We start from the raw sequence: 72089 nt of genomic DNA, 5'->3' as shown, positions 1-72089 counted from the left end.
TGATGGCGGCAAATATTCTTCTTGTTGTGAGCCCTGCGTCAAAGAGGTTAGTACATCAAGAATTTCATCAGAACTTATAGGCATACTTGAATTTGATTGGAATTGTTGTGGAGGAGGTTGTGGTGGCTGCATAGGTCTTGAATAGAACTCTTCTTCTTGCTGCCAATATCCATCTTGTTGGAATTGTTAAGGTTCTCCCAACATGTAATCTCTCCAATCCGAATTGTAAGCGTTGGAAAACATGTTGTCCCATGATTGGCTATGGCCTTGATAACCCCAAGCATCTTCATTCGCAGCGAATTGAGAACATTGATGAGTTGGATATCCTTGCCCATATGACACACCATATGTAGGGACACTTTGCATTGTGTCCTTTCGGCATATTGTGACAATTGAGAAGTAAGTTTCGCCAATTGAGCTTGAATGGTAGCAAAATCCATGTCTTACTTCTCTAGTACCTAAAATCAAGGAAACAAAACTAAATCAAATATCAAAAGTAAAAAAAAAAAAACATAAACACAAACACAAACAGAAACAAAGTCAGTAACTAAAAACAAAAGACACGAAAATATACAAGAAGAAATAACAAGGGATTAGCAAAGTTGCTAATCCCCGGCAACGGCGCCAAAACTTTGATGCGAATTTACTTAACACACAAATTAAACCCTTTTGTATCAATTGTAGTAAAGAATGTAAGTAGGGATCGTTCTGGACCGGGGATTAGGAGGGCTTGCTAATAACCTCTAAACTGACTTAAAAACATATAAACAAAGTTAAAACCACTAAACTAGACTCAAAGAATTCAAAACAAACTCAAAGAACTCAAAACAAGCTAAAAACACTCAAATCTGCCTGCTAGGAGCATATTTATGCGACTTAATTGGCTTGTTCTCGTGCATTTACGTTGTGTTTCTTTAGTTATTTTAGTGTTTAAAGTCACTTTTGTGTGTTTTCAGATTCCAAAGCTGAAGTGTGCAAAATGATGTAATTTGGAGCCTTTTGGAGCAAAAGGAATGGATGAATGAAGACTTGAAGAAATTAGGATTCCTAATCAACGAAGGATTCCTAATTGAAGAAGGATTCCTAATCGACGAAGGATTCCTAATTGAAGATGGATTCCTAATCACATGAGGATTCCTACTCCAAGAAGGATTCCTACTTGAAATAGGAAAGTTAAGCCAAGGTTTCCTATTTTGGTTTGACCTTTCCTAAATGTTCCTAAGTTTTATCAACTTAGAAGGCATCCTAAGCAGTCTGGGACATCAAATACACATCCCTTGCACATTATGAACCCTTGCCGCACCCCCTTGACATTTTCTCTTCCTTGCCGTGCAAGGGAGAGGGTTGTTTCCTGATTTTATGCATTAAAACACATTCCTAATGTGTTTTAGGACCTTGCCGCATATTCCCTTGCCTTTCCTTTAATTTTCTGATTTTGTTTCCTATTTTAGAAGCCTTAGACTTAATTTCTGATTACCTAAATAACCTAGGGTTTTAATTCCTGAAATCCTTTAAATAAACTCTTCTTTTGCAGCCACAAAACATCCATACACTGTCCATTCACGTCAGAAACCAGTCTCCACCTTCAGCCGCACCATTCTACCACCATTCACCCAAATTTCTGCCACAAATCACCCCTAGCCGCATCACCCATCAACCCTAAACACTTACATACGTGCCCCATCCATTCTACACCATTTAATAACCCAAAAACCTGCCCAAGGTCCCTGTGCCGCAGCAAAGGAGAGGAAGAAAAAGTACTTGAAGATTTTAGCTGTTCAACATCGAACTGTTGGAATATTTAGGTGTTCTCTTTCTTATATTTACAATGTATAAATCTGTTTTCCTTTGTTTTGTGAACATGAGGAATTAAGCCTTTTTGGCTAGGGGGTTATTCGATACCATGATTATGCTTGCAAGATGAATTGATTACGTCTAATTGTTATTTCATGAATTATGAATGCAATTTGCTTAACCGTTTGATTGATGACTTATTTTTGTGTGTTAATTAAGGTGGCCAACTTAGTTTTCATGCAGGAATTTGAAGCTAAAACATAAGGAAGTTTCACCTAATAGTTACAACCTTATGTTTGCAAGTAGTAGAGGTCGCTTCTAAACGATCGTGTTAAGTGAATTCTTGGCAAACGTTTCATGCTTTTCATAGTAACAATTGCCTCGTCAATGCTTATAGTTTTCATGAATCTTAATGATCTTTGATTGTACCTTTATTGTGCTTTTCACGTAAGGGACTTTTAGAGAATGTTTTGAGTTGTTGCATGTGCATTCCCATCCAAATCACTAACTTTAGGAAAACTTGAAGGTTAAAAAAGTGCTATCATAGTTAACCTAGGGCGTTGAGATTCATAGTTTATTGAAAGAAGCAATTGGAAATCAAAGTTGAAAGCAAGTGTATCATGTGTGGAGAAGAACCCTCTAGTTGATCTATCACCCATCAATTTACTTAACTTTGTCTAAGAATCTGTTTTCATTGTTCTTGTTTTAATTTAATTATTTTCGTCCAAAATCAACCCCACCTTATTTCTTTGAGTCATATTAACTAGAACTTGTCTTCGAATATGTTTTTAGGTGTTTTAGGTCATTAGAAAACCAAAATTCGTCCAAGTTGTGTTAGAGTCCCAAAACTGCCCAGAAAGTGGTTTTTAGGCAGTTTTGAGTGTTTGTTTGCTGTTTTGAGTCTTTTGGTTTGTTTTAGTGTTTTAAAGTTTAGTTTTGCATTCTTTGAGTCTAGTTTTGTATTTTAAACTTTGTTTTATAGATTTGAGTCAGTTTAGAGTGTTTTAGCAATCCCACCTAATCCCCGGTTTAAGAACGATCCCTACTTATCCATACTACAATTGTCAACAAGAGGGTTAATTTGTGTGTTTAGTTATTTTACGCATCAAATTTTGGCACCTTTACCGGGCATTAGCAACTTTGCTAATCCCTCGTTATTTCTTTTTATTTTTCGTTTGTTTTCTATCTTAGTTGCTGATTTGTTTTGTTTCTTTGTTTTTAGGTACTAATGCATGACTCGAAGTTCCCAACCTGTTCGTGAGCATATTTTGGATTTTCGAGAGAAGTTTGAGAAGAATGAGGAACCAACAAGTGTCTAACCCACCTAGCCCGGAATCTGACCTTGAAGAACAAGTTCTAAAAGAGGAGGAGGATCCCACGGCACAAGTGGGTAGAGAAGTTCAAGGCATGGCCATGGACAAACGTACACTAAAGGAGCTTTCCGCCTCGGGATTGGATAATGCCGCACCCTTGTGTATCGAATATCCCACGGCTGCTCAAGGTAAAACCAAAGAGTTTGAGTTAAAGTCAAGTTTGCTCCACCACATTCCAAAGTTCCATGGGCTGTCCATGGAGGACCCTAACAAGCATTTGAAAGAGTTTGAGGTGGTTTGCTCAAGTATGACTCCGGTTAACATCGACGGAAGTATTTTGAAGATGAAGGCTTTTCCATTCTCTTTGATGGACAAAGCCAAGGATTGGTTATACGAGTTAGCTCCCAGAACAGTTACGTCTTGGGAAAGTATGAAGAGAGCATTTTTGGAGAAGTTCTTCCCAACTTCTCGAATCATCCTTCTTCGTAAAAAGATAAATGGTATTCAGCAAGAGGAAGGTGAGTCTTTTCCCACTTATTATGAACGATTTAAATCACTTGTTGCTTCTTGTCCACAACATCAGATGAAGGAGGAACTACTTCTCCAATACTTTTACGAGGGGCTCCTACCATTTGAACGTCAAATGCTCGATGCTTCTGCTGGTGGAGCATTGGTGGACAAAACGCCCATGGCTGCAAAAATCTTGATTGCTAATCGAGCGTTGAACGCTCAACAATACGAAGGTGTAGGCCAAAGAGGACCCCCACGGCAACAAGTGCATGAGGTAAGTTCCACATCCAATATTCAATCTCAGTTAGCTAATCTTACTTCCATTGTTTCTCAGATGGCCGAGGGAATGAAGATTCAAGGACCCATGGTGTGTGGCGTATGTTCTATCCAAGGACATGCCTCTGAAAAGTGTCCTCAACTCATTGAGAATGGTGGATGGGAGAGCGCTAATGCAATTGGATTTCAAGGCCAAAATCAGCCAAGACATGATCCATATTCCAACACATATAATCCGGGGTGGAGAGACCATCCAAACTTCAAGTGGAGGGAGCCCCAACAAACCCAACCACAATGAGGCTTTAGGCAACAACCCCCGGGCTTCTACACTAAGCCATACGCACCCACACAAGCTCTTCCACAACCTACCCAAACTACTTCAGGTAATGCTTTGGATAATGATACACTTGTTAAGTTACTAACCACTTTGACTCAGAGGCAAGAAAATCAAAACAAAAGGGTGGACCAACTAGAGAAACAAATGGGGCAGATTGCTGAAGTTGTTGGGTAAATTAGAGACCAAGGAAAGCTTCCTAGTTCTACCATTCCAAATCCAAATGGATGGTTTGAATCAGCCAAAGCAATCACCCTAAGAAGTGGTAAGGAGGTTGGGGCAGGTTCTTCATAAAAAACAGGTCACAAAGAGGATGAAATGTTGCAAATGGAAGAGGAGGAATCAAGTCAACCCACGGCAAAGGTGGAAGTACCTTTGCCGCAAGTCTCCAATGCCCCTAAACTGTCCAATTTGTCCAATAAAGGTAAGAATGTGTTAAATTCAATTCCTACTAATGTTTTTCCTTCGAATGCTCCTTTTCCTAGTATGTTCATGCAAACAAAGAAAGAGGAAGCTGAAAAGGACATTCTTGAGACATTTAGGAAAGTTCAAGTCAACATACCCTTGTTGGATGCCATTAAGCAAATCCCGAAGTATGCCAAGTGTTTAAAGAAGCTTTGTACAACAAAGAAACGTGTCCAGGAGAAAGAAGTGGTACATGTAAGCGAGAGTGTCTCCGCCATCTTGCAACGCAAAATACCCCCCAAATGCAAAGATCCGGGGAGTTTTACAATTCCGTGTGTCATTGGTAATACCCGTTTCAAATCTGCCATGCTAGATTTAGGAGCATCTATTAATGTCATGCCATATTCTGTTTATGCATCTATGAATCTAGGAGAACTTAAACATGATGGTGTAATCATACAATTGGCCGATAGATCTAACGCTTATCCAAAGGGAGTTTTGGAAGACGTTTTAGTGCAGGTTGATCATTTAATCTTTCCAGCGGATTTCTATGTCCTCGAAATGGATGAATCGGACCATGCCCCTTCATTGCCCATCCTCCTTGGAAGGCCATTCATGAAAACAGCTCAAATGAAGATTGATGTGGCCAAAGTGAAGGATTATTTTGTAAAAACATGTTCATTTAAGCAACAACTATAAGCATGCAATTAACAATTAAAGGCGGAATCATGCTAGCATGCACTTAAAAACAAAACATTAACCATGAAATTCAAAGCCTAGTAGATTGGTGAACCAATAAACCACTCAAAACAAAGTGAGTTGAAATATATACCTTTGTAGATTCCTCTTTGTATTTAAACAAAGGTTAATCACCCAAGAGATAGGGCCTTCATTCCTTGCATCCAAGATCCATGGATTTGGATGGATCTACACCAAGGAGAGCATGGATGATAAATGAGTGACCATGGAAGAATAGATGGCTAGCTACAACTTCCATGGTGGCCGGCCTTTCTAGAGAGAAATGGAGAGACAATTCTCACCAATTTTCTCTAAAACAAACCCTTCATGAATAAAAGGCTATAAAGTCATATTTATACCTTTATTCATTTGAGTGGCAAACTTGTAATTAAAGCAAGTTCACTACCCTTTCTCTATATGGCCGGCCATGGGGGGTTGTTTGGGCTTTTGGGTCTTAGTGAATCATTATTCATTAAGTTGTCATACAACTTAAGTCAATGGGCTTGACGTTCGAAGCCCATTGGGCCTTAAGGTCCAAAACCTATCCCGAGGTCTTTAACGAACTTATTCGTTTGATTAATTAACATATTAATTAATCCTTGCCATAAATAATTAAACTATTCAATTATTCTTACTCATTTAGTTTGTTTCATCCATCTCCACCTTATACGGTGTACGATCCATTAGGTTCCTTTTAGCGAGGCAGTGGGCGATCAAAACTCTTTCAAATCGATTATGAATTGAAACTTACTTTCAATTCTCCCTTTAGTGATAATACACTTTTAGGGCTTCCACAAACCATGAGTGACACCTAGCCGTATGTCATGGTTACCCAAGCTAATCAGAAGAGGTTAAGAACCTATTCAGTTTAGGATTACAAATGCAATACGGTCTTTCTCTAATCTAATACTCCTGACCACATTGTTTGGTTTGATAGTTTATTTATTCATGTCTACTATCCAATGTGATTCGTGTTCTTATATGATTTCCTTGAATGTGATTTAGAACGACTTTTCTAAATCTCAATCATACTCTGGCCAGAGATTCTAAATCATATCATAGAGTATTTTCCCTCAAACGGTTTGAAGGTTAGAGATCCCTTGTTGCGCATTCACTTGCCTCCATGACTAAGTGGCTTAACCCCAACGATGCCGTGGACACCCCGATGGGGTGACATTGACATAATCAAAGATCAAGGACTTAACCACAAGACAACTGTGATGCCTCAGGTCAAAGGACTAATTTGCATTATCCCAAACATGAGTTCTCATGTGACATGAGTATGAGAACTCTTCGTTGATCGCGTTCAGTGAACTCATTCTCTACTGAGCACCTACGTACTTGTCTTGATGTCACACACACCAATGACTCGAGACTAGTCACTCTCCCTGAGAGAAGACATAGCACGTACCGATCTTGACGGACTGTCAATGCCCAATTGGCAATCCTATGATCAGGAACATTTAGGATGTGTCTACGAAAGAATGGTCTCATGAATCTAACTTCATTAGATTACATTCTTCCAATCACATATTCCTTGGACTATATCGTTTAAGCATATAACATTTATATGAGACGGCTCAAACAATAATCTTTGCCCTTTATATTAAACTAGATTAGTTTAACATGTGAAATGTCCGTAAAGTATCATCACATGATTGGTTTTAGGGCACATTTCCAACAATCTCCCACTTGCACTAGAGCCAATCAGCTTAGTCATCAGTGATGATACCTCTTTTGTAGTCATTTCATAAATGGCTGAATAGTAGGCCTAGGCAATGGATATCTATATGTTATCCATAGAAGCAACCTTGAGAATAACGACGTCACCATTATACATGATTCTCAATCATGTGGTTCAGTCTCTCATATGAGTTCGGATCTTGATGAGACCTTGATTCCCAGGCTTGAGCTATCGCCCCATTAGTGTCATAGTGTCAGTACACTAGATACACTTTCTGGTTGGAACCGAATAGAGAGTTCACTAAATGAACTTTCTCATCCAAACAACATTGTTGCAAACTTCTATATGGCAATATATTTTGCATTCATAATGGAACACACTAAAGTCATTACTTTAATGTTTCCATCCAAATATCTCTTTAGTCGTAATAAAGAGATATCTGTTTATCTCTTCATTCATAATGAAGAAACATCCAATGATGGATTAGATTCATAATCTAATACATTTACGCTTCCATTACGTTACTCTAATTCTTCCTCATTCTTTGAGGAATCTATCCTTTAGTATTTCTTAAATACTTAAGGATTCACTTGACAGTTGCCATGGTTCTGATCCTGGGCTTGCACTGATATCATCTTGTACCGTTCTAGGTACAACTCATATCAATGTTTTTCATACAATATGAAATACATAAATCACCTTTGTGCGTATGCATAAAGGATTCTACTTACGCATTATTTCTTTGGGAGTCAAAGGGTACGTTCCCCTTGAGAAGGGCAACTTGCTAGTCACACTAGAGTCATCCTTGTAATTGAAGTTTATCATCATATGAGAAACTTCCTAGCAACTTTTGTCTATTATTAGGGATTGATATAATCAAATTATATCTTGAAATCTATCAATATAGATTTCCATCCCATGTATATAGACTATGTCTCCCATATACATTCTATCGTTATAGAATGCTTAAAGTCATAACTTTAACGAAGAAATATTCATTTCATTTCCAAAATTAATAAATCATATATACATTCATATATATCACATATATATTTATATATATATATACATACAAATTTAGGAATATGACTAACTCCCACTAATCTTTTGTAAACCTAGTAAACAAAAGATTCATTTACATCTTTATGAGAAAGCAAACGATTTGACCTTTCTCTCATAAGACGCTTATAGCTCCCACTAGCTTGCTAAGATCCATGATGGATGGATCTCTACAACTTACATGTCTTGTGATTCATATTTTTAGACATATATTATCAAGACTATCTTAATAATGGTTTCGGAAACCTATATTATGTCCAAATATTGAATCACCATTTAGTTGTAGCTAGCAATCTTCGAATTAATTGAAACTAAGACTACGTTAAAAATGGTTCCTTCAAAGTCAACCATTCTCTTTGATTGTAGTCACCTTAAGCTACCAATTAGCTATGAAGGTTTCATTATTTCGAGTTAAATGGTACTTTACCATTTCCTTGAGTATATATCATATATATACACTCAATGTAGTCATAAGGATTTTCATTCTTATTTCTTTCGAATTAAGAGGTGTAACTCTATGACATAGTCATAAAGTTCAAACCATTCAACTGAGACGGTTTATAAATCCTTCTCGACTACCTTGGAGCTTTTGATATAGGAACTAGGTTGTTATATTTGTTGATTATTATCTTGTCTCTCAAAGAACCCATTCTTTGAGTTCTATCTCTCGTTCATTTGCTCTTAGGCAAATCACATTGTAGGATTACAATGAACTATCCAACAAAACAACATTTGTTAATTGGTTTATAGAAGCGATATCCAAAAGTTAATTTAAGGATATCCCACAAGATTGTTATCAAACAAATATTGCTTATTAGCACACAACCCCAAATCTTAACATGCTTAAGATTTGTCTTTCTTTCCAACTACATCTTATGGAGTCATGAAAAATTTGGAAGATCTTCTAATTGACAATCATATTGTCTTAGAAGCATATATATCCTATATATGGGTAATTGATAATATCCAACGAACTAAATCTTATTCAAGTTCGTTCTTCTCCTAATGGAGAAATCTATTATCTTATGATGCTTCTTTCCTTGATATCTTTCAAGAAAACTATTCTAAAGTGTTACCATTCCTTGGATCAAATCTAAGGATGTAAATACTTTAGACGTCTTACTCATCAACTTACATTTCTTGAATTCCTTGAAACCTTTTGCAAAGTATTCGGACTTGTGTTTATTTAAAATAAACTATAGTCCAACCGAGGGCGATCTTCGGTGAATGTCATACAACATGAGTAGTATTATGTTGTGGACAAGTGCCACTAACATCTAAGTGAATTAGCCTCAACAACTTTGTGATTCTTTATTCTTTCCAAAAGAATGAAGATTCAAACATTTTGCCTCTATACAATTTTAACAAGAAGGCATTGGATCCGGATCTAACGATCCTAAGTATCCATCTATGACTAACTCGTAATTTATGTTTTTAGAGGTATCACAACTTTAGTTGGGATTAGTCACTACCTTGCAACCTTTTGGGTTTTAAGCATCGTTGTATTCTAAACAGTTAACACTACCATATCATCTCTACTATAGAGACAATCAATTAGATTACTATAATCCAATCATTGATTAATAAAGAACAATGTTTTGTCAAACAAAACATCCATCCATCTCTACTATAGTGACGGAATTAAATTCCTTAAAATTGGAATGTAAAGACAATCTTTGGTTTTTCCAATTTCTTTGGTAGTTCATATGAGGAAGTAAGTACCATCTGCTTTCGCAGAAATATATATTTTATTCACTTTCCGAATGTGAAGTACTTTCTCTTCTCTCATTAATCTTCTACTTCTTATTAGCCACACTTTTACAACGATTGTAAAACATAGTTACTAATACGGAATCAAACAGTCAAGTAGAAGAACCAACTGTTTTGAACTATTCAAGAACAATTTACAACACCTTCGAAAGGTGTGTTCTTGACACTTGCAAGACATTTCTTGCAAATACCCCTTCCAATGTCCATCCTTTCATAAAGAAAGTTTGTTCCCTTGGAGTTAATTTTATCTTCTTCATTTGACTTCTCCTTTGACTACAATAGTCATGGTCCCTAAACTCCCACTATCTCTCTTGAAACTTATTTCAATTGTGTTATACACATCAAACATTTTGGAGAGCATGTGTTTATTGTACACTACATAGTTTACAATAAACTTAGTGAACGATTAGGATAGGGACACAAAGGTGAAGTCCTTGCCTAGTTCCCGTCTCTAGAAGTGTTCTAACACTTCAACACTCAATGATTCAAAATCATCATAAGTCCATGTTGATGCACTATTTTTGTCAACCAACCATTATGTTCTAAACATAATTACAAACTTTCAAAAGTTGTTCAAAGCAACTCTCATTTCTTCATACAACAATTTGTAAGTGAAGAATCATGGCACATTAAGTGTCCATGCCTTTGTGCTTTCTTCTTAAGTTCTTTGTTCATTTAACAAAGAAACAAGCACTAAGTGTTTGCATTGACTAAGGGTTGTTCAAAACAACTCATTATTTCTTCATACAACGATTTGTAAGTGAAGAACTAATAACACTAAAAGTGTCCTTTTCTTTATGCTAATCTTCGTAAGTTCCTTTGTTCATATAACGAAGGAATAAGCATTGGTTGTTTGTGTTGTTCTCTTCATGATAGACTTTTCTAACATGTTCTTCCAATGATACATTATCATTAGGAAGATTGTGAGGATGAGACTACTTAGGTACATATGCAATCCTTTTTAAGACATTCTTTGGGATTGTGGTACCAAGTCCGGAAACTAAAACATTCGGTTTTTATTTGTCAAGTGTTGGATAGCGTTTGCAAATATATTGGTAAACAAATACATAACGAATATAAATTGATTGATTTTAAGCCATTTGATTCGGGTCTTTAAATCAAAATAGCACCACCCACTATTTTTGGCAAATTCCATATCCCTCATTGGAATTCGAGAGTTTTGGATGAAACTCTTAGTAGGGTGTGGGAGGCTCACTATTACCAAGCCCACCTCACAATGATATGATGTTGGCTAGCATTAATAATAATGAGAGAGTACACTTACTCATTTGCAACTAATGCAAGTACCCATCTTATTTGGCCTCTAGAGAATGTCACCTCACAATGATATGATGTTGGTTCCATTGCACTTAGTTAAGTCATTCCCACCATGCTTAGTTCGTGAAGGGGTTCAAGAATAGCCTCACGATGATACGATGTCGGCTATCCTCGTTGCCTACACTAACCTCATCATATGTTTATGGATTCCTCCTGAGTATAAGCATGCACTTTGTACTCCCCCATGATAGGGTGAAGCCGGTGTACAAGTCATAAACGATTGGAGCCACCACGGTGGAAGGCCTACGAAAGAGTGTTCTAAGCACTCTCACGCTTATCAACTTAATAATGGTTTGGTTGAGGGTTTTAGGTCTCATCACATATAAACATACATTTTAATCTCTATTAAAACTATTTTGGTCCTATTACAACTATTGGTCTATATGATTGTTTTTAGTTGTATATAATACTCCCACTATGCTTATAAAACGGTTTTTAAAGCAAGAGTATATGATACTACTAACATAACCTTTGCATTCATTTGATGGACTATATAGTTGCCTTAGGGCCTTAGGATGATTATGAACCTTTGTTTAGATTCAACACGAGCCTTGTGTTGAATCTCGGTCTAGGGATGGTGATTGATTTTAGTTACGCGTTTAATCACATTAAGGCGTGTTGTCTTAGGGGCGTTGGACCCAACTACTTCATTTTCATGCATATCAAATAAAGCAAGAAAGAAGTACTTCAAAGTAAAGGTGAGCTTATGCTCATTACAACATTTGCATAAAACAAATTACCTTAAAGTAAAGAAGGGCTTATGCCCTTGTACAACATTTGATCAAATCAAATTACAACCAAAATCTAATCTACACATTCCCATGGTTCAAACAAATTTGAAACGGCCTATCACATAGCTCAATTATATTAGGCTTAGGTTCATAATCACCCTTTAATTAATTAACACTTTAACTAATTAAATTGAATGCAACATTTTCATTTGGTTTTTGTATCCATAAAATTGATTTAAATGGAGCTAAACAAAATGAAAATCCAATTCTCATTTAAAGAGACAAAACAATTTTGTTCTCAACCTAATTTGGGCCATCATGCAATAACCACAACTTATTTGGGTCATTAAGCAATTAACCTCAACTTTTGGGCTATGTTGCAAAACTTTTGGGGTCACTTTGTAAAGACACAAAAGTCCACTACTTCATGTAATTACAATAGAACCCAAAATTTAATCAATGCAAAAACTTCATTAAAGGATCAAAACAATTTGTCCTTTAGCGTTTTTGGACCTAAACGTAAAAACGTAAACTTTTGGACCAAAGTGCAAATACACAAAAGTATCAAAACTTTATGTAATTGCATAAAAGCCCCAAAAGTACTCCCACTTGAGGGAGGGCCGGTTTTGGAAGAAGAAATGGAGTGATGTGTGTGTTGATGTGTAGTTTGACATAAAGCATGCAAGTGCACAAGTGGTGTGTGTGAAAGGTTTTAATCCTTTCACACCCACCATTATTTCTATTGCCATTTAAACAAATATCTAAAACATTTAAACATTTGAAAATGCATAAAACATAAACTTTATGAAATAAATCAAAACTTTGAATCAAAACACAAACCTTTTTGTTCTTGGCAAAAATGTCAAGAACAATGAAGAACACTCATGAAAAAACTCAAAATTTTCCATGAACATTTTTCACCCAAAAACATTCCAAAACCATTCAAACTTTAGGGAAATAACATCTAACCAAACTAGGGTACATAAGGGTTCCAAAAGTCACTTGAAAACACTTTTAACAAGTCAAACAAGAACCCAAAAATCCACCCTTTGGATTTGGCCGAATTTTCCCAAAAGCATGGCACCAAATTTTAGCTCCAATATTCATGCTCATATGAACTACATCTACAACATTTGAGATGGTAAATTTTCTAACAAAATTTATATTCAAAGAAGCAAGAATAAAGCTTGTAACAATTACAACTTTTAAATCACAAACTATGAACTACAAAACCCAAAAGGATTCACCAACTACTAGACCTAGGCTCTGATACCACTTGAAGGATTATTTTGTAAAAACATGTTCATTTAAGCAACAACTATAAGCATGCAATTAACAATTAAAGGCGGAATCATGCTAGCATGCACTTAAAAACAAAACATTAACCATGAAATTCAAAGCCTAGTAGATTGGTGAACCAATAAACAACTCAAAACAAAGTGAGTTGAAATATATACCTTTGTAGATTCCTCTTTGTATTTAAACAAAGGTTAATCACCCAAGAGATAGGGCCTTCATTCCTTGCATCTAAGATCCATGGATTTGGATGGATCTACACCAAGGAGAGCATGGATGATAAATGAGTGACCATGGAAGAATAGATGGCTAGCTACAACTTCCATGGTGGCCGGCCTTTCTAGAGAGAAATGGAGAGACAATTCTCACCAATTTTCTCTAAAACAAACCCTTCATGAATAAAAGGCTATAAAGTCATATTTATACCTTTATTCATTTGAGTGGCAAACTTGTAATTAAAGCAAGTTCACTACCCTTTCTCTATATGGCCGGCCATGGGGGGTTGTTTGGGCTTTTGGGTCTTAGTGAATCATTATTCATTAAGTTGTCATACAACTTAAGTCAATGGGCTTGACGTTCGAAGCCCATTGGGCCTTAAGGTCCAAAACCTATCCCGAGGTCTTTAACGAACTTATTCGTTTGATTAATTAACATATTAATTAATCCTTGCCATAAATAATTAAACTATTCAATTATTCTTACTCATTTAGTTTGTTTCATCCATCTCCACCTTATACGGTGTACGATCCATTAGGTTCCTTTTAGCGAGGCAATGGGCGATCAAAACTCTTTCAAATCGATTATGAATTGAAACTTACTTTCAATTCTCCCTTTAGTGATAATACACTTTTAGGGCTTCCACAAACCATGAGTGACACCTAGCCGTATGTCATGGTTACCCAAGCTAATCAGAAGAGGTTAAGAACCTATTCAGTTTAGGATTACAAATGCAATACGGTCTTTCTCTAATCTAATACTCCTGACCACATTGTTTGGTTTGATAGTTTATTTATTCATGTCTACTATCCAATGTGATTCGTGTTCTTATATGATTTCCTTGAATGTGATTTAGAACGACTTTTCTAAATCTCAATCATACTCTGGCCAGAGATTCTAAATCATATCATAGAGTATTCTCCCTCAAACGGTTTGAAGGTTAGAGATCCCTTGTTGCGCATTCACTTGCCTCCATGACTAAGTGGCTTAACCCCAACGATGCCGTGGACACCCCGATGGGGTGACATTGACATAATCAAAGATCAAGGACTTAACCACAAGACAACTGTGATGCCTCAGGTCAAAGGACTAATTTGCATTATCCCAAACATGAGTTCTCATGTGACATGAGTATGAGAACTCTTCGTTGATCGCGTTCAGTGAACTCATTCTCTACTGAGCACCTACGTACTTGTCTTGATGTCACACACACCAATGACTCGAGACTAGTCACTCTCCCTGAGAGAAGACATAGCACGTACCGATCTTGACGGACTGTCAATGCCCAATTGGCAATCCTATGATCAGGAACATTTAGGATGTGTCTACGAAAGAATGGTCTCATGAATCTAACTTCATTAGATTACATTCTTCCAATCACATATTCCTTGGACTATATCGTTTAAGCATATAACATTTATATGAGACGGCTCAAACAATAATCTTTGCCCTTTATATTAAACTAGATTAGTTTAACATGTGAAATGTCCGTAAAGTATCATCACATGATTGGTTTTAGGGCACATTTCCAACACAAAGGATTAGTAACTATGGCATTTGGTGGTGACATGATTAGTTTTAAAATTTCTGAATCCATTGAGACTCCTAATGTTGTTCATTCTTGTTGTGCCATTGATAAAATAGAAAAGATAGGATCAGACTGTTCAGCACTAGGCACAAAGGATGCATCAAGAACCATGCAAGACAAAGGAATTGGAGTGGAGCACAAGGACCACATGGCCACTGCCCTCAAAGTGCTCAAATTAGCCGAAAGCACCATGGGGATGAATGTTCACATTGCTGCCACTTCATCACAACACATAGGTAAGCCACCTAATCCAAATCCAATTCCCATTAAAGTTGATAGGTGGTTCCCTTCTTTGGTACAGATACCCAAGCAAATCCCCGATGGTGGGCGCATGTACATGAACCTTAGGAAATACAACGCACCCATCAGCACACATCACTATCCATTTCCATTCAAGGATGCAATGTATGAGAACTTTGTTGAGCATGTCGTGGAGGAGATCCCACTGCATGCCGTGGGCTCCAATGAGAGATGAATGAGCTCTTCGTCCGGCTGTACGACGTTAAAGAAAGCGCTACGTGGGAGGCAACCCATGCATTCAACAAAGGAAGATTTAGGAATCACTCCAATTCCAGATTTGCGTTCCTAAAACCCTTATCTTTGTTGATTCTTTCTAATCTGCCCAGTTTACTAGTTTAGTTGCTGTTTGTGTGTTTAATTTTGTTTGGTGTGATTTTATGCTTGGAACATTGAGGACAATGTTTGATTTGCGTTCCTAAAACCCTTCTCTTTGTTGATTCTTTCTAATCTGCCCAGTTTACTTGTTTAGTTGCTGTTTGTGTGTTTAATTTTGTTTGGTGTGATTTTATGCTTGGAACATTGAGGACAATGTTTGATTTAAGTGTGGGGGGGGGGGGGTAACTAAGTGTTTTTGATGCAAATTCGTGGAATTTTATCACCCATAACTTCAAGTGTTGTTCCTTGCTGTTTTTAAGTGTTTTTAGGCTGTTTTGGTGTGTTTTAGTATGTGTTGTTCTAAAAATCCGAAAATCCCAGAAAAAATTGAAAAATTGTTTTGAAAAAACCAAAAAGAGTTGTTTTTTTTTATTCGTTTTTGTGTGTTTGTGTCTTAGGGTACCTTCCAACGCAATGATGAGGATTTGGTTTTTAATTGCATGGCTCTTAAAAAGAGTTATAAACATGGATGAAAGTTTGATTGACTCTTTGTTTATGCTTGGTTGTGGTTATAACTTATGAATTCACATGCAATCATAAAGAAAAAATTAGTTTTTGTAACATGCTTGAAGGAAGGAACTCAAACAAACGCTACCTCCTTGTGAAACTTGAGCTTAAACGTTTATTTGGAGAGTTAAAATATGTGCATTATTGTTTTCTAAAGTCGTTGCATGATCTCATTATTCCTTGCTTGGTTACTACTTAGAAGGCGTTTCATCATTTAGTTCCAAATGCTAGAACTCATGCCCATTTCATTCAAAGCATGTTATTGATTTGCATAACACATATTCAAGATGAAGTTGTGTAGTTACCACCACCAAAGCCAAACTGCCGTGTATCCCATATCATTTTATGTTTAAGTTTAACCCCTTCGAGCCTTGTTAGCCTACATTCTTTGTTAACCCACGTTATCCTCACCTAGCCTAGATTAGGACCATCTATACCCTTGTTCTTGAAGCATAGTAAAGCATGATTCAAATTGAATTCCTTTTGATTTTTGCAGAAAAACAAGTGTAGGGGAAGGATTTTCAAAGTGTGTTTTGTGTGCCAAAAGAAAGAAAAGGGCATAAATAAAAAAAGAGAAAAAAAAATTCGTGGAAAAAGAAAAGGAAGAAGAAAAGTGTGTGAAAAGTATGAAAAAGAGTTGAAAAATAAGTGAGAATGAACTCACATGTGTTGGTTGTTGAAGAAAGGGTCCAAAAGTTTGAATTTGACCCTAAGTGTTGCATGAATCTTCCATTGTGTTTAAAAGTTTATTTTTGCATTCAAAAGTGAATTCTAAGTGTCAACTTCATTACTTTGCTTACTATTTCTTTAAGAACCTTTGTTTATCCCTATCCTTCATTTGTTAGCCAACACCCCAAGCCCCGTTACAACCCTTGACTTCAATCTTGAGTGTTATGTGTTTCAATTTGTGGAGTTTGAATTTGGTATGAGCATATGGTGTCACTAGTTCTCGCATCTAAGTAGTAGCATTCCATTCATGAGATCATATCTAAACATGCTTATTAACTCCAGAAATTGCTTTCTTTGTGATACATATATGTGAGCGTTCGTTTTCATATCTACATCAATCTTCTCACATATAACTAGTATAGGGTGTGTAGTTAGAAAATTTGAGTGAAAATTGAGTGCATATCTTGTAAGGAATTGAGCGAATTCTCTAAGGCATGTTACTACATCAAAAACATTGTTTTAATTGATTAATTGTGAACTAGTAAGTGGTGACTATGATTAAGTATGTGCTTAAGTGTAAAGATGACTAAAATCTGTGGGGAATAACGATTTTTAACATGTCATGTGCATTGGAAATCCCTGAGGCAAATGTTGGAAGGTTTAGGTTGTGTTTTATTTGTTTTGTTTTGTTTTATTTCTTTGTTTTGCTCGAGGACTAGCAAAAGCTAACTGTGGGGGAATTTGATAGGAACATATTTATGCGACTTAAATGGCTTGTTCTCGTGCATTTACGTTGTGTTTCTTTAGTTATTTTAGTGTTTAAAGTCACTTTTGTGTGTTTTCAGATTCCAAAGCCGAAGTGTGCAAAATGATGTAATTTGGAGCCTTTTGGAGCAAAAGGAATGGATGAATTGAAGACTTGAAGAAATTAGGATTCCTAATCAACGAAGGATTCCTAATTGAAGAAGGATTATTCCTAATCAACGAAGGATTCCTAATTGAAGAAGGATTCCTAATCGACGAAGGATTCCTAATTGAAGATGGATTCCTAATCACATGAGGATTCCTAGAAGAACAAGGATTCCTACTCCAAGAAGGATTCCTACTTGAAATAGGAAAGTTAAGCCAAGGTTTCCTACTTTGGTTTGACCTTTCCTAAATGTTCCTAAGTTTTATCAACTTTGAAGGCATCCTAAGCAGTCTAGGACATCAAATACACATCCTTTGCACATTATGAACCCTTGCCGCACCCCCTTGACATTTCCTCTTCCTTGACATGCAAGGGAGAGGGTTGTTTCCTGATTTTATGCATTAAAACACATTCCTAATGTGTTTTAGGACCTTGCCGCATATTCCCTTGCCTTTCCTTTAATTTTCTGATTTTGTTTCCTATTTCTAGAAGCCTTAGACTTAATTTTTTATTACCTAAATAACCTAGGGTTTTAATTCCTGAAATCCTTTAAATAAACTCTTCTTTTGCAGCCACAAAACATCCATACACTGCCCATTCACGCCAGAAACCAGTCTCCACCTTCAGCCGCACCATTCTACCACCATTCACCCAAATTTCTGCCACAAATCACCCCTAGCCGCATCACCCATCAACCCTAAACACTTCCATATGTCCCCCATCCATTCTACACCATTTAATAACCCAAAAACCTGCCCAAGGTCCCTGTGCCGCAGCAAAGGAGAGGAAGAAAAAGTACTTGAAGATTCTAGTTGTTCAACATCAAACTGTTGGAATATTTAGGTGTTCTCTTTCTTATATTTACAATGTATAAATCTGTTTTCCTTTGTTTTGTGAACATGAGGAACTAAGCCTTTTTGGCTAGGGGGTTATTCGATACCATGATTATGCTTGCAAGATGAATTGATTACGTCTAATTGTTATTTCATGAATTGTGAATGCAATTTGCTTAACCGTTTGATTGATGACTTATTTTTGTGTGTTAATTAAGGTGGCCAACTTAGTTTTCATGCAGGAATTTGAAGCTAAAACATAAGGAAGTTTCACTTAATAGTTACAACCTTATGTTTGCAAGTAGTAGAGGTCGCTTATAAACGATCGTGTTAAGTGAATTCTTGGCAAACGTTTCATGCTTTTCATAGTAACAATTGCCTCGTCAATGCTTATAGTTTTCATGAATCTTAATGATCTTTGATTGTACCTTTATTGTGCTTTTCACGTAAGGGACTTTTAGAGAATGTTTTGAGTTGTTGCATGTGCATTCCCATCCAAATCACTAACTTTAGGAAAACTTGAAGGTTAAAAAAGTGCTATCACAGTTAACCTAGGGCGTTGAGATTCATAGTTTATTGAAAGAAGCAATTGGAAATCAAAGTTGAATGCAAGTGTATCATGTGTGGAGAAGAACCCTCTAGTTAGTCTATCACCCATCAATTTACTTAATTCTGTCTAAAAATCTGTTTACATTGTTCTTGCTTTGTTTTATTTATTTTCGTCCAAAACCAACCTCATCTTATTTCTTTGAGTCATATTAACTAGAACTTGTCTTAGAATATGTTTTTAGGTGTTTTAGGTCATTAGAAAACCAAAATTCGTCCAAGTTGTGTTAAAGTCCCAAAACTGCCCAGAAAGTGGTTTTTAGGCAGTTTTGAGTGTTTGTTTGCTGTTTTGAGTCTTTTGGTTTGTTTTAGTGTTTTAGAGTTTAGTTTTGCATTCTTTGAGTCTAGTTTAGTATTTTAAACTTTGTTTTACAGATTTGAGTCAGTTTAGAGTGTTTTAGCAATCCCACCTAATCCCCGGTTTAAGAACGATCCCTACTTATCCATACTACAATTGTCAACAAGAGGGTTAATTTGTGTGTTTAGTTATTTTACGCATCACTGCCTAAAAACACAAACTGGGCAGATTTGGACTCTAAACACACTTTTGGACAAATTTTGGTTTCAACTTGGTTCGAAATACTTAAAAGCACAAACTAAATCAGTTTCTAACTAATATGACTCAACAAGGTAAATGGGGTTTTGGTTTTGATGAATTTGAAAACAAAACAAGTAAATTAAAGAACTAATGAAATATGCACGAATTTGAGTAAATTGAATGGATGGAAGGCTAGCTAGGAAGTTATTCTCTACACATGACACACTTGCAAACAAAACGATTTCCAGTTGCTTTTCAATAAACTACGAATTCTCAACGCCCCAGATTAATTGTGAATTGCACTAATTAACCCTCAAATTTTCCTAATTTCATTGAATTGGATGATTGCATACAACAACCCAAAGCATTCCCCACAGGTTCCCTACATGAATTGCATAATAGAGATACTAGCAAGAATCATTAAGTTCTATGAAAATCATAAGCATTGATGAGACACTTGTAACTATGAATTGCATGAAACTTATGCCAAAAATTTACTTAACACGGTTGTGACGAAAAACCTTCACTACTTGTGAATATAAGTTCATAACAATTAGGTGAAACTCCCTTATATCCCAGCATCAATTTATGCATGAAAATTAAGCATGCACTCTCAACCAACATGAACAAATCAGTTTTAATTCAAATGGATCAGTAAATTGAAATCACAACTTATGAATCACAACTAAAAGTAATCAAATCATATTGCAAGCATGAACATGGTTTCGAATTCCCCCTAGCTAAGGGGGGTTTAGTTCCTCATACTCACAAAGCAAAGATAAACAAATTTAGACATTGAAAACAAAAGAATGAAAACACCTAAAAACGCTCCAACAATCCAACTTGAATCGCAAGCACGTCCAAGGGTCCTCCTTCTTCTCTTTGTTGCGGCATAAGGTGTGGTTTGATGGATGCGTATGGATATATGGAAGGGAATGGCTGAATGTGTTTAGGTTGGATGGAGGTCACGGCAAGGAAAGGGAAATGAAGGTGCATTGAATTGTGTTTTTGTTATGGGAATGTGTAGAATGGTTAAGAAGAAAAGACTCTGCCTAGCGGTAGAATGTGTCTTCCTCCCTTCTCCCTAAACTGTCCGTGTGAATGTGTCTTTGGATGGATCTCCCCCCCCTTTGTTATGGTGAAGGGTGGAGTGGGTGGATGTTTGTAGTTGTAGGTCAACACACTTGCACATACACATGCTGATTTCTAGCCTTCTAATGTTCAAAAACGTCCATCCTCATGTCTCCATGCTTGCACTATCCAATCTTGGCCCAAAAATGCTCCAAAATGCTCCAAATAGCACTTTGTTGCCAACTTTGTTATTTGAACCTACAAACGCACAAAAATAGCTTAAAGTACTAAAATAACTAGAATTAAACTAAATAAATGCCAAGAAACAAGTTAACTAAGTTGCATAAATATGCTCCTATCAAAGGTATCGTCCGGCTAGAAGACATTAAAGCAAGCGCTTCTTGGGAGGCAACCCATGCGTTCAAATAAAGAAGACCGAGGAAGCTCCGACTCCATAACCAGATTTGCATTCTTAAACTCTACTTTTTATTGCTTTTACTTTGCCATGATTGTCGTGTTTGTTAGTTGTGTTGTTTGCTTGCTTGCATGTTAGTCTTTGTGTGAAACATTGAGGACAATGTTTGGTTTAAGTGTGGGGGGGTAAACAAGCTGTTTTTGCATGATTTTCGTGGGATTTTACCACCTAGAACCTCTAGAGTTGTTCTTCACTATTTTTAAGTGTTTTTAGTGTGTTTTGAACTGTTTTAGTGTGTTTTGAAAGAAAAGTACAAAAATTTGCAAAAAAAATAAATAGAAAACATTTTGAAAAACCCAAAAAAAGTTGTTTTTAGAGTCATTTTAGTGTGTTTGTCTTAGGGTAACTTCCAACACAATGATGAGGATTTGGTTTTTAATTGCATGACTATTAAAGAAAATTACAAATATGGGTGGAAGTTTGATATGCTCTTTGGTTATAGTTGACGTTTACGAATTCACATGCACAAAGGAAAAAATTAGTTTTTGTAACATGCTTGAAGGAAGAAACTCAAACTAAGGCTACAACCCTGAGAGACTTAAGCCTATACGCTATTTGGAGAGTTATTAATCTGTGAAGTTCTTGTTTTCTAAAGTCGTTGCATGATCTCATTGTTTCTTTTCTTGGTTGCTACTTAGAATGCATTTTATCATTTTAGTTCCAAATACTAGAACTCATGCCCGTTTCATTCAAAGCTTAAAATTGAGTGCATAACATTTAACAAGATGAAGTTGTTTAGTAGTTACCACCAAAGCCAAAAAGCCTTCATCCCATGCATTTGTTTTGTAGGTTTAACCCCTTTGAGCCTTATTGAGTCTATTTTCCTTGTTAGCCACATTATCCTTACCTAACCTAGAATAGGACTACCCATACCCTTGTTCTTAAAGGATAGTGAAGCATAACTTAGAGGGAGTTCCTTTTGATCAACATATTGCAGAAAATAAGTGTGGGGGAAGGTCGTTCGTTGCAAATCTAGTGAGTTGTACATCTTATGTGCCAAAGAATGAGTAGGACACGAGAAAAGAAAAAGAAAAAAAAAAGAAAAACGTGAAAAGGAAAAAAAAGAAAGGAAAAGTTGTGAAATAAGTGAGGAAGAACTCACAAGTATTGGTTGTTGAAGAAAGGGTCCAAAAAGTTTGAATATGATGATAAGTTATCCCCTTAGTGTTTCAAGTTATTTGCTGCATTCAAGAGTGAATTCTAAGTTGATTTCATTACTTTGCTTACTATTGCTTTAAGAACCTTTGTTTATCCTTAACCTTTCTTTGTTAGCCAATACCCTTAGCCCTATTACAAACCGTTTTTCCCCTATTCGGTTCGGTTTCAAACCGAAACCATTTTGAAATCGCAAAACCAAACTATTCGGTTTGGTTCAATTTGGTTCATGTTTCGGTTGCGGTTTTTGGTTTCAATTGCCCACCCCTATGAAAATGTACTTGAGGCTTTTATGATCGGTAAAAATCTTGCACTTTTCCCCATAAAGATAATGCCTCCGAATCTTTCGAGCAAAAACAATGGCCAGCAACTCAAGATCATGAGTAGGATAACTCATCTCGTGGGGTTTTAACTGTCGTGATGCATATGTTATTACTTTGCCATGCTGCATTAACACATAACCTAAACCATTCAAAGAAGCATCATTATAAATCTCGAAATCCCCACTATCATCTGGAAGCGCCATAACAGGTGCATGAGTGAGGTAATACTTCAACTACTGAAAACTTCACTCACAATCATCACTCTACTCGAAATTAACTCATTTTCTGGTTAACCTCGTTAATGGCAAGGCTATAGCTGAAAAATCCTTGACAAAGCGTTGATAATAGCCGGTTAGACCAAGAAAACTCTCTACTTCCGTGACAGTTGAGTTCTCGACGTCTAATCTTCAAACTAATAGTATGGTTAGACTCGTGAAGTCATGATACAATGGTGACAAGTTTATGTTCAATCTGAGGTGTTTTGATGAAAGTGGGTTGTGTGTGTGAGGGTTTTCGGTTGGCTAAAGAATCGAGGATTCCATTTAGGTTGGCTTATGAGTTAATAAGCAACCAAGCAGGTGGAAGACAGTCTTTAGGATATATTAAGCATGACCAAAAGAATTATCTTCCAATTGTGAGGCAAAAAAAAAAATGGCATATGGAGAAGTTGGAGTCATGCTACAATACTTTCCAAACAAATATTGGAAAACCTATCATTCTTTTATGAACTACACTTGGACAAAGAGGATCAAATAACAAACATGTTTTGGGCAGACCCAAAAATGATAATTGATTATAGATTTTAGAGATGTTGTAAGTTTTGATACAACTTATAAAGTCAATGAGTTGGATCGACCATTTGTAATGTTTGTTGGCTTTGTATTTGGAGCAGCTTTAATGTATGACAAGACCGCTGCTTCATTTAGTTGGTTATCTAAGAAATTTTTGAAGGCAATATCTAGCATGGCTCCAAGAATTATTTTTTTACCGATCAAGATCCTACAATAGCTAAGGCTATTTTAGAAAGGATGCCTCAAACTTACCATAGACTTTGTTTATGGCATCTGATGCAGGATGCTTGTAAGAGTTTGAATGCTCAGTTCAAAGGTGAGGGAAGGAGTTCACAATGCTTTAAATTTTTTTTTACCAAATTGAGGAGAAATATGAGTTTTTAGCTGCTTGGAATTGTATGTTTGATGAGTATGACACACATAAGAATGGCTAGTTGGTCACTGCTTCTAAGATTAGAAAGAAATGGGCTTACGCATATGTGAGGTCGGTATGGTTGATTGGAATACGAAGCACATAAATTAGTGAAAGTTTTAATGCAACATTGAAAAATTATTTGAAGTCGAGTCTCAATATTGTTCAATTTTTCACAAACTTCGAGATGGTTCTTATTGATACTAGGTACAAGGAATGGAAAGCGGAGTACGACCTACAATTAAGAATTGTACATGTCAAATTTGATATCAAAATGTTGCAATAAGCTAGAGAAGTTTACATGAAAGCGATATCCAAATTGTTTCAAGATCAGCTTGAACAATCTATTGAATTTGTGTTGCTGAAGGTAATATCTTTGTATACACGGTTGAACTAGATGATAAGTCTAAGGGGTGGTTTGGGAGTGAGGTGCTTAAAAAAAAAGCACACATGAAAAAAAGCTGTGAGGGTTTTAGGTGTTTGGTAAACTGAAAAAAATGGCTTATTTTGGAAGCTGCTGTGAGAATAAGCTGAAATCAAAGGAAAAAGATGAAGCTGCTATTTGTAGCTTTGGAAAACTGACTTTTTTTTCAAAGCACACGGAGCTACAATGCTCCTTTAATGAAAAGACCCACTATCAGACTGTTTTTTTTTTCCAAAAGCACTTTTACAAAAAAGTTTACCAAACACTCTGCTGATTTTTTTCACAGCCGCTTATTCTCACAGCACAGCCGCTTATTCTTACAACAGTTTTTTTTTCAAAGCACAGCAATACCAAACCAGCCCTAAGAAGCGTAAGGTGAAAAGGGAAGGATCTACTGTTTCTTATAATTGTAGGCTATTAGAGATGAAAGGTATTCTATGTAGTCATGCTATAAAAGTTCTTAGAGAAGTCATGCTTATCAAAAAAATTCTTAAACAATATATATTGAACAGGTGGAGAAAGAAGCAAAAATTGAGAGTGTGGTGGACATGTGTGCGTGAGATTCAAGTAGAGCCTAAATTGCAGCAAGGTTCCATATATAGGTCCTTGTGTTTTGTATTCACTAGATTATCAACAAGGACATCTGAGAATGAACAGGCATACAAACTAGTGACTGATGATGGTTGAAGAACTATTGCCTTCTGGAAGTGACTAATGATGCACATGAGAAAAGGCATACCAATTGTAATATCTAGATGGCCAGTTGGTTGGAGAACGTTGATCTTGTCATTGCAAAATGGCTTAAGAAGAAATAGGCGTCTCATCAATACCAATGTTGCTGATCTGTTATTTTTTCAAGTGAAAACATTCCATAGATATGCATTTGCTTTGAACTTATGTCTATTTATAAAAGTATTTCATTGATTCAATTACACAAAAACATAGCAATTTGTACAAATCCTTTTATGAATGAGTGTAGATAGGAAAAATATGAATAACCTACATTCACTAAATTCTTGTGCTGCATCTTCATAAATCAACAACCAAACACCCTTAAGGAAAAATCTAAACTTCAAGGGGTCCAGGCCAGACTCTTCTCTGCACCGTTTCCCTCTCTCTACCTTCCTCAAAGGCGAAGATCCCAAAATGGCGATCATCCTACAAGGCTCAGATGATGATTTTGTTTTCTTCCGAATTTCTGGAGAAAGGAGACGAAATGAAAATGGGTATGCATAGAAACTCGCGAAGCAACGAAGAGGAAATTGGATGGCAACATCTTTTGGTTAGTTGGAGAAAAGAGACAGAGGAGAGTGGAAGGTTTCAGAGGAAAAAACATGGCGCTGGAGTGAATTGAAAATGCGCTCAAGGTGAGCAAAAAGGCGTTGAACATGGCCTTGTTTTGCGTGAATTTTTTTTAACATTTAAATTCATTTTCTGATGGCAGGATGAAATTGGAAGGCTGACATCTTTTGATTAGTAGGATCTACATGCTGGGATCCCAATCCCTTTTTTCTTCTCTTGAATCCCACAAACAATACAATTTTATTGATTCTAATTAGCAAAAATTTTAATTTCTGTCTCTTCCTAGCTAAAGTTTGGCTAGTTACTATTTATAAAATTAAGATATATACTAATTTAGCTAGCATTGGACTTAGGTGTTTCCATTTTTTTATTTAATTTTTTTGAACAAATAAAATTATTTACACCAAGAAGGAAGTGGTGTGATTAGTATTACCATGAGCTAACAATAATATGATTCAAATTCACTTTTAACAGGAATTAAACTTAAAATCTTTTACTTGTGAGAAAGAATCCATTAGACCATAGTACCAATGAACTCTTTTTATAAAAGTAGCTAAAAATCTTCTTTCAGCAAACAGTTGGATTTGCACCTTTTTATCCCAGCCATTTTTCTCATTATAAACGAAGGAATCTTATTATTTTTTTATTTCAAGTGAGAATATGAGATTGTGATTGACAAAAAAAGAGAATATGAGATTGTGAGTGATGAATGAGAAACATCCAACTCTGTAAGACTCTGTACGTTATGGCCATAGCTACATCCCAATAAGAGGAAGAAGTGGCGGCGAAACTGGAAGCCATACAATCAGTCTACGGGGGCGATTGAGTGGTTCTCCAATCCTACCCTCCCCATCTCCACCTCCATATCAAACCTCGCACCGCCTATGTCTTTTTCAATTTTTGGATTGAATTCTGTTTGGTTGCTGAGAAAGTCTGGGAAAATATGATGAAAGAAACAAAAGGGAACCTTTTTTTTGTATTTTATGCTTTATGAAATTTTCTCAGCTGCCAAACAGCGATTTGCGTTTCAATTTCTTTGATTGCTAGTTTGTTAGCGTAGAGGTCGAGCTGGTGGAGCAAAAGTTTAGTTTTTTATTGCAAAGCTGCAATCTTTTCCTTCTTTGTTTTTGCTTCAATGGTGAAAATCTCTTATTACTTGTAGTTTGTGGAAGTTGTTATGGGAATTCGAGCAGATTCTCAGGTGAAGATTAATGATAGGAGCATATTTATGCGCCTTAGTTAGTTAGTTCTTATGCATTTATGTTGTGTTTTCTTAGTTAAGTTAGTCTTTTAAGCTATTTTCATGTGTTTTCAGGTTTTAGAGACAAAGTGAGCAAAAGGATGCAATTTGGAGCATTTTGGAGCAAAATTGGGCTAAAATGGAGTTCATGCACATGAAGCACAAGGGATGGACGAATTTGAGGAATTGGTGAAGCTAGGAAGGCATTTCAAAGTTGAAGAATTGAAGATACAAAGTTTCCTAGTTGAAGAAGGAAATGACTTGAATGAAGGATTCCTAAATGAATTGGGATTCCTAATCACTAAAGGAGTCCTAATTGAAGATGGATTCCTAGATATATGAAGTTTCCTACTCAAGCAAGGTTTCCTACATGAAGAAGAAGAATTAAAGCCAATGAATCAGCTCAAGATAAGGTATCTTATCCAAAACCTCATCCATAACCTTATCTTAGCTTATCTTATCCAAATAAACCTTATCCTATCCTATCTTATCCTAATCCTAAACTATCCACATTCCAGCCATTTAGGAGGGTTTCTAACTAGATTAGGATGCTTAAAATGGGATTTCTAGAAGGCCTTATCTTATCCTACAAAGATGACACCTAGGAACCTTTCTAGAAGCCTAAAAATCTGCCTTGCATTATCTTCTAGAACCCTAGATCCTTGCCGCACCTAATACCTATTTCCCTTGGGATTTTTGGTTTCTAGAAGCCTTATCTTTTCACACTCTTTGTGCTGCACATTATCTCCCAATTCCTTTGGGTTTTTAACTTGTTTTCCTTGTAGGATTGTATGTTATTATCCTATGCAATTTAGGCCTTTAAAACCTTGTCCTTTGCTACCTAGGAGATGGGATTTTCAGCCTATAAATACAAGGCCTTGCCGCACATATCACTCACCACCCTCTACCAGATTTTCACTACACCATTCACCAATCATCCCTCATTGTGCCGTGAGTTTGCAAGGAGAAGAAGGAAGACAACTTGGAGCCGTGCATGCCATTCAAGACGTTGGATTGTCGGAGCGTTTCTAGGTGTTTTCTATCTTTGTTTCAATGTTTAGATTTATTTATCTTTGTTTGTTTGCGAACATGAGGAACTAATTTCTTTATAGTTAGAGGGGAATTCAAAGCCATGATCATATGTTTTATATGACTTGATTTCTTCCAATTATGATTTCATGAATCGTGAATGTGGTTTACTTATCTATTTGATTGATAACATGTTTATGTATGTTGATTGAGGGTCGACACTTAGTTTGCATGCATGAATTTGATGCTAGAGTATAAGGGAATTTCACCTAATCGTTATTAACTTATATTCATAAGTAGTAAAAGTCGCTAGTCACGATTGTGTTAAGTAAATCCTAGGCAAGAGTAACATGCGTATCCCATAGTTATGAATGCCTCGTCAATGCTTATGATTTCCATTGAACTTAATGATCTTTGATATGTGTCTCTATCATGCGTATTCCATAGTTAGGGTCCTTGATAAGAATAATTTGGTTGTAATGCGTATCCCATTCAATTCAATGAATCTAGGGAAATCTGAGAATTAATTGGTCAATCTAGTTAATTTGGGGTATTGTCATTCAAGGTTTATTGAAAGAGTAATTGGAAATCGAGTCGTATGCATATGTTTCATGTGTGGAGAAGGAACCTTCTAACTAGCCTTTCACCATTTTAGTTTTCATCAAAACGTTTTTGTCAAAGTTTATTTTCAAAGTTTCTGTTTTCAAAGTTAAATTCGTCCAAAATCAATCCCCCTTTACTTAGTTGAGTCATAGTAGTTAGAAATCACTTTAGTTTGTGTTTTTAAGTGTCTTAGGTCAAGTTAAAACCAATTTTCGTCCAAGTTTGTGTCTAGTGTTCAAAACTGCCCAGATTGTGGTTTTAAGGCAGTTTTGAATGTTTTTGGGCTGTTTTGAGTCTTTTGGTTTGTTTTGGTGTTTTAAAGTTTAGTTTTGCATTCTTTGAGTCTAGTTTAGTGTTTTAAACTTGTTTTTACGTATTTGAGTCAGTTTTCAAGTGATTTTGCAATCCCTCTTAATCCCCGGTTTAGAACGATCCCTACTTACATACTTTGCTACAATTGATAAAAAGAGGGTTAATTTGTGTGTCAACATAATTTTCACATCAATTAATATGAAAATAATATTATTTATGTATTCATCATTTGCTATAGGCTGGTTTAATCTCTTATCTTTTCAGTTTCCTACCAAGTTTTATGCTTTTGGTTCTCTCTTCTGTGGTAGTATCCGAATGAACTGCCATATATTGATCTTATAGATTCAAAGGGTCTTCATTTTCAAAGGCAAAAACATCTAACAAATTCGATAAGGAACAGAGCACGGGAACTCTCGTCTTGTTCAATGCTTGTGTTAATTTGTGAGGTTATTGCTGCTCTAGCCAACTTCGCAAAAACTATTTGACATACGAATACATTGCTCCTTTGTGACAACAACAACAACAAAGCCTTTTCCCACTAAGTGGGGTCGGCTATATGAATCCTAGAACGCCATTGCGCTTGGTTTTGTGTCATATCCTCCGTTAGATCCAAGTACTCTAAGTCTTTTCCTAGGGTCTCTTCCAAAGTTTTCCTAGGTCTTCCTCTACCCCTTCAGCCCTGAACCTCTATCCCGTAGTCACATCTTCGAACCGGAGCGTCAGTTGGCCTTCTTTGCACATGTCCAAACCCATTTTGTGTACGTGTTGATGCTTCACCGCCCAACATTCTGTGCCATACAGCATCGCCGACCTTATTGCCGTCCTATAAAATTTTCCCTTGAGCTTCAGTGGCCTACGATGGTCACACAACATGCCGGATGCACTCTTCCACTTCATCCATCCAGCTTGTATTCTATGGTTGAGATCTCCATCTAATTCTCCGTTCTTTTGCAAGATAGATCCTAGGTATCGAAAACGGTCACTCTTTGGTATTACTTGATCTCCGATCCTCGCCCCTAACTTATTTTGGCCTCCATTTGCACTGAACTTGCACTCCATATATTCTGTCTTTGATCGGCTTAGGCGAAGACCTTTAGATTCCAACACTTCTCTCCAAAGGTTAAGCTTCGCATTTACCCTTCCTGAGTTTCATCTATCAACACTATATCATTTGCGAAAAGCATACACCAAGGAATATCATCTTGAATATGTACTTGAAGGAAAAATTTTGTCCTAGCTAAGAACAAGTATGAACATTTGAATACACATGCAAGCTATCAACACTTTAAAGTAGGCATGCATCCAAAAACAATTCATAAAACCCATGACTTTCAAAGCCTAGTATATGGTGAACCAAAATAAACTCTTTAACAACATTAAAGAGAAGTAAAGATTTAGTGATTCTTTACCCTTGAAGCTCATCCTTGTTTACACAAGGGATTCACCCAAGTGGAGGGCCTTCAAGTCACCTCCAAGCTCCTTGAATCCTTCTTGTGTTTTTCTCCCTTTAGTGCTCCTTTGATGATTAGAGGAAAAAGGATTTGTTCTCCAAAAACATCAAAAGCTTGATGTCTCTAAGTCTCTTCACCAAGGTTGTATATTGTGAAGATGATATGGATGACTTAGAGAGATTTTAGATGCTAGTAAAAATCCTCTAAGTGGCCGGCCTCTATGTAGAAAATGAGAGAAAAATGTTTCACCCAATTTCTATTAGAAAACCCTAATGAGAAAATTGCTATAAAGTTGCTTTTATAACATTTTCTTTGGTGAGTGGCAAACTTGTAATTAAGCAAGCTTGCCCATTCATCCTAATGGCCGGCCTCTCCTTGTTATTGGGCTAATTTGCCCATTTTGTTTTAGTTGTCATACAACTTAAACATAATGGGCCTTGTGGACCAAAACACTTTTGGGCCCCGAAACCCAAAACCAACATATAAGCCCAATACGAACCTTTCGTATAATTAATTAACTAATTAATTAATCTTGACCATTCTTCAATTAAACCATTTAATTGCTTATCCATTTCATATAATTTCTTCACTAACATCCTTATGTGGTGTGCGATCCATTAGGTTCCAATTAGCGAGGCAGTGGGCGATGTTACTCTTAACGATCGATTGTGAATTGAAACCACATTTCAATTCTCCCTTAAGATTAGTGTTTGCTAATCTTCAGGGCTTCCACAAACCATGAGTGACACCTAGCAGCATATCATGGTTACCCAAGCTAAGTAGAATTGGTTGGAGAACCTATCCAGTTACAACTACAATGCAATACGGTCCTTCTCTAATACAATACTCTTAATCACATTGTTTAAGTGATAGTTTGTTTCATGTCTACTATCCAATGTGATACTTTCCTATATGATTCCTTTGAATATGATTTGGAACAAACTTCCTAAGTCATATTCATATGCTTTGGCCAAAGACTTTAGAATCATATCTTAGAGTATTCTCCTTCCACCATGGAAGGTTAGAGATCCCTTGTTGTGCATTCATATGCCTACATGACTAGATAGCTTGACCCCAACAATGCCGTGGACAATCCGAAGGAATGCCGTTGACATGATCAAAGATCAAGGACCTAACCATTAGACATCTATGATGCCTCAGGTCAAAGGACTACTTTGCATATTGCAACTTTAGAGTTCATACATGACATGTATGTTCGAACTCTCTTTTGATCGACGTTCAGTGTACTCGATTACCTTTTCAAGCACCTATGTGTTTGTCTCAGTGTCCAACACCAAATGACTTGAGACTAGTTCATACTCACGTTTGAGTCTATATAACACATACTAACCTTAGCGGATTGTCAATGCCCAATTGGCAATCCTATGGCTAGGAACGTTTTAGGAATGAACATAAGAGAAAGGTCTCGATAATCTAACTCATTAGATCACTTATCTCTTAGAACAAATACATTCCTTGGATTCCCTTATTGCTTAAACACATGATACAATAAATAGTGATTAACAATAAGTTTTGCCCTTCATTAAACATATAAAAGTTTAATACAATAAGTATTCCAAAAGCTATTACATCAAATGAGTGGCTTTGTGGGCATACTTCCAACATATGTCCTGTTAACTCATCCATTACCAACGCAAAAAGGTAAAGACTTAAGGATTGTTGATGCACAAAATCAGTGAGGACTTTGGTACAATAGAAAGTATTAAGTTTGTGAGCTTCGCTAGATTGCTCTGGTCATTAGTGTGGATAAGTATGTAAATGGATAGAGATAGGAAAGCAAACATAAGATGTACGTGGTTCACCCAGATTGGCTACGTCCACGGAGTAGAGGAGTTCTCATTAATTGTGAAGGGTTTACATAAGTACATAGGTTCAAGCTCTCCTTTAGTGAGTACAAGTGAATGATTTAGTACAAATGACATTAGGAAATATTATGAGAGAATGATCTCGTAATCACGAAACTTCTAAGTACCGAAGTGTGGTATCGTCTTCACTTGCCTTATCTGTCTTATAGGTAGATGTGGCATCTTCTCTAGAAGTACTCTTCCTCCATCCAGAGGTGGTATCTTTAACTAATGGATATGCACAAGGTAATGTATCAATTTCACTTGAAGCTTACTTGTAGTTTCAGGCTTGGTTAAGCGCGATACAAAACATGTAGTAGGAGTCCCCCAAGTCGCCGAGCTAGGAGATCTGCTGAAAGAGGTGACAGACAAGGTAAGTAATCAGAGCTCCAAGCAATCAGTCCCATATCAGAAGTTTGATTTCGAGTTCCGGCTGATTGTTCTCATTCTCCCTATCTTGCAGGCAGCATGAAGGATAAAGAGAAGAAAAGGAGAATAGATGATATGAGATACTTTTTCTTTTGAAGAAGTAACTTTCCACAAGCTTATTCTTGAACTGGGCTGGAGGGTTTTCTGGTTTCCTCCAGAGTATAAGGCCGACTGAAGAATTTGAGGGTCAAAACAAGTCCATCAAATCTAGAGTACGTTCGACCCTGCTGATATGGAATACTTTTGCTGTTGACAAAGTAGTGGATGTATCGGCACGTGTTCTGTTACGCTTGTCTCCACATGCTTCCTTGTATCCTTCTCACTTTCCCTATCGGTTCCTCAGGCAGATGTGGTATCTTCTCTAGAAGCATAAGATGTTGAAGATGAGTAATCGAGAGCAATGCCAGGTAAGTAATTATGTAAGGGGTTCCAGGCAGTCAGTTCCTGACTAGAAGCTTGATTCCAAGTGCTAACTGATTGCTCTCTTTCTCCTTGTCTTGCAGGTAAGAACAATACCAAAGGAAAAGACAGGGAAAAAGCATGATATGGGATACTTTTTCTTTTAACCCTGATGATATGAGATATTCTTGCTCTGGTGTAACTTGTTTGCAGAGGTATTATCGGGGGGAAAGAAAGTTGAGTATTTCGAGAGGCTTCGTTGGGAGTGCCCTCTCAGATATGAGGAAGGGTTGAGCATTTTTGCAGGTCTGCCTGTCCGTTGAGGATGGAGGTCGACATATATAGGAGTCTCCCTAACAACAAGTAGTAATGCTATTCATTTACCCTGCTTGGTCATAGCACAGTAGTGGGAGCTGCCAACTTCATGTGTGTCAGAGCACTTTGAAAAAGTGGTCTGTGGTATCTAGAAAGCTGATGTTGCGTGTGAAGATTACAGACAAGCTTTATCCAAGGAGATCTGACTTTCGAAGTTGAGAAAGCGGTACCTCTTCAGTTTTCGAACAAACAATCCTATCGGGGATCTGGCTCTCGAGATTCGAAGAATGGTGCCTCTTCGATTTTTGAGAGAGCAATCCTGCTGGGAGTCTGGTTCTCGAGATTCGGAGAGCGGTATCTCTTCGATTTTTTAGAAATTAATCATGTTGGGAGTCTGGCTCTCGAGATTCGGAGGACGGTGCCTCTTCGATTTTGGAGCAAGCAATCTTGTTGGGAGTGTTTTCTCGAATGTGAGTAAAGGTTGGGCATGTTTGCTAGTCTACCTTGCCACGAAGCACAGAGGTTGACACACAGGGACTTTCCAATTATCCAGCAATGGTGCTGTTCCTTTACCCTTATGGGTAATAATATGATAGCTAGACCTTCAAAATTTATGTGTCTAAACTTTTTTAGTGCTGTTTCTTTGCTATTCTTTTACCCTTCTTGGTCATAGCAATGTAGTGGGAGCTGCAAGCTTCACATGTCTAAATTTTGTTAGAGATCTTTGACAAAGTTATCTGTGGTACCCATGAGCTGATGGTGCGTGTGAAAAGTGAATGATTGAACAGTAAGATTCACGTGCTTCTACTTCACCAGAAATCTTCAACAGAATGCCCGTAAATTTCAGCAAAGCTGAGTGTGCATGTGATAGGTGCAGACAAGGCTGAAAAAAGCAGGTGCCTCTTGAGATCGGCCCTCGTGGTCTCTGAGCAGCCCAGCTTTTGAGAAAGCAAACGCCTCTTCGATTTCTGAGATCGGCCTTCGTGGTCTTTGAGCAGCCCAGCTTTTGAGAAAGCAAACGCCTCTTCGATTTTTGAGATCGGCTCTTGTGGTCTCTGAGCAGCCCAACTTTTGAGAAAGCAAACGCCTCTTCGATTTCTGAAGCTCCGTCGAGTGCAGATTTTTATAGAGGCTGGCATTAAGTTCCAAAGCACACTTGAATCTTCACCAATAGAAGCTCCCTTCTTGCACTTCTAAGATCTTGATTTGTCTGACCTCTTCTCTTTTCAACACATTTGAAAATGGCTGGTCCCTCCGACCGTCGTTTTGACTTGAACCTTGTTGAAGAGGCAGCCACGCCTTCTCTAGACAACATATGGTGCCCATCCTTCTTATCCCATACTAGTCTTTTTACCGTTGGGGATTCCGTGATGAAGAATGATATGACCGCTGCGGTGGTGGCCAGGAACCTTCTCACTCTCAAAGATAACATACTACTTTCCAAATGGTCTGATGAGTTGGCTGTTAAGGATTCTCTGGCTCTGAGTGTTCAATGTGCAGGTTCTGTGTTTAATATGGCCCAATGTCTATTTGCTCGAACCTGCCAAGTTGAATCATTGGCGGTTGAAGTGATGAGTCTCAAACAGGAGATTAGAGGGCTCAAGCATGAGAATAAACAGTTGCACCGACTCGCACATAACTATGCTACAAACATGAAGAGGAAGCTTGACCAGATGAAGGAATCTGATGGTCAGGTTTTACTTGATCATCAGCAGTTTGTGGGTTTGTTCCAAAGGCATTTATTGACTTCGTCTTCTGAGGCTGTACCGCATAATGAAGCTCCAAATGATCAACCTCCGATGCCTCCTCCTTCTAGGGTTCTGTCCAGTACTGAGGCTTCGAATGATCCCCCTCCGGTGCCTTCTCTTTCTGGGGCTCTACCGACTGCTGAGACTTCTCCTAAGCAACCTTTGTGAAGGCTCCCTCTTGTTTGTTTATTTTGACTCATGTATATGTACATATTTGTAACTTATCGGAGATATCAATAAATAAGCTTTGCTTTATTTCCAACGTATTGTAATACACCAAAGCCTTCTTCACTGAGTGGGGTCGGCTATATGAATCTTAGAATGCCATTGTGCTCGGTCTTGTGTCATATCCTCCGTTAGATCCAAATACTCTAAGTCTTTTCTTAGAGTCTCTTCCAAAGTTTTCCTAGGTCTTCCTCTACCCCTTCAACCCTGAACCTCTGTCCCGTAGTCGCATCTTCTAACTGGAGCGTTAGTAGGCCTTCTTTGCAATGTCCAAACCACCGTAACCGATTTTCTCTCAACTTTCCTACAATTTCGGTTACTCCTACTTTACCTCGGATATCCTCATTCCTAATCTTATCCTTTCTCGTGTGCCCACACATCCAACGAAGCATCCTCATCTCGGCTACACCCATTTTGTGTACATGTTGATGCTTCACCGCCCAACATTATGTGCCATACAGCATCGCCGGCCTTATTGCCGTCCTATAAAATTTTTCCTTGAGCTTCAGTGGCTTACGGCGGTCACACAACACGCTGGATGCACTCTTCCAATTCATCCATCCAGCTTGTATTCTATGGTTGAGATCTCCATCTAATTCTCCGTTATTTTGCAAGATAGATCCTAAGTAGCGAAAACGATTGCTCTTTGGTATTTCCTGATCTCCAATCCTCACCCCTAACTCATTTTGGCCTCCATTTGCACTGAACTTGCACTCCATATATTCTGTCTTTGATCGGCTTAGGCAAAGACCTTTAGATTCCAACACTTCTCTCCAAAGGTTAAGCTTCGCATTTACCCCTTCCTGAGCTTCATCTATCAACACTATATCGTCTGCGAAAAGCATACACCAAGGAATATCATCTTGAATATGTCCTGTTAACTCATCCATTACCAACGCAAAAAGGTAAGGACTTAAGGATGAGCCTTGATGTAATCCTACAGTTATGGGGAAGCTTTCGGTTTGTCCTTCATAAGTTCTTACGGCAGTCTTTGCTCCTTCATACATATCCTTTATAGCTTGGATATATGCTACTCGTACTCCTTTCTTCTCTAAAATCCTCTAAAGAATGTCTCTTGGGACCCTATCATATGCTTTTTCCAAATCTATAAAGACCATGTGTAAATCATTTTTCCCATCTTTATATCTTTCCATCAATCTTCGTAAGAGATAGATTGCCTCCATGGTTGAATGCCCTGGCATGAACCCGAATTGGTTGTCCGAAACCCGTGTCTCTTGCCTCAATCTATGCTCAATGACTTTCTCCCAGAGCTTCACTGTATGACTCATTAGCTTAATACCCCTATAGTTCATGCAATTTTGTACGTCGTCCTTATTCTTGTAGATAGGCACCAAAGTGCTCTTTCGCCACTCATTTGGCATCTTCTTCGTTTTCAAAATCTTATTGAAAAGGTCAGTGAGCCATGCTATACCTGTCTCTCCCAAGACTTTCCACACTTCGATCGATATATCGTCTGGGCCCACTGTTTTTCTATGCTTCATCTTCTTCAAAGCTACAACCACTTCTTCCTTCCTGATTTAACGATAAAATGAGTAGTTTCCACACTCTTCTGAGTTACTCAACTCCCCTAAAGAAGTACTCCTTTCATGTCCTTCATTGAAAAAATTATGAAAATAACCTCTCCATCTGTCTTTGACCGCGTTCTCTGTAGCAAAAACCTTTCCATCCTCATCCTTGATGCACCTCACTTGGTTTAGGTCCCTTGTCTTCTTTTCCCTTGCTCTAGCTAGTTTATAGATATCCAACTCTCATTCTTTGGTATCTAGTCGCTTATACATATCGACTAAGCCGCTAACTTAGCTTCTCTCACAGCTTTCTTCGCCTCTTGCTTCGCTCTTCTATACCTTTTACCATTTTCATCGGTCCTGTCCTTGTATAAGGCTTTACAACATTCCTTCTTAGCCTTCACCTTTGTTTGTACCTCCTCATTCCACCACCAAGATTCTTTTTTGTGTGAAGCAAAGCCCTTGGACTCTCCTAATACCTCTTTTGCTACTTTTCGGATACAACTAACCATGGAATCCCACCTTTGGCTAGCTTCCCCTCTCTATCCCACACATACTGGGTGATTACTTTCTCTTTGAAAATGGCTTGTTTTTCTCCTTTTAGATTCCACCATCTAGTCCTTGGGCACTTCCAAGTCTTGTTCTTTTTTCTCACTCTTTTGATATGTACATCCATCACCAACAAGCAATGTTGATTAGCCAAGCTCTCTCCCGGTATAACTTTGCAATCCTTACAAGTTATACGATCCCCTTTCCTCATTAGAAGAAAATCTATTTGTGTTTTTTACGACCCACTCTTGTAGGTGATCACATGTTCTTCTCTATTCTTAAAGAAGGTGTTGGCTAAGAAGAGATCATATGCCATTGCAAAATCCAAAACAGCTTCCCCATCCTCGTTTCTCTCCCCAAAACCATGGCCACCATGAAAACCTCCATAGTTGCCTGTCTCCCTGCCCACGTGTCCATTTAAATCTCCTCCTATAAATAACTTCTCCGTCTGGGCAATTCCTTGCACCAAGTCTCCAAGGTCTTCCCAAAATTTCTCCTTCGAACTCGTATCCAACCCTACTTGAGGTGCGTACACACTAATCACATTGATAAGTTCTTGTCCTATTACAATCTTGATTGCCATGATTCTATCTCCTACCCTCTTGACATCTACAACATCTTGTGTCAAGGTCTTGTCCACGATGATGTCAACACCGTTTCTCATTCTATTTGTGCCCGAATACCAAAGTTTAAACCCTGAGTTTTCTAGATCCTTTGCCTTAAGACCAACCAACTTAGTTTCTTGTAGGCACATAATATTTATCCTTCTCCTCACCATAACTTCCACTACTTCCATAGATTTTCCCGTTAAGGTTCTTATATTCCACGTTCCTAAACGCATTCTACTTTCTCGAACTCTACCCTTCTGTCCTAGCTTCTTCACCCTCCCCCGTCCAATAGGATCAAAGTACTTCTTTTGTGTGTCATGTGTAAAGTTGATAGGAGCATATGCTCCCAAACAACTTTGATTGGAGTCATTCGAAAAGAAGTTTCTATGGCCCCCTTGCTCATTTAACACTGCATCCGGGTGCCGATGGAGATACAACGACCCTTGCTCACTTATCACTGTGCTCGGGCCACACAGCGCGCCACTTACGGGTGACGCCCTAGCTTTAGCGCGATTTCGTTCTGGATTCATTTTCATAAGGATTCGACGTAACCGTGGAGTGCTGGCTGTCGACTACTTGACGCCCTCCCCCTCCTCCTTTACCCGGGCTTGGGACCGGCAATGTAAGATAAACTTACACAGGCGGAGTTACATTGCTCCTTTGTGACACTGTCAAAATTTTTTGATAAACTCTGCACATTATGTAGCTCCTGCAATCTGCATGCTCATGAGTGTTTAAATATCGGTCTTGTGGTAGCTCGTGGTTTTTATCCCTTCCCAATGTAGAGATATATGCACCATTTGTGGACACTCCCAGACTTTCATATTCAGGAGACTGATACATTAAGATATGTGTTCAGGAAGCAGTGGAAAAGCTCTCTGTTATGCCCTGATGGAGACTGTCCATTGGGTTTGTATCCTTTGGTCCCAGAAGATGAGCAGAAAAATGCTTTGCCATTTATGAAGTTGATGTCTTGTTTCCATTGCTTCCACAGGTAACGCAGTCTCTAAATATATATATATATATATATATTGGTGTTAGATTACATTTAAGGGTTTTGATTTTAAATTGTGTTCTCCTTTTTTTGTTTTAAAATGTGGCAGTGAGTGCATTACTAGGTGGTGGAGTTGGGTTCAAAAAGAAGAAAAATGAAATACTAGTGATTCATCAAGTGCACATCTGCGTCAAGACTTGAGAAACCATAAAGGTATACTTGAGTCACAGTTGTTTGGTAGTAGGTTGAATTCTAGAGCTTGAGGAGATAATTGGGCAATTTACTTCAACTTTATATGGGATTCTTGTGATATGGTTGGTTTTACAAAAAGAAGCCTTACCAAAAATAAAATGTACTTATAAAAGAGCATCAAGAGAATATTTAATGCAAAATACAAGCTTAAGAATATGTAAACATCAAGATATGGATAGAATAAGTTGAGTGAGTCCATAGCTGTGTAATTGATTGGATGAACTTAGGTCCTACATCTCAAAAATTAATGTCTGATCTATCAACTGACACATATGTTCTTAACTTGGATCTGCATAAGAAAACATATAGTTGTAACAACCCACGTCCCTTAAAAGAAGGGGAAGAAGGTGTTGTGTGGACAGTATGCATTCTCATGTTGATGTTTCAAACTTTCAAAGTAGCATGATTCGTAAGGATTACTTGAGAATTGGGATAGGTTATCTGGAAGAGGCTTATGGAAGGCTTTTGTATTTATTATTTCGTAGTTTGTTATTATTACAGTTTACATTCATGACTGGCAAGATTTTTGTAATGTAGGCATAAGCTGAAGCATGTTCTTGATAAAAGTATGTGGGATCCCAGAATGCCCATGTAGGTGGGCGTTGAATTTTGGATTAGTTGACTGCTAATGAGTAATTAGTAGGTTCAGATCAGGGAAGAATAGTTTCATTTGTGAATTGGTGGATACAGAGAAGGGATATGCTTATGTTAATTGGGTGATTGGGAATCAGTTGTGGCAATTTATACATTACTGTATTTGTACTTGTAGACTTTCTGCCTTTGTGAATGACTACCCTCCTGGTTTGTTTGGTTGCTCAAGTGGTCTCCACAAAGGAGTTCGTCCTCTTTCAGTTCTGTTTATCTAGTCATGGTGGTGCTTAGCTGGTTGATCCATAGCGCACCTTAGAGGGTGGTTCTCTAGTACTGCAAGATCTATTCAGATTTCACATGCGTCATTAAAAGATGATACAATTTTTCAATTGTGCAGATTGGGAAAAATAATGTATTTGAGGTATCTTATTTTATGAGTCATAGATGTATTGGGTCTAAGGTTTAGATGGATAAGACTGAAATCTTCAAAAGAAAACTAGGCCTTTTAGCAAAATGGTTATGACATTGTCATAACTCCTCATTTTGGTCCTTGAGATTTAAAATCGTTAGAAGTGGTCCTAGAAATTGTCAATTGTCCCATTTTGGTCCCTCAATGAAAATCTGCATTGAAATGAAGAAACCACTAGTTCAAAGAGAGGGGTTGATTTGACAAAAATACTCTCTATTTAGCAAGATTTCTCACAGAAGGGCCAAAATGATTGATGGTTGACAATCTCATGGACCACTTCTATTGGTAAATCTCATGAACCAAAGTGAGAAGTTGTATCAATCTCATTGACCAGCAGGCAGCCCCTGTCCTCTAGTGAAAGATACTCCTGGTACCTCAGAAACCTATGATACTCTGCTTCTTCCTTCCCTAATGTTCGTTCCCTTGGATAAAAAGCCTAAAAACTATTCCAGACTCCAGTTGCACAAGATATTTCTGATTTCTGCTGATTGGGAGTACAGAGTTAGCTCTCTGCTTCTTTACATAAACAGGTTCGTTTTTGGTCTTTCATTTGAATATGGAAAGGATAGAGAAGTGTGTGGGAGGAAAGAAAACTTAAGGAGAACCTTAATGTTTTATCTAGGTTATCTATGTAATATGTCTGTTTTGATTCCAGTCATGGAAAATTTTACGAGAGGCTTTCTTCAGGTGAGTTGGCTAACGAACCTGAATTTCACTTGGTTGGTTGAGATAACTTGTGTTTCCCTTACCAATTATTATGTGTAACTGTAGAGGAATCAATTATGGACTTGTTTGTTGGCTTGTAAATATGGAAGTTTTTTGGCGGCTGAAGCACACAGGAAGTGACGGCGACTCATGTGTGGACTTGTGGAGAAGTGTCTGAAAGGATTTGGAGGTTTATATAGAATATTTGGCCGGTATGCAAGGGAAGTGATATTGACTTTGCATCCAAGTTTGTTTCTGGTAGGATGCTTTGCGTTGTATGGGATAAAATTGCCCTGATAGGGACTCTTTCGGTCAGATTGGGGGTACGGTTTAGTTGAATCTTGCTTTTGTTAGAAGTTCTAGTGAGCAGAGATTGAAATTGTTGATAGTTTCTTGGAAGCTCTATATGGTTTTAGAGTTGGTGGTTTGAAATTGTTGATAGTTTCTTGGAAGCTCTATATGGTTTTAGAGTTGGTGGTGAGTGTGGACGCTCTGAAATGCACTTAATGAAGTTTTTGATGTGCGCTCTTTTCGTTGAGATTTATTGGATAAAATCTATTGTACTTTTGCATGGAAGCGGTTCTAGTGTGCAGATCCTCCGAGGGTGGTGTTTTCTTGTGGATAAGTTCTTCAAGGAGGATTCTTTCCTCAAAAACTTGAGAAAGAAAAACAGATTCAGATTTGTGTGGCCAACAGGATGAGGTTAGTGTTGGAGCTTCGCAGCTTCGATTTCTAATATGTATGGGCAGTGGTATGGGAGATTTGTAAGACAGGAGAATCGGGTTACTGGTATTGTCCACTCTTAAAGTCCCCAAAAATCGTCTGGCCCAAGTATTATAGTTTTCCCGTTGTTGTGGTAGGCACATGGGTGGTGCCTTTGGTGGTGTTCAACACTCGTGCACTTAAGGGTGTGCTTGTTGCATGCTTTTGTGTAGATTAAGGATAGCTGACTGTCCTCTTTTTTTTATCCTATGATAGGTTTTCTTTCTTCTATTATTTATTTTTTTTAACTATTATTATTTATTTATTTATTTAGTTAAATATTCTGTCACGTATTTATAGGCCACGTCACCTGTGAAGCTCTCTTAGTAAACTTTTTGGTTTTTAAGAAAATATAATTCCTAAATGTGATAGAACCATTTGCATTGTGTCTTTTTTGTATAGGTTGAGCCAAACATGGATGTTAATAAAATTACATGTCATGCGTAACATTGTACAGTATTATATTAATTTCTAAATAATGATGATTTGTTGTTAGAAAAATGTGGAGCTTCGGAAGAAAGTATGGGAAACTGCCCCGTCTGCCGTAAAGTTTTTCATACTCAGGACTTCGAGTACGTGCTCCACTTTTAGTTAGCATTCCCGACGAAGAAGTCATTGATTCTTTCAATCGGGATTCATATTGAAAATAATCAGAAATCTCGGAATTCTAATCGTAAAAGTAGCTTTCGATTATTTCAAATTAATTTAATTGAAATCAACACAAATTAAATACAAATAGATAAAGCAAAGAAATAGAATTGGGATACTATATAATATACATTATCACTATATATATTATATATACGTAATTAAATCGATTTCTATATATATAGAAAAGGAATATGATGATACTATTGTAGATTGATCTATATTAATCTATATTAAATTAACCTGCATTACAATTAAATTTTTGAATTCCATTAAATAACTTATTAATTAATAATATAATAACTTATTAATTTAGAATATCTTTATATAAACTAAAATATCTTTATATAAACTAAAATCTTAATATATTAGAATTTAGAATATATTAGAATATAAAATATATTTATAATATATAGATATTTATTATTTTATATTTTATATAATTATATATATATATATATATATTTATTTATATATATTTATTATTTATATTTGTTATTAAAAATTTTAAAAATTTACATTTTTAAAATTTACATATTAATTATTTATTATATAATTCCTTTTGAGAATTCACATATTCTTTTTAATGGATAATGTAATGAGCCTATCCTCTCTTCTATATTCATATTCGAAAATATATAAACTGATCACTAATCCAAGAACATAATATTCGGAGGACTCTTCTGACACATTTCAGTTGATCGACTAATTCGAATTGTTTTGTTCCGAAGCAAAGATATCCACAGGGCGGTTCATCCTATTCATATATTCACGACCAATAAGTAATGGATTCTCTTTCGGATAGGCCCTGAAAGGAGAAGGAATGCTGGAATGCCAACAGGCGTCTATTATTGAATTCAATTCACCCGACCCGATAGTACCCATTTTTGGAACATCCAGTGCCAAAGTCACTGAATGGGTAAGTCGCCAATCCCTAAAACGGACTATGTAATGTACTTTATTTGCTGGATTACGGGTGGGCATTTTACCAGAGGGCCGGAACGAGTTATGATAGAATACGTCTTGTTTATCTCGACGAAATGGGCGGAATGGCTATCGCAATTCCAAAATATTCACGACTTTCAATATCTTATCAATGGCTTCTCTTGCATTACCGGGCATGAGCGGTTTTGTTGCCGAATTGTTAGTTTTTTTTTTTAATACTTACTAGTAAAAAATATCTTTTAATGACAAAAATATTAATAACTTTTGTAATGGCAATTGGAATGATATTAACTCCTATTAATTCATTATCTATGTTACGCCAGATGTTCTATGGATACAAGCTTTTTAATTCCCTAAACTCTTATTTTTTTTATTTTGGACCGCGAGAATTATTTGTTTCGATCTCTATCCTTTTACCTGTAATAGGTATTGGTGTTTAACCCGATTTCGTTTTATCATTATCAGTTGACAAGGTCGAAGCTATTATATCCAATTATATTTTTCGATAGTTTTTGTGAGTAAACCAAAAAATGAAATTGAAATCCCATGATTTTAAAAATGGTTGATTGTACAATAAAAAAAGGAGTCTTTTATATTCTTTTAAGTAAAATAAATAAATTGGAATTCTATTATAACTAGATATCTTTTGAATTTGTGAGAACCATTTGAATCAAGTAATGGAAATGATTCAAATGGTTTTGTGAACAATGTGGATGTCATTTGAAAATGAGTAGTTTTGATAGAATCGAACTTTCGATTGATCCCGGTACCTGGGATCCTATGAACGAAGACATGGTCTCTCTGGATCCCATTGAATTTCATTCGAAGGAGGAACTTTATAAAGATCGTATTGATTCTTATAAAAAAAATACAGGGTTAATTGAGGCTGTTCAAACAGGCATAGGTCAACTAAATGGTATTCCCGTAGCAATTGGTGTTATGGATTTTCAGTTTATGGGTGGTAGTATGGGATCTGCAGTGGGTGAAAGAATCACACGTTTGGGCGAGTATGCTACCAATCAATTTTTACCTCTTATTCTAGTGTGCTTCCGGAGGAGCACGCATGCAAGAAGGAAGCTTGAGCTTGATGCAGATGGCTAAAATATCTTCCACTTTATATGATTATCAATTAAATAAAAAGTTATTTTATGTAGCAATCCTTACATCCCCTACCACAGGCAGGGTGACGGCTAGTTTTGGTATGTTGGGAGATATCATTATTGCCGAACCCAATGCTTATATTGCATTTGCAGGTAAAAGAGTAATTGAACAAACATTGAATAAGACAGTACCTGAGGATTCACAAGTGGCTGAATATTTATTCCATAAGGGCTTATTCGATCCAATCGTACCACGTAATCCTTTAAAGGGCGTTCTGAGTGAGTTATTTCGGCTACATGCTTTCTTTCCTTTAAATGAAAATTAGATTAGAGCCTTAGAGTCTTAATTTAATATTTAACAAGAGTATTAATTTAATAAAACTTCATAATTTTTTTTTGTGTGGTGATCAAGTGGTTATTTAATTTATAGGAATCAAAGTCAAAATCCATATTACTCGTACTATTACTCAACATAAAATAAGAGCTTTGGTTTCGGCTCATCGAGATAGAGGTAGACAAAAGAGAGATTTTCGTCGGTTGTGGATCACTCGGATAAATGCAGTAATTTGCGAGAATAAAGTATACTTTAGTTATAGTAAATTTATACACAATTTGTACAAGAGACAGTTACTTCTTAATCGTAAAATACTTGCACAAATAGCTATATTAAATAAGAGTTGTCTTTATATGATTTCCAATGAGATCATAAAATAAAGAGATTGGAAGGAAACCGTTGGAATAGTTTAAATGGAATTCCCTGGAGAATGAACTCTGGGAAGGTAGAGTAGAAATTAGTATGATAAAGTCATCAAAATGAAGAAAGCCGTTAAATAAAAAATATTTATTCCTCTTCTCCCATTTTTTTTCTTACGACAGGACATTTCAATTTTACGACTTTTCGAACAAAAAAAAAAAACATCAATCCGTATTTGAGTTTGAATTGGAATTTTATTTTGATTCAATTCAATTGAAGAGTCAACCTATTTTTTTTCTGGTTTTAAGACCAGCAGCTCTAGCGGTTAACTCGCTTCTTTCAAATTGTTTCTCAGTTTCTGTTATGTCACTGCAATTCTACCCCGCCATTTAATTGTGGTGTTGCTACCCCACCCATTATCAGAAAGTATAGTGCATATATAATTGATAAAGGTTCTGTCGTGATTCATTCAGGTTGTGTCGAGTCATTTTACTTCATGCCGATGCTGAACTCTTACTTTGAAATGCATGAAGAACAGAAACATAATTTATGGCCATTTGAAAGTTTTGAATAATTGCATGTGTCCAGGTGAAGATGGTAGTAGAACGTGAATGTCCCAAGGCAAATATTTGAGGCCCGATTGAAGTTACAGCAAGAAAACAGTGGTTTAATCGAACCTAAAAAAGATCTTGTCGTGTTGCCTGGTATGGTGCTTCCAGTCTCACCATCAGTCTCCGTGGCCGACAATGAATCTACTGAACAGCAACAAAGAGAGCCCCCCTCACCTCAGAAATGCATTCTGGTGGTTCCTCGGGTAGGCTGAATACCCATGAGCAGAGGAGTTCACGCTCAAAGAAGCCGAGAGTACGTAATTCACGACGACCTATCGAACAGTGGATACAGAGAGAATGAAAGGGCAGAGTGAGCACTTGATATGACTCTTGAGGGAGTTTTCTGTTTCCCTGAAGTATTCATATGTTAGCCAAGGATGACCAAATTGTAAAAGAAAAGGAAGAAATAAAGAAAGAAAAACAGAGGGAGAGACAAAATAAAATCGAAATACCCGGCTGTTCTCTGTGTACGTTAATCGTCATTTTTATCGTCTCTGTACGGAAATGCTGAGTTTTTGTGTGTAAGTTCACTCAAATTTGGGTGTGAAATTTCAAGGTATAAAAGTACAGTTTCTCTCCCTGTGAGAGCTTTTCTCTCCTATGTGAGAGGCTTTTTTACCGACGTATGAGAGCTTTTCGGATTGGGTACCACCTCTACTTATTGCATTTTGTCGCGAATCTTTGGGAGGGTGTGTAAGCTTTAGCTCGGGTATCCGCACCACCACCCTTGTTCACCCTTGTTGGTCACTCCTGTTGCTCACCCTTGTCAGCGATGTTATTTGTGGGTTCTTTCTACCGCATGCCTTTTCAATCTCATGGCTGCTATCCCGGTGTTGGTCTTTGGAGGATGATGTGACCAATGTCCTCACCAATTATGGGTTATCTTATGGTCTGATCTTAGGTGATCGTGGAGGGTGGTTGATCATGACGATTGTGATGTGGTTCTCTGGTGGCAGCGACGGCAACGGCGACATCGACGTCGTATGCAGCTCCAGGAAGCCTAGCTATCTAGGGTTTTTTCTGTGGTTTGTTTGTATGTGTTGATCTCCAAGGTTGGTATTGGGCCTTTGTATTTTGTGTGTTGTGGCCCTTTTTATTTTGATGTGATTATTTGGTTTTGGACCTTTGTTGTACTTGTCTCTCTTTTTTTTTTTTTTTTTTTTTTTTTTAGTACATCGATATTTTTACACTAAGAGAAAAGAGAGTTTGGCTAAGCTACACAAAAAGAAGCCTAATTTGGTATTGACTTCACCATTCTCAAGATTTGAGCCTAAAACCTCTTACGCCCCATGACCCTTTTACATCCTTGTTCTTTCTCTCAAGTCTCAAGTCTCACAAAAATAAAAAGGGAATAAACATAGACGAATAATACTTGACTATTCAAATAATGAGCGATTCCTTCTCAAAATATTTCGTTGTCGATTCATAGAATTTCGTGCTTATGATCAGAATTTTTCATATTATAAATCACTATGTAAAGATCTATCTCTGAAAAAAAAAATCTATAAAATATGAAATCTTTATAAAAACTTATCGTCGAAACCTGTAAATATCACAAGTTATCCATTTATTTTTCCATAAAAAGCCATCTTGTTCCGACTTCAGCAAAGCCGCAATGTTAGGTCTAGGAGAAGTTCATACTATGGACTTAATGTATGGTCTTCGACCAAATTTTTTTTTGAGTGTGCATGTGACATGGTCCTTTGGGCCTCGTTTGGTAGACCGGATAAGATGGGTTATTTTCAATTAAATTAGACTTATAACCCAACCAATGTTTGGTGAGAAAAATTGTATCACGGACTGGATTTGCTACAAATCCGAAAAAAGGGAAAATATGATGGGTTATGTAACCCAACCACACACATGAGTTATGTAACCCATCCCTGCCAATTCAATTATATCCCTAAGGCTCAATCCCATCCAGCCCACCAAACGGACCCTTAATGTTACCGATTAACGTATTATGTTATTGACTGATAGTAGTTCACATTCTAAGATACAATATTAAGTAGTAAAAACAACGTCTGGATGCATTGTTCTTTGATGGAAGGATGGAGATTGTACTCCAAATTAATTTTAAACTTTTTTCTAACTCCTTTTTTTTTTTTTTTTTTTTTTCTATAGCATCAAATTTTGTGTAACTTTATAAACCAAGTGTTCATTCTTTTCTTATTGGTACCAAACTAAAAACAAATACGAGTCCTTATGTAAAGTTTACGACATACCCCATTACCAATTAGATGTTGACATTTCATATAGTGTAGGTGTTTCCTTAATCTTTATATTAACATTCTAATAAAAAATTAACATCAACAATTCAGAATCATCAAACTATTGTACAACACATGAATCACATCAATGAAACCAGATTAATTTATTTAAATTTTGAAATCTTGATTTAATACTTATAGACTCCTCCGGAAGATGTAACTTTTGACCTGTATTACTATGAACAACTTTACAAAAATGGCTGCAAGCTGCCGGGGACCAAATCTCAAGAACCAATTCATATTAGTGATTGCATTTTTCTTTGCTTTATCTAATTTTCTGTGGAAACACATCCACCGATTGTTGCAGTTTTTCTTTGCTGCAAAATCTTCTCTGCTGGCCTACAAACAGTTTTCAAGGTCCGCCCTTGAATTAATGCTAGCATGCAAAGGAAGTATGAAACAATGACTTAATAATTGATAAGCACTAAAAGGTATTCTTGTGTATGTATGTATTATATGCCATGTATTGTGGAAACAAAATTGTCAAAGTTTTCAAACAAAAGGTTAGTGAACTAATTGAAGGACTAGTAGTCAAAGCTTTACATGGAACTCTATTAATTGCCGTCAATTTGTTGAACAAAATTATAAAATAACACTATTTTGGTGATGGGATATGTTGGGATCTTCGAAACCCAATGTTGTCACAAAGAATGACACAAACCGTTTTATTTTAGGAACTTTAACGAAAAGTTCTCGGTACTGTTCATTTTAACAAAAAAATCATATTTTTACACTAAAAAGTCAATCATGGTACTATTCATTTTACCATTTATTTTGTCCTTATCGTTAAAACTCAAAGTTTTTAAGCTCTTTTCATTAGTTTTCCTTTTTATTTTTACCAAATCCTTACCTTTAGGTCTTTTGCCTTTTTTTATTTAATTTGAACATATTATATTACTTCCCCTTGTCACGTACTTGAATTTTCTATTAAAGTTAAGTATACTGTAAGATTCGATAATACAAATAGTATTGGCTAACATAACCACATTTAAAAATGTACAATTTAATTGCATTAGAAAGAAAAAAAAAAAACTATTCTACAGTCTCACTTATTTGAGAAGTTATTTCTTTTCATGATTATTGCTTAGTTAGTTCATAATTTGGCATAATTTATACATGCAGATCTGCCTTGAGTGCATGAACAAGCTTGGCATCAGCCAACTTTTTCTTGATTTCATTAACGTCAACAAAACCCTTGTTTCACATTTTTAGTCACATACATATTTAAATGAGCGTGAGTGTGATATATATATATATATGAATCATGTAGTTTGAGTTTGATATTTATAAAATTACTACTGCGCTTGTGTGAATTCAATACATTAGTATCATACTTATGAGTTGAATATATTGAACATATATCACACTCAAAATTTTCAACCCTATTTAAGATTATGACTCATATATGAATTTAATATACTGATTGATTTTACACTCACTTTTTTGGCCTAATGTAGCCGGCCTAAGTAGGTATATTTTGCTAATGAATACATAAACAACGGAAGTCATAAAGAAGTATCCATGTAGTGCCAAAGTACCATTTTCTAGTCTAAGTACGAACTAAAATTACTCTCCAACTTGGACGTACTTTGATGGCCAGGCAATTGTACTAGTGTTTAGATCCGATTTTACACTATCGGCTCGTGCAATCAAGGCCGTTGATGAACATAGTTCTCAACCGTTGGATGGCATAATTGTTAAGATAATTGGAGGATATATTGTGGTTTTAATCATGATATTATCTTTTAATGAAGAATTATCTTGATATTTTCTTGTACAAGATGAGGTGCAAATTATATCTTCAACTTGAAAGTGAGCAGTACAGTTCAATTTGATTTGGGGTTCTTGGAATTTAAACGTGTGGCGGATTAGAGCATCATAGTATTTTATCAAGAGTCGTAATACATTGCGGCATTGGTTGGGAAAATGGATATTGGTTGGCAGAGAGATTAATGCATTATGCATTCATAAAGATAAGGATGCCAAATTGGAGTTGGTCAGCCACGTGTGCTTGGTTGCATGAAAAAGAAATTGATGACCTGGACGTGTGCTTGGATTTGGTCAACCATGCATGCTATAGTCATTATCATTTTTGGTTAATGTTCTTTGTCACTTGGAAGTTGCTGGTAGGATTGGGTTTTTTGGTTTGTTATTATCCATTTAAAAGTAGGTGATAAATGATGGATAAATGTTGTTATACATGTGGCTCGGAATTGATCAAGATTGTCTGGTGAGATGTGTGCATCAAATGAAGTTTTGATAAGAAACCTAGATGGGATAGGATTTTGGTGGTGATGTGATAAGCGTATATAGGCTTTTTATTTGTTTGAAAATGACGAATAGTCGTACGAAGGATAAATGACATGCGGATCAGTCTTTCTTCCAAGAGGTTGAGTTGCAGTTGAATTCTATAAGATACCATCAGGCTGCGAGCAAATATGCAGCCACTATAAATACAAGAGGTCGTGGAACAAAAAATGGACCTCCAATTCAACACACAAACTGCCATGCGCAAACCCTCGCTCTACGCGAAACCTCTGAAACATCTGGAGATTTTTATTTTCTTTTTCGCCAATACATCTTCAGTTTGGATAAACAACACTATGAAGGCAATTGGCAAACATCTTCAGTTTGGATAAACAGCACTGCGACGAGGCCGACTGGCTATCTATCCAAGTTTTGGTCGAGAAGGATTTTCGAATCCTTATTGGCAGAGGTTATCTCATTAGCCTTTTTGGCGAAGTAAGGTGTTACAAGTTATTACATTCGGCACATTGAAAGCCAAATTTGATATTGAACTTCGCAAAACTAGCAGCCTTGTCTTTAAGCTCTAGAACCCAAAGGCCGAGAGTGTTCCTTCCTCGACCGCAGTCGCGAGATTCAAAAGTCAGTAGTGCACCCAATGCAACATCAACAAATTTTACTCCTCGGCCGAGCTCGGCCAATGAGTTGGCACGCTCGCATACAACCGAAGGACGTAATTAGCTCATTAGTTACTCAGCATGCGCGCCGCGTAGGCTTGGTAGTTTTTAGGGTCAACATTTTGGCATGCCCAGTGGGACACAGTGCTAAAACTACGGAGTTCATTTGATACATCAAGATCTCAGTGAAGGTGATATTTGGCGCCTATTAAAGGAAAATGTTGAGGAGCAAACAAAACTCCTTGATAAGTACTATAGAGTTCTTAAAAAAAAGGCTAGACGCCGGGGGGCAATTTTTCACTTCGGTCATAATCAAAATTCGGCCTCAGGACATTGTCGAGATGGCCAAAGAACTTAGGCCACTTGTTGTTTCGGTTGAGACTGAAAGTATGGTAGGCCTAGAAGAAAAAATTCAAGTCTTTAAGCCACAAATCGACTTAGAAAATGATTCGTCAGAAAAGTGCTTCAATGACGAACAAGGCCGAGACATTGGCCTAGCCCAAGAAACCACGCCAATTGATATGATTATTGGCGATAAGGCCGATATAGAGAAATTCCATTCGGCCAAGTTATTTGAGTTAGAAGCAGAAAATTAACAACGTAATTATGCCCAATGGGTATAATAAGTTTCCAACACATTTGGCGGCCGATGATAGGAAATTTTTCGTCAAGCCAAACATGTTTGGAAATGATCTTTTAGTTGGCCTTGAAAAAACTCAAAGTGAAACTTTTGATATAAAAAGATCTTGGCTGGGAATAAAGCATCGTTGGCCTCCTCCTGATTATGGTTCGGCCACTTTTCTTTTCGTTTGCTAAAAATATATATATGACAAATAAATTGTTGATGCACAAAACCGAAGGTCTTGGAACAACGTAAATCCGACCATGAATCTGCAAGAAATGTAAAGAACACAAGATGTATCATGGTTCATCCCAATGTTTGGGCTACGTCCACACTAATATTATATTTCTCTGAGAGGATTGAGGATGAGAGCTTCTGAGGGTGACAGAGCTCTTCCCATGGCCTAAGAATTGGCCTCCCCTAATGAGGAGAGTAAGGAGTCATTTTATAGAATAAGGGCTCCTTACTAATTACATATTTGCCCCTTCATTTATTACATAATTACATTTAGGTCTCTCGAGTATTTATACGAGGTCTAAATATGGAGGTCCTAAGTATGGTACAAACAGTAGTTCCCAAGTCTTCAGTCGAGAATGTCTTTTGGCTGGAGACTTGAAATTTAGTCCATGTGTGGGCCGAAGTAACTAGATGTCGTCTAGAATCGATACTCGATATGAGACGGTGCACAATCTGAAATGATGCTCAACCAGAAGTAGCACATGTTACGAGGCTACTCTGCTTGTGGTTTATGTTACCTTGGTTGGCTCGGCTTGTGGCGTTGAAGGTGAGGGAGTCCCTTTTATAGAATAAGGACTCGCTCCTCAATACAAAAATGATGGGCTAGAGTTGATACTCGCGGCGAGGCGGTTGCTTAGTAAGTGGTGATGCTCTTTAATGATGGTGAGGGAGTCCCTTTTATAGAATAAGGGCTTGCTCCTCAGTACATGAATAATGGGCTAGAGTTGATGCTCACGGCGAGACGGTTGCTCAGTTGGCGGCGATGCTCTCTAATGAAGGTGAGGGAGTCCCTTTTATAAAATAAGGGCTCGCTCCTCAATACATGAATAATGGGTGCTCTCTAATGAAAGCGAGGGAGTTCCTTTTATAGAATAAAGGCTCGCTCTTCAATACATAAATAATGGGTTAGAGTCCCCCAAGTATTTTTCATGAGGCCCAGTTAAGGCCCAATATATGGTACGTAATGTAGTCCCCCAAGTCTTCGGTCAATAGAGTCTGTTGGTTGGAGACTTCAAATTGAATCCATGTATAGGCCGAAGTGGCGGTTGTTCGGAGGTGGTATTTGTATACCCTGCACTAAAGCTTTGTAGGTGAAGCATTGCAAGTAAAGCTTTTGAAGCTGGAGCTTTGTAAATGAAGCTTTTGAAGCTGGAGTTTTTGTAAATGAAGCTTTTGAAGCTAGAGCTATGTAAATGAAGCTTTCGAAGCTGGAGCTCTATAAATGAAGCTTTTGAAGCTAAAGCTTTGTAAATGAAGCTTTCGAAGCTGGAGCTTTATAAATAAAGCTTTCGAAGCTAGAACTCTGTAAATAAAGCTTTCGAAGTTAGAGCTCTGTAAATGAAGCTTTTGAAGCTAGATTGTCATGAGTGATGCTCATGAATGTTTATGTTGATTGACATAAGTGATGCTCATGGATGTTGACATGAGTGATGCTCATGGACGTTGACATGAGTGATGCTCATGAATGTTGACATAAATGATGGTCATGAATGTTTATGTATGATTGACATGAGTGATGCTCATGAATGTTTATGTATGATTGACATAAGTGATGCTCATGTATAATTGTGGAGTACTGGACGTACTTTTGATCACCTGGTTGGTGATAATAGCGGCAGGGTGCCGAATAAATTTGGAGTACTGGGCGTACTTTTGATTACCTGGTTGGTTGGTGATAATAGCGGCAAGGTGCCGAATAATTTTGGAGTACTTGGCGTACTTTTGATCACCTGGTTGGTGATAATAGTGGCAGGCTGCCGAATAATTTTTTGTAGTACTAAACGTACTTTTGATCACCTGGTTGGTGATAATAAAGGGTTTGGCTCTTTTGGGCATATGGGTCTTCGCCCTCCACATAACATTCCAGCCCATTATTTTGGGCTTGCCTTTTTTTTTTTACCCTCTAATGGGGTTACACAGATGTCTTTGAAAGATGAGGAAAATAAATTACATCATTAAAAAATAAAGCTACTGAAAGTGGGTATGGCAAATGGTTGGATAACATGTGCAACTGGCAGTTGCAGGGGACAGGGCCTGCTTAATGGGTCACGCCTATAAGTATGCCATTACTCCGTCTACTTTTTCTTTATCTTCTTCCATTTTTCTTTTCTCTTTTCTGCTGCACCTTTCTATATTTCTCCACCTCCAGACATAAGGAATCATAATAATAGGAAGCTTATCTTTTGCTTTTCTTCTTTCCTCTTTTCCTTTATTCCACTTTTGCTTTCTCAGAAAAGGAAGATGCAAGGGATGGGTCATTGATCTCATCCAGCAGGTTGTCTGCAGCATACAGAGCATCTTTGATCTGCACTAGCTTCCCTGCAATTTTTTAGGTATTGGGGCTGGCCATGGCCCCTCTTGATCGTTTCCCGGAGACCGCGAGATTGAGAACCAGACGGCGTAACCTTACTGAAGATCCATCGCCGTTGAGACGAGAGGGAAATTAGAGACCGACGGACGACAGAGATCGGATACGATCAAATATCAACGGCAGCCATCGGACCTCAAAATCTGTGGCAGTTTCGTCATCTCTCTCACTCTCTCCGAAGTTCATCTCTACCTCCCTTTCGCGAGATATGGATTCATCCCTGAAATGCTCCATAATTCAGGAGCTTCCTAACAAGCACCAAATTCCCAAAGTGAGCGGCGAGGAACAAGGCAGTGATTTGAGTCTTGAACTCCTCGTACTCGACGCGAACCTCGTGCGCCGACTCGTTCTGCGCCACAATCTCTATCTTCTTCGACTTCAAACACACTGTTCCGACAAAGTTTTGAACTTTCAAATGGGTTTTCTGAAATCTGAAATGGGTTTTGCTTAAAATTGAAGAGAAATGATTGGAGTGGGAGTGAGAGATGCGGTGGGTTTATAGTCAAGAGAGTAGAGAGAGAGAGTGAGAGATGAGATGGCTCCATGGAGATAATGTTCGTCTGTCTAAAAATCCCTCGTCTGAGTAACTATCTCATTGCCTTTGTAAATTGTGCAAGATTTATGGAAAGGAAAGCCCTTCACTTTAAAATCACAGGCTGGATCTACTGAGTTCTCACCAACAAGAAACACTTCCAACTCAGTTCTGGTAAGTTTATTTTTCGTTCTCTTCACTCTAAATTTCAAGTCTTTCTCCTCACTATCTCCCCCTTTGTATCCTTCCCAGCTTCCATGATCTTACAGCGCAAAGAAAATAGAGGATTTCCGGTGGCGTCAAGCAGCACGCGCTTATGAGAAGAAGTCTTAGGAGATTGATGGGTGACTTTGTAAATGGTGTCGCCGGAGGAATCGAGGAAACCCAATTCGCCACGTGGAAGGCCAGGATGTTTCTTGGATATCGATCAGGATTTGTGAGCTCGTGGGATGAATAAGGGCTGAAGCTGGAACGATGTCAGCCATTTTACAGAAGCAAGGGATTCATTTGAATTCAATTGAGTTTTTGGGAATTCTGGAAACTGGGTTGGGTTGATTTATTTGGTGTTTGGTTCTTGGGTTTCTGCAAATTCACAATGGTGATATGAAAAATTTGAGAGAGGACCGACATAGCTTTTCGTGTCGTTTCCCATAGACGGCGCCAAATGTTGTGCACAAAATCGGAGGTCTTGGAACAACGTAAATCTGACCGTGAATCTGCAAGAAAGTAAATAACACAAGATGTATTGTGGTTCACCTCAATGTTTGGGCTGCGTCCACACTGATATTGTATTTCTCTGAGAGGATTGAGGATAAGAGGGTGAGAGCTTCTAAGGGTGAGAGAGCTCTTCCCATGGCCTAAGAATTGGCCTCACCTAATGAGGAGAGTGAGGAGTCATTTTATAGAATAAGGGCTCCTCACTTATTACATATTTGCCCCTTCATTTATTACATAATTACATTTGGGTCCCCGGAGTATTTATACGAGATCTAAATACGGAGGCCCTAAGTATGGTACAAACATAAATTATTTTCTTAAACATACGGCTATGCAAGCCGATGCATAAGAAAATAGAGGGGCAATGCCTTGTACACAAACTATATATATATATATAAAAGCATAGCAGCAACTCTTGGTGGAAGCTCAGCCACAACATATGCTAAGTTATGGCAAAAGAAAAGAAAACATAAGGAATTACAACATATGGAGTGGACGGTCGAATGGGTATCTATGCTGAGCTTTCAAGAAGAAAAAAGTCGAGCTTGGCAGTAAAGAAGGTTTCATTACAACAGTCGGCAGCTCGAGGCTCTAATCGTAGATGAAATTTTTGGAATTATTCTGATCCGCAGCAAAGAGAAAAGAGATGTGCTCGCCACGCAAAAATGCACAGTTTCGAGCCGAGAGGACAACTAAGCTATAGTTTCTGCCGATGACCTAGCATCCGTTACTCGGTGCATCAATTCATTTCTAAACTTGGTTCGAACTCGGCAGTATCGACTCATTCGGCAACATTCTAGTTCAACAAGATAAAAATGGCGACCTGATAATTTCCAGTTCAGAACAACCAATATGGTCCTTGGAAGGCAATAGGATTCTGCCCTCGACCATATATCTCTTCGACCATAGCTTTGGTCATCAAATGAAAGTGGTTAGTCATCAATGCAGAAAATAATAAAAATGTGACAGAAATATGCATGGCCCACAACATTATTCCAAGGCCAACTGGCCAAGATTTGATTTTGTTTTTTGTGGCTTTGGATTTATATATATATATAGCTAGTGATGTTGGTCTTCGGCCACTTTAAGACCTCGGCCAACGATGAAGTTCCTCGGCCACTCAATAATAAACCTCGGCCAGCGATGATGTTCCTCGACTAATTTTTTGACGATATATATTAGCCAAGAGGGTTGGTCAATAACAAATACTGGGGAAATCGCTGAGTTGGGCATGAGGCCTATTCATTTTTAAGCCTCGCTGAAGAAGAGTATTTGATGCATTGCTGCTTGCCTAATTCAACAAAGCCAAGTACTCTGGAGGTATTTTTTGCAAGTCCGCTAGGACCCCCACAATGGAGGTTTGGCCGAGTAAGAGAAAATTGAGACTAGCTTCGGAGTCTGTGCCCTTGAAAGCTTGTTTGAAAATGGAGTGGATAGCTGAATAACATGTCGAACGGTTGAGAGCTGGACACAAATGACTAATTTCCTTAACCGTTCGACTTACAAGCCGAAGCTCAAGGAAATTGGGGGGCAATGTATGGATCCGATTTACACTATCGGCTTGTGCAATCAAGGCCGTTGATGAACATAGTTCTCAACCATTGGATGACATAATTGTTAAGATAATTGGAGGATATATTGGGGTTTTAACCATGATATTATCTTTTAATGATGAATTATCTTGATATTTTCTTGTACAAGATGAGGTGCAAATTATATCTTCAACTTGAAAATGAGCAATACAGTTCAATTTGATTTAGGGTTCTTGGATTTTAAACGTGTGGTGGATTAGAGCATCATAGTATTTTATCAAGAGTCGTAATACATTGCGGCATTGTTTGGGAAAATGGATATTGGTTGGCAGAGAGATTAATGCATTATGCATTCATAAAGATAAGGATGCCAAATTGGAGTTGGTTAGCCACGTGTGCTTGGTTGCATGAAAAAGAAATTAATGACCTGCACGTGTGCTTGGATTTGGTCAGCCATGCATGCTATAGTCATTATCATTTTTGGTTAATGTTCTTTGTCACTTGGAAGTTACTGATAGGATTGGGTTTTTTGGTTTGTTATTATCCATTTAAAAGTAGGTGATAAATGATGGATAAATGTTGTTATACACGTGGCTCAGAATTGACCAAGATTGTCTGGTGAGATGCATGCATGAAATGAAGTTTTGATAAGAAGCCTAGATGGGATAGGATTTTGGTGGTGATGTGATAAGCGCATATAGGCTTTTTATTTGTTTGAAAATGACGAATAGTCGTACGAAGGATAGATGACGTGCGGATCAGTCTTTCTTCCAAGAGGTTGAGTTACAGTTGAATTCTACAAAATACCATCAGGTTGCGAGCAGATATGCAGCCACTATAAATACAAAAGGTCGTGGAACACTAAAAGGACCTCCAATTCAACACACAAACTGCCCTACGCAAACCTTCGCTCTACGCGAAACCTCTCAAACATCTTAAGATTTTTATTTTCTTTTTCGCCAATACATCTTCAATTTGGATAAACAGCATTGTGAAGACAACGGGCGAACATCTTCAGTTTGGATAAATAACACTGTTGCTGTAGAGTCAGCTGATTGCGAAGCACCTTCAATTTGGATAAACAGCACTGCGATGAGGCCGACTGGCTATCTATCCAAGTCTCGGTTGAGAAGGATTTTTGAATCCTTATTGGCAAAGGTTATCTCATTAGCCTTTTCAGCAAAGTAAGTTGTTACAAGTTATTACATTTGGCACATTGAAAGCTGAATTTGATATTGAACTTCGCAGAACTAGCAGCCTTGTCTTTAGGCTCTAGAACCCAAAGGCCAAGAGTGTTCCTACCTCGGTCGTAGTCGTGAGATTCAGAATTCAGTAGCACACCTAACGCAACATCAACAAATTTTACTCCTCGACCGAGCTTGGCCGACGAGTTGGCACGCTTGTATACAACTAAAGGATGTAGTTAGCTCATTAGCTACTCGGCCTGTGCGCCACGTAGGCTTGGTAGTTTTTAGGGTCAACAACTAGATATAGCATCCTCCAGGACACAAAATTCACTTGTAGGGCGGTACAAAGACATATTCTCCACTCTGACAACAGTTACCCAAACTTTCCAACAATCAGGACCAAGCACCATGTGATGAACTTTCGCCTCAGGATTTGTTGATTCTATTTCTCTAATTGCAACAACTTGTCCATTTCTGAGCCAATTTAGTAATGCATGAAGACCCTCATAAAATACCAACAAGTTGTAACTAGCATAAAGAAATCAAATAAGAACATCAATTTTAAATGATTAAGTTATCAAACTATTTAACAAATATTATCAAGTGTGTGTTACTACCTGAGAAGTGGCTTTAGAACCTTCTTTTCTCTTACGCTGTCTCTTTTTATGTTTGGACTACTTCTCTGTGACAACCAAACATGGAAGACAAAAAATTCGATCAGTTTTTATCAAAATCTCGTAAGTTTCATAAGCTAACTATTTAGTACTTGTTCTCGTATACCTAGGAACTTGCTTTGGAAGCTTGTCTAGAAGCATCGTCAGCTTCTCGTGCACTTCTTCTATCACATTGTATCTAATAACAAAACAAAAACAATCTAATTATCAACATCTGTTATGTCCTAGTATATCTATACACAGGAATGGCCTCACAATACAAAAATAATCTAATTATCTAATAACAAAACAAAAATTTGCTTTGCTGCCAATGGAGCCACAAAGAAGGAAATTGGCCGAGCAAAAGAATACATAGTGAAACAACTAGGATTAGAGAGTGGTTAGTTGGTGGAGATGGAAACAGTACATGCTGGGGACTTTATGGTGAGAAGTTTTTCAATTTCTTTTAATTCTGATTTAAAGAAAAAAAACAACCATACACATACATCTTATAGTCACACACATACATGTTACAGAAAATATCAGTTTTCCTAACAAGGGATTGAGAAAAAGGTAGAGAAATTCGTGAAAAATGTTTTCATTCAATAATAGTCTAGTTATACATAGGAATGGCCTCACAATTTGCCCGAACATAACCTTCATCTTCATCACCTACACAATCATCAAGTTTATAAATATCTAATGGGGCATATGACATGTAAGCATCCTCGTCAAACTTTCCCAAGTCATAAGCTCTACTTCTAATGGGGCATATGACATGTACTAACTCTTTGAGACAATCAAACATAGAAGAAGCTAAGTTTGGTTTACTTATATAAAAAATTTATAAATTCCACCGTGCTATACTTGGGATCATATATGTACCTGAGAACTAGCTTTTGAAGAGTGTCTAGAACCATCGTTACCCTCTGGTGCACTTTTCTTATTACATTGTAACTGATAAAAAGATAAATGCAAATAATCATAATCAAATGAAACAACTGATAACAAGATAGATGCAAATAAACTATTAGCTGCATAGACTAACTAAGCTTGAAAGTGAACATGTTCACTATTTTATTTCTATCTAATGATGAAGACATCGAGACAAGTTAAACAAAATCAGTTTCATACTTGGGGAGATGATCTGGAAACCTGGTAACTGGAATTGGGAACCTGTTTTACACCATTCTTAGTTCTTTGGAGATCTATACTGCCTCCCTGTGACTAGTGAATACGTAAGAAATAGAAGTTGATCAGTTTCAGATTTGTGGAGACTTGAATTGCATCATTGGTATTAGTTTCTTTACCATTTCCCTGCAGCGATATGATTAGAAGTTAGAATATATTTCCCTGCAACTATATGTCATAAATCTTTTATCATTTTTATAAGTATATACAAAGTTGCATATATAATTACCTCATTTTGTTGTTTAGCCAACACAAGATCAAACACTTCCCGCAATTTTCCTTCGACATTTTGCAGTCGGTCTCTAAGCTCTCGATTACTCATGCTGGCATATGTTTGTGTTGCGAGTTATATATTAGTTAAAGTATAAATAGTAGTTTATTGTCCCACATTGGTGAAGTACATATGTAATACCAATTGTAACTCCTATATATACTCCACTTTGAAGATTAATGAATATATAAGAAATTACGAAATATGACATATATATTTTTGGTATTTACCATGTTTAGTTTAATATGGTATCAGAGCAGTTCGCTCTTGGTGACCTGTGTGCTTTAATTTTGTGCCCACATTTTTTGTGATTTCCTTCGTGAGGAAAAAAAAAAGTGAATAGTGTCGCACTACAATACAACGCTTTGCTACAGTGCGTGAACAGTGATGTGGTCTATTTTTGAACAGTGGTCCTCTACAGTGCCGTAAACAGTGATTACTACAGTGCCGTGAACAGTGCTTGCTACAGTATTCTAGTAAATTGTTTTCATTCCACTGCGTATCTTTTGTGCCTTTATTGTTCATGATTTTGTTTAATGGCTCAATATAATCATAGTGTTGTTATGCATCTTGGTGGAACAAATAAATGGATAATTGATACTGGGGCCACTGATCATGTGACTAGTGACCCTAGAGTGTTTGATGAGTTATATGACTATGTTCGTGATCCATATATTACTAGTGCAAATGGAGCATATTCCCCTGTGAAGGGTGAAGGCACTATCTCTCTAACTCCAACCTTATCACTGGTCCGTGCTTTACTTGTTCCTGATGTTAAGTGCAATCTTTTGTCGGTAGGAAAACTTCTTAATACCTTATATTGTTATGCTCACTTTTACCCTACGTATTGTTATTTTCAAGACTTAAACTTAGAAGATAATTGGTCATGGTAAAAGAATAGGGGGTTTGTACATCTTGACTATGGAGGATACTGTTGTTTCCGATTCAAATAATCATCAAGTTTTAAGTGCTAAAGTGGATGACAGACATCAAATTTGGTTGTGGCATCGATGATTGGGACATCCATCATTCAGTTATATGAAGCATCTATTTCCTTCTTTGTTTCGCACTTGTAGTGATTCAGAATTCAAGTGTGAAACATGTGTCATGGCTAAGAGTCATCGTGCTTCATTTCCTGTAAGTGATTCTAAAGCTACTTTGCCATTTGATTTGATACATTTTGATGTGTGGGGTCTGACGAAAGTTACTTCTAATGGATTCTATTGGTTTGTTACTTTTATTGATGATTGTACTCGGTTAACTTGGGTGTTCTTGATGAAGAATAAAAGTGATGTTCCGTTACTTCTTCAAGAATTTTGTACAATGGCGTCTACTCAGTTTCAAACCAAAGTTAAGGTCTTCAGGTCTGATAACGGAGGAGAATATGTGAATCACACTTTGGCACATTTTTTCGTGATCATGGTATTATTCACCAGATGACTACTCCGTTTACACCCCAACAAAATGGTGTGTCCGAATGAAAGAATCGTCAAATAATAGAGGTTGCTCGCTCCTTGATGTTGGATAAATGTGTTCTTAATTATTTATGGGGTCATGCTGTTTTGGCTGCTGTGTATTTGATCAATCTTGTTCCAAGTAGGGTTGATTTTCAGACACCGTTCGATGTGCTACAAAAACATGTTTATCTTGTTTCTGTATCAAAGCTTCCTCCGAAAGTCTTTGGGTGTATTGCGTATGTGCATGTCTACTCTCATCAGTGGAGTAAACTTGATACATGTGCTATCCGGTGTGTCTTTATTGGGTATGCTAATAATAAAAAGGCTATAAGTGTTATCATCCTCCGACTTAAAAAACTTATATTACCATGGATGTCACCTTCCATGAGGAAGTTTCGTGTTTTGTGAAGCCCTCTTTCGACTCTCCACTTCAAGGGAGAGGGGGAGTGAAGTGCCAGATTTAAAGATATGGTATGGATGATGTGTTACTGGCAGAGTTGGGAGCAGAACCTATTATGTTGTGTGATACTGATCAGTCGGCTACAGATAGTGATCAGTCACCTGTTATTCTCGGAACTATTTCTACTGACGACATATCAGATGTGCCCAATGAGTTGCCTGTTAGTATGTCCGACGAATTACCTTATGGTGATCGGTTGCTTGCTGCTGATATGTCTAACGAGTTGCCTGATGATGGTTTGTTCAGTGATGATTCTTCTAACAGTTTGGTACAAGATGGTGGCATACATGAGGTAAATTCTGACGATTCTTCTACTTATCAGTTGCCTCCACGAGCTAATCATGGAAAACCTAAAGTACAATATGAGCCTGATATGCATGCCAAAGCCAAATATCCTATCAACAATTATATGTCTACTCATCGTTTGTCCAAACCATATGCATCTTACATATGTCAGCTATCTAGTGTATCAATTCCAACAAAATTGCAAGATGTTTTGTCTGACCCTAAGTGGGTTAATGCCATGAAAGTTGAGATGGAAGCTTTGGAAAAGAATTCTACTTGGGCTTTGGTTCCTTTACCAAACGGGAAGAAAGCTGGTGGATGTAGATGGGTGTTTACTATTAAGCACAAAGCAGATGGTTCTATTGACCGGTATAAAGCCAGATTAGTTATTAAGGGTTATACTCAAACCTATGGGGTGGACTATTAGGAGACCTTTGCTCCTGTTGCCAAACTTAATATTGTGCGTGTTCTTTTGTCCTTAGCAGCAAACCAAGATTAGCTTCTGTTGCAGTTTGATGTTAAGAATGCTTTCCTTCATGGTGATCTTAAGAGGAAGTGTATATGGATCTCCCACCTGGTATTGGAACATTTCCTGGAAAAGGTGTTGTATGCAGGTTATGAAAGGCCTTGTATCGTTTGAAACAATCTCCTAGAGCATGGTTTGGGATGTTTACAAGTTCAATGAAGAAGTTTGGGTATATCCAGAGTCATTCAGATTATACTTTATTTCTAAAGCGACAAAATGGTAAGCTAACTGCATTGATTATTTATGTTGATGACATGATAGTGACTGGTGATGATCAGAAGGAGATACAACGCCTTCAAAAGTACCTGGCTACTGAGTTTGAGATGAAAGAATTGGGTGAATTGAAGTATTTTCTTGGAATCAAAGTTGCACGATCCAAGCATGGTATTTTTCTGTCTCAATGGAAGTATGTTCTTGATTTCTTAGCTGAAATAGGTATGTTAGATTGCAAACCTGTTGATACTCTGATTAAGTAGAATCATCGTCTGGGCTTATTTCCAGATCAAGTTCCTACCCATAAGGAATGATATTAGAGGTTTGTGGGGAGATTAATTTATTTGTCTCACACTCACCCTGACATTGCTTATGAAGTTAGTGTGGTAAGTTAGTTTATGCACTCACCTAGTGAAGCTCATATGGATGCAGTAACCCGTATTTTGAGGTACTTGAAGATGGCTCCTGGCAGAGGCCTAGTTTTCTCAAAGAATGGTCATTTGAATGTCGAAGGTATACGGATGCAGATTGGGCAGGTTCTATCACTGATCGGCGATCTACATCTAGATACTTTATGTTTGTGGGTGGTAATTTAGTTACTTGGAGAAGCAAGAAACAAAAAGTGATGGCTAGCTCAAGTGCAGAAGCTGAGTTTCGTGGTATGTCGCATGGTGTATGTGAGTTGTTGTGGTTGAAAAAATTGTTGAAAGATCTTGGGTTTAAACCCAAAAGTGCTATGAAACTTCATTGTGATAACAAGGCTGCTATTGAGACTGCTCATAATCCAGTGCAACATGATCGAACAAAACATGTGGAGATTGATCGACATTTCATTAAGGAAAAATTGGATGCTGGAATTATTATGTTTCCGTTTGTGAGATCTGAAGATCAACTTGCTGATGCTCTTACTAAGGCTGTGTCTAATAGTGTGTTTTCCAACTCGCTTGATAAGTTGGGCATGCGTGACATCTTTGCACCAACTTGAGGGGGAGTGTTGCGAGTTATATATTAGTTAAAGTGTAAGTAGTAGTTTATTATCCCACATTGATGAAGTATATATGTAATACCAATTGTAACTCCTATATATACTCCACTTTTGAGATTAATGAATATATAAGAAATTCTCAAATATTGTCATATATATTTTTTATATTTACCATGTTTAGTTTAATATTGGTATTTACCATGTTTAGTTTAATAGTTTGGGCATCATATCTAGAAGGTGTAACCCCATAACCACCCCCTCGAAGTCGACCTCGATGTTCAGGTCCAAGTGCTTGTGATAAAGCATCATCTTTTATAGAACCATTGTCTGTTGTTGGCATTTCATTAAACAACTTAATGTCATCCTATACATTTAAAAATCATTTACAAGATTAAAAGAAAAATGAATAAAAAATAACACAAGGATAATTTCAAACTGAAGCTTCATACCATTTTCTTTGACACTATCTCATTTACGGATTGACCATTTTTTCTTGTACGAGCAGCTATCCAGAGATTGACTCTATTTAAACCCTCCTCAGGCGTGCCTTTGTTTCTCTATTAATTAATCTATAATTTAAACTCCGTATAAATGTGTTGTCACTGAAATGAAATTAAAAGATACACAAATGTTCATACCAGCTCATCCTCCAAGCGTGCATATCCTTTACAACTCATCACATGTGGGAGAGTATGGAATGATTTCAACTTTTTGAACTTGTCACTAATTGCCTAACAAAGAAAAATAGATAACAAGAAACTTCATTTAACCAACATCCATGCATTGAAAACCTAATCCTTAATGTAAAATTTAATACAAACAAGCTTATAGCAAACTCAGGAGAGCATCGATGTTTAACAAATTTGTCCCAATCTGCTTGTTTCTCAACATTAGCAGGCCTCAAGAATGCATACACAAGAATGCATACACATCTCCAAGTTCGATGATCAATGATAATTTAAATGTTTATTCAGAACAAGAAAACGAAATCAAAAGATATAGGATAAAAGAAACCTGAGTGATGTAGAGAGGTTGCCACTGATTGAGGGAGAGATGACCGGAGAGACAACCAAACCGAGACCGGCTGGAGACGAAAGAGATGGAGAAACAAAATGATTGATGTTTTCTTTTTAGGGTTTTCGTCTAGTTTCGAAGTTTCACGCGAGGGGAAATAATTGGGATTTAGATTTTAATATATCCTCTAAAATATTAAAAAAAAAAACATCCACCACGAGCCGATGGCATGGTGAATTTTCAAAAGGCGGTGTGGTCGTTTGAAGTAACCACAACGAACATATTGCGTGGTGATTTTGATATTCCATCATAGGATTAAAACCGTTGTAGATTATTCACTTTTAACAACAGGCCAGAATCTAACCGTGGTAAATTAATATTATCTACCACGAGCTACATTTAACCGTGATAATTGAATAGTTTCTACTAGGCCTGGCAATTCCTAACATACCCGATAACTCGACACGACACGACATGAAATTAACAGGTGTTTGGGTCGACACGATAACGAATCGGGTCGTTATCGGGTAACCCAATAAGCACCTGTTAAGATAACGGGTTGATTTTGGTATACACGTGGGTAACACGATGCACGATAAGCAGAATATTAATTTTATAACCCTAAAAAAATACTATATATATATATATATATATATATATATATATATATATTAATTTAAAATTTTTATACCCCTAAAAACTATAATATATGTGACAGCCCATCCCTGATTTTAAGAGTTTTTAAAGTTTTAATAAAGGATTTTACAAAAATGCCATTCTAGGCACGCGCATTATTCGAGGTTAATCATTGTGTTGTTCCATCTAAGAATTGTTTTCTTGACATATCCTCATAGTACTCGTTGCTACCGACGTGTGGGCGCTGACGGTTCGTGATTTGGAGTTACAACAATAAAGATTTTAACGTTTGAAATTTGGGCATTTTAGGAATTATAATTTTAGAAAAATATAGAATTTCTTTTATGAAAGTGGACGGCCCAGATTTAATGAAGAAATAAATGGATGGCTGGGATGAGAAGAAAGAAGGTTTTGTGTGTGTGAGAGAGAGAGGAAGAAGAAACAGAGAAAATAGACTGGGCAAGAATGCCCAATCGGGAAAAGAGAGGAAGGGAACAAGAGGGTCAGAGAAGGAGTCCAGCGAATGGGGAGAAGAGAGAGAGGAGACCGGCCAATCGGAACAGAGAAAGGAGGAAAGGAGAGAGGGCGAGAAGCGGAGGAGAGAAGGAAGAAAACGGGTTCCCCCAACCCGCGACCCGTGTGCACCCATTCCCATTCCTTCATATTTTCCGGTGGTTTTCCACCGGATTTCTCTCGAAATTGGACTAAGAAGCCATTCCCAATCATCCCCTAGTCCTTTCCTCTTCCATTCCCAACCTAATTTTATGGGATTTGAGCTAGAATTCAAGTAGAACGAAAATATGGGCTCCGAGGGTGCTATGGCAAAATCCGACGATCGTGAAGGTAATCCAGCAAATTTCTACCACCAGTAGACTCCCCTAGAACCCAGGAACAAAGCCCAATCAATGGTGGAGGCGTTGGAACACGTTTGGAGGTCGAATTAAAACACACTCATTTCTAGGGTTCTTCACGGTTTTGGCAAAATTGAAGTGTTTCCAAGCGAAATTGGCTTTGGCCTTAGGTATAAAGTTTACTCTACTCATTAAGATCTTCATTTCTGTAAATTTTGGTAATTTTTTGAGATGGTTGGATTTTCCGGCGAGCCGGCGTGGCCAACCGACACCCGCGGCGGCCCGTGTGGCGGCGCGTGGCCAGTGGCCCACCAATGTCATTCTTATGTTATAGGTTCAGTTTGATAATTGATTGACGTAAATTGAGTAATTGAACCTAAGTTCGTTACGATTCGTGGTTAGGTGAAAATGTGAATTGACGATCCGACCGTTGGATCGTCACCAAACTTTGATACGTTGTAATACGTAATATTTGAGGATTATAGGAACTTACGGATTGGGAATCCGATTGACGGATCTTCCAGAATTGGAGTTGTAAGTTCATAAAATAGAATGTTAACCGTCACTTGGTTTTGACAATTGACAGAGATCCGACCGTTGGATGGTAAGGAAATTTTAGGATGTTGTTCTAGAGATATATTGTGTACCTCTGGAAGTTATGGATTGGAAATCTGAGTTGCAGATCTTCCGGATCAAACTGCGTAGTAACGTGTTTTATATAAGTTATATATTCTAGCGATATGATTTCTGAGTTTTGATTTGATGATTGTTCTAGGCGCCGATCGTCATGATGCCTCGATGTGTTGTGCTAGGGAGTTGTAGGGCAAACTCCAGGTGAGTGGGCAATTATTTTCTGTATATACCTATATACTATTGATTTTCCCAGAAATTGAATTTAAATGAAAGTATGTTTTAAAATGCCATGCATACATATATATGAAATATGTGAATTTGTAATTGATGCATATATGTTAAATGGTGTTGTGGACGCACAGGTGAGTATCAGGTGAGTTTTATGTTGTTCATGTGATTTAATGATGACCTGAATTATGTTGAGAGCTCATAACTTGCACCCATGGTGTTAGTGCTTATACTATTCACCATGCACCACACGCTCAACTTGGATCCAAGTAGGTGCATGTCGTACAGATCACAGTGGTGATTCCAACATGTCGTACAGACCACTAAAGGTGGTTCCGACTTGTAGGTGACTTTAGATTATTATACAGCTATTGATGAGAGAAGCACTAGAGCGTATTCTTACACCATTCTTGTCGTACAGACTACTTTAGGTAGTTCCGATTTATGTGCAGAGTAGTGTCGTACAGGTCACAGTGGTGACTCCGGTTGGATTGGATATTGAGCTATAGAAATAACCGTACAGGACTAACTGCAGGGTTTCCGGTTGATTCCTTATTTCACCTGTTATTGATGCATCTTTATTATGTTTTGATGCATAGCATGGCATATTTTCTTGAAAAGCGTTAAAGACTTGTGATTTGAGTTTTGAGATTATATATGGTTATATATATACTATTTTCTGGGAAAGTATACAGGTTTTACAGCGAGGGGTTAGAAATGTTGTTAAATGAAATGTTTTTGAAAAACTTTGTTTTACTGACCCACTCAACTTTGTTTTGCGCCCCTCCAGGTTCAAGATAGCAGAGCTTTGGTGGCCACGAGGAATCCAACGGTGTTCTGACAAAATTCACAAAAGTAAGATTCACCCTCGGGTGTTATATCTTAGTAATTGTATCTTTAAAGCTTCCGAACTGTGTAAATGGTTACGTCACTCTCACGTGACGGCCAACATGCCCTCCTTCAGGACGGGGTGTGTCAATATATATATATATTAAATTAACTATAATAATTATAATAATTATATATACTATAATAATTATACCCCCAAAATATTATAAGAAAAAGGGAGGGAAAATGAAAATGATAAGAAAAGTTGAAAGGGAAACAAAAAAAGAGAGGGAAAGATGGGTAGGCTGCTGCCCTTTGAAGAAAAAGAAGGGAAGGAAAAATGAAAATTATAAGAAAAGCTGAAAATGAAACAAAAAAGAGAGGGAAAATGAAAATTAATAAAAGTGGTGAGAATTTCTTTTTTTTTTTTAAGTTATTAACTTTTTATTACACATATGACATATCCCACTACTTTTATAATGACACGTGATGTACTACTCCGTGTACCGGTCAATTATACGTACAAAATAAATAGCTTTAAATCTACTTAATAAATATAAATATATATATATATACACACACACATACCATTGAACTTGATGGGATACGAATTATACAAAACTAATTTCAACGATCCAACCGTCAAACTTGTTTGTATATGCTTTGAGATCGTATCAGCAAAAAATCACAGAAAACAAACATTCAGAGATCAAGTAACCAAACAAAACTTTTCGATGGTTATAAAACGAAAAATCAAGATTTAACGGTTATTTTAACTCCGATTTTGATTATTTTTTATAGCTACACTCCTTAATTCTATATGAATACAATGAATGAATTCGATCTTCAATTTAAAATATTTCCACTAGCGGATACCACAAAATCTTATACTTAATGAAAGTATGAATAAACTCTTAAGTATTAGTGAATCTATTGTTTTGATGAGATATTCATTCTACGAAACTAGTTTCAATGATCCAACCGTCAAACATGTTTGTATATACTTCGAGATCGCATATGCCAAAAATTGCAAAAAACAAACATTCAGAGATAAAGTAACGGGACAAAACGTTTCGACGGTTATAAACGAAAAATCACGATCTAATTGTTATTTTAACTCTGATTTTGATGATTTTTTACAGCAACACTCCTTGACCCTATATGAATACAATGAATGAATTCGATCTTCAATTTAAAATATTTACACTAGTGGATACCACAAAATCTTATGTTATACTTAATGAAAGTATGAATAAACTCTTAAGTATTAGTGAATCTATTGTTTTGATGGGATACTCAATCTACGAAACTAGTTTCAATGATCCAACCGTCAAACATGTTTGTATATACTTCAAGATCGCATATGTCAAAAATTGCAAAAAACAAACATTCAGAGATAAAGTAACGGGACAAAACTTTTCGACGGTTATAAACGAAAAATTACGATTTAAAGGTTATTTTAACTCCGATTTTGATGATTTTTAACAGCAACACTCCTTGACCCTATATGAATACAATGAATGAATTCGATCTTCAATTTAAAATATTTACACTAGTGGATACCACAAAATCTTATGTTATACTTAATGAAAGTATGAATAAACTCTTAAGTATTAGTGAATCTATTGTTTTGATGGGATACTCATTCTATAAAACTAGTTTCCATGATCCAATCGTCAAACATGTTTGTATATATTTCGAGATCGCATATGCCAAAAATTACAAAAAACAAACATTCAGAGATAAAGTAACGGGACAAAACTTTTCGACGGTTATAAAACGAAAAATCATGATTTAACGGTTATTTTAACTTCGATTTTGATGATTTTTTTTTACAGCTACACTCCTTGATCCTATATGAATACAATGAATGAATTTGATCTTCAATTTAAAATATTTATACTACTGGATACCACAAAATCTTATGTTATACTTAATGAAAGTATGAATAAACTCTTAAGTAATAGTGAATCTATTGTTTTGATGGGATACTTATTCTACGAAACTAGTTTCAATGATCCAACCGTCAAACATGTTTGTATATACTTCGAGATCGTATACACCAAAAATTGCAAAAACCAAACATTCAGAGATCAAGGAACGGGACAAAACTTTTCGACGGTTATAAAAAGAAAAATCACGATTTAACGGTCATTTTAACTCCGAGTTTGATGATTTTTTACAGTTACACTCCTTGACCCTATATGAATACAATAATTGAATTCGATCTTCAATTTAAAATATTTACACTAGTGGATACAAAAAAATCTTATCTTATACTTAATGAAAGTATGAATAAAATTTTAAGTGTTAGTGAATCTATTGTTTTGATGAGATACTCATTCTACGAAACTAGTTTGAATGATCTAACCGTCAAACATGTTTCTATATACTTCGAGTTCGCATACGCTAAAAATTGCAAAAAACAAACATTCAGAGATCAAGTAACGGGACAAAACTTTTCGACGGTTATAAAACGAAAAATCACGATTTAACGGTTATTTTAACTCTGATTTTGATGATTTTTTTACAGCTACACTCCTTGACCCTATATGAATACAAAGAATGAATTCGATCTTCAATTTAAAATATTTACACTAGTGGATATCACAAAATCTTATGTTATACTTAAAAAAAGTATGAATAAACTATAATAATTATATATATTAATTTAACAATTTTATACCCCTAAAAACTATAATATATATATATATATATATATATATTAAATTAAATTTAAAAATTGATGACCATTAGATCGGCTGAGATCAAGCCAAAGTTCCAGTACAATTTCATGATGATCGATGTAAATCGAGGATTTTGTAAATTGAGGTTTAAACTTTTGAGAATGGCTTCACAATCTTGAAAACAAAAACTTTTTCATTTTGCATATCCTTGCACAATTAATATTTGTAATAGATTAGTAGTGTATGTATTATTTTTTTATTAGACACTTATTTTCGAGTGTAGATGTAGTACTTAAACGACAAATGTGTTTTAATGTTTTGAAATAATATTTATGTAGGAATGTGTGGTATGTGCAAATTTAAGAAAAAAAAATATTTTTCTTAACAGGTCATAACGGGTCGGGTCATTTTACCGGATAAAGTGACCCGACCTGTTAAGGACCCGTTAAGATAACGGGGTGTGACGCGACATGACCTGTTAAGATAACATGTGTTACACGAAAAAGACACGAACACATGTTACACGAAAAAAACACGAATACGACAAACACGATCTGTTTGCTAGACTTAGTTTCCACCACGAGCTATTGATACTTGTGATGAAATTGATGTGGTAAATATGCTGTTACGTACTAGCGTCAAATCAATAGAAAAGCTCGAAAAAAAAATAAAAACAAAAGCCTGCAAAGTGAGGGACAACTGGTTGACGGTTTGAAGTACACCAACTTTTATGATATTCATTGATGCATGGGAGAATTACATTTTGAGACAATGTTTAAGTTGGATTATCTGCTCTGCATTCCCATTTCCATACTATTCTCATTACTTTTTATTTATATGGTAACGATTAAGTTATGTCAATATTTTATATTGATTTTTTATAAAAATAATAAAAAAAAGTAATAGGAATATAAAATGTTGCTTAAACATAATAACACAAAACAAGAGGAGATGAGAAGAGTATGAAAATGG

At 37.0% G+C, this 72089-nt stretch overlaps 1 protein-coding gene and 1 pseudogene across 1 annotated transcript; one reads left to right on the top strand and one right to left on the bottom strand.

Moving 5' to 3' along the window:
- Nucleotides 1-25657: 25657 nt before the first annotated feature.
- Nucleotides 25658-46941, top strand: LOC126602246 (uncharacterized). The gene is given in 11 exon segments (XM_050269077.1): nt 25658-25723; nt 26516-26629; nt 26906-26944; nt 29236-29373; nt 38902-38927; nt 38929-39036; nt 39146-39249; nt 40686-40878; nt 41004-41035; nt 42312-42391; nt 45807-46941. Coding segments are annotated over 11 exon segments (1119 nt in total). The 3' UTR covers nt 46026-46941.
- A 2708-nt stretch (nt 46942-49649) lies between these two features.
- On the bottom strand, nt 49650-64580 carry LOC126614097 (uncharacterized; annotated as a pseudogene).
- Nucleotides 64581-72089: the final 7509 nt, after the last annotated feature.

The sequence above is a fragment of the Malus sylvestris genome, chromosome 2 (assembly GCF_916048215.2).
Source record: "Malus sylvestris chromosome 2, drMalSylv7.2, whole genome shotgun sequence".
NCBI classification, from domain to species: Eukaryota; Viridiplantae; Streptophyta; class Magnoliopsida; order Rosales; family Rosaceae; genus Malus; species Malus sylvestris.
Note: the sequence above shows the minus strand (reverse complement) of the source record. Positions and strands in the feature narration are given on the sequence as shown.